Source organism: Stegodyphus dumicola, chromosome 5, assembly GCF_044657685.1.
Source record: "Stegodyphus dumicola isolate Sdum_Otavi_A_Nest chromosome 5, ASM4465768v1".
Lineage (NCBI taxonomy): Eukaryota > Metazoa > Arthropoda > Arachnida > Araneae > Eresidae > Stegodyphus > Stegodyphus dumicola.
Window position 1 is genome coordinate 207,150,921 of NC_140772.1, and position 72,089 is coordinate 207,223,009.

A 72,089-nucleotide genomic window follows, 5' to 3' on the forward strand; every position below is an offset into this window, starting at 1 on the left:
GAAGTATTTCATCTAATTAGAAATAAGATTGTAATAGTAAAATATGCATATATTAACCAGAACATATATTACTTTTAAGATTATCAAGTTTTTAAGTAGAACAAAGTTTACAGTAAAGCAACAAACAGTAAATGACAGTTTATTAAGCAGAACAAAGTTTTAATTTGAAACATAAATTTATGATCTTATTGCACACGTAATAGAAATACGACTTGGAAATGGCAATTTCTGCAGAAGCAGGAATGATAAATTAAAGATTTTATGGCAGCAGAAATCCTGCGGATGATAAATGTCATGATAGAGTAACTTGGTGTAACAGAAAAAAACAATTTGAAAGATTTATATAAAGTGATAGATATTTGTAATGTTAAAGTGATGCTGAAGAAATGAAAACATACTGAATAAAAGGATTTAGTGTTATTATTCTCTTTCAGGGTGACAGAACCAATGTCTGATATGCCAGAGTTTAGCGAAGCCTTCAATTGTGCACGAAATTCACGAATGAATCGAGGATTCAACTGCAAAGTCTGGTAGAAAATTCGGCTAAGGAAATAAAAATGTCACACAAAATGTTATTGGCACATTGGGTTTCATTGACGGAGCTACTATTATCAATTAACTGATACAGTCGATACTCTTTACAACCAGATCTTGCGTCAATGTAAAGGACATTATAACCTGTCATCGATTAAAATAGAATGTTTTTATCTCATCGTTTGGGGACTTTTCACACCCGCCGTTGCAATGGAATGGCCTTCATAATGAGCAGTCGTAAAGAAACAACTATAAGTTGAAAGCTAAGGAAATACCACACTAAATCATCCTCACTTAAACTCATCCCAGCATTCCTTTCTAACTTCATTAGAAAACTCTAAATGCCGCTATCAGCAGTTTCATCAGACGAGTGTATTTGAACAATTATCAGTAGTCTCAGTTCTGATTACGTAGTCATTAAACTATAACGGGTGAGGTTTATCTATTTGTGTTTAACTATTTTAAGTTGAAAGACTTTCCTAATAATCGGTTTTCACCCACGCTTTTCATACCAGAATGTAAACGAGATAGCGAAAGTCTATTCAGATTAAGGTAGAAGTGTTATTTAAGCAAGAGTTTCGAAAGTTAGTTTTAGAGCGTTTCTGAATATTCCAGCCCACATTGCTCTGTGATTATTAGAGATTTCCGTTAGCGGCGTTGAGTGCTATAGCCATTTGGCTTGTCTCTCCGGTTTACTACAAACCAGAGCTTTTCCTGCGCGTTTAAGTATAAGCCTTCAGGCTAATCTACCACATATTGAAATTATTATTTGTTACGTATTTCTGTTAAGCCAGAGGTGCTTGGCTTATTGTAACCCAAATTGTGTCATTTATTAATTTTATGTTTGAATAAAGGTGTCTTATACACCCTTCTTCTGATTTCTGTTTTGTTTCACAAGGCTAGAAGATAATTCTTCAATAGTCTTTTTTTTTTTTTTTTTTTTTTTTTTGTAAGTTCCTGTTATATATGTTCCCAAAGAGACGTAGATTTTACAAATTATTACCACTATTTATGTAGTTAACATTGCAATAGGCTCTTAAGAATGAAATTTATTTCAACTATTTTATTTCACGATACTCATTCTTTCTTCTAAAACTGTTATAACGACAAAAAATCCATACTTCAAAAAAAAAAAAAAAAAAAAGTTGCGGGAAAAAATTCTTCGATTTCTTAGTATTTATCAAAGTATTTTGTCTTGCTTTGGATGTTTGTAATTATAAATGTCGCAATGTTTTATTTAAGAAACATACTTTTCTGCAGCTATGAGTACGACAACATATAGCCATGAAACCCAACCAACGTAGTACGTAGACGCAACCAAGACGTAGTTGAATGCAGTAGAGTGCGTAGAAGTAGTAGATGAGTAGAAATAGTAGAAGTAGTTAAAGATGACACATAAGTAGTAGACGGAGTTGGTTACATACGTTCGCACGACGTACGTGGACAAGAATTACCTTCTAAACGCACCAGTTTGATCAGAAAATAATACTGTGAGTCTATGAGGCCAAAATCATTTAAAACATTATTGAAATTAATGGCGAATTAGAATATTTGGAGGCTTTTCGCGCCAATGAAAATGGTTTTGTTAATGATCGAGTTTATAACCGATCTAAACTTTTAAAAATAAATTTTGATTCTTCAATTACGTATTTATTTCACTGTCAACGTATTCAGTGATTGCGACGTATTCGGTAATTTTATGTTGCAATTTTCCAGAGCACCGAACGTATTCGGTGCTCTGGAAAATTGCAACGTAGAGTTATTGTTTTCAATAGCACTGTATTTTCTAGAACTTTTGCAATTTACGTAAATAGCTTTGTATCGTATGTGTACGAAACTGTGGAATGCAATACAAAATCAATATCACATCAAGGAAGAAGAGTTTGAATTTAATATTGATTAAAGAAATACATAAACGCAATTGCAAAAATGGGTATTTTTACCCAATGCTAGGGTAACAGTAGTGACAATGTTACTGACATCATTTGCCATAAGAACTGAAGCATATTTTTTACACTGGACAACGACATTCCTAAATATGGTCACAAATGCGAAACTTCGTAGCCGCTGATTTTTTCTGAGAAACATTTGACTCAAAGACACAATTATTTAGTTTCTATAATTTACAAACCCACAAGTTCTACACCAGTAATAGACGAGAAATACAAATGTGTTGTAGGGGCTTATTTTAATTTCCTAATAGTTATTTTATTTTTGAAAAAGTCTTCTACGATTCACTACCAGAGGAGTTTTTAGGATCGCGTTTTATGTAAATTAGGTAGAAACCAGTATTTAATTTGAAGTCTCGGTCACTTCAGTAGAAGAGCTTAGAAGTTCTTAGGACAACCTGTTCTGCTATTTGGCTACCTCATTGCTTTAAATCTAATCTCATTACATTCGGCCGTATTGTTACGTGTCTGCTGGTATTCGCCGGTAATCTTTAATAAGGGCCAACTCTGTTAGTTATTTCTGTGTAGCTTTGGTGGTTTTTAGTTTATTTATCATTATATTAGTTTCTTATGTCCTACCTAAGCTAAAGCCCAAGTGGAGGCTTACTGTAAGCCCGAAAAGGGGCCATGTGTGAATCTTATAATAATGGAATGGAATAAAGGGTTAATTTTATCCTTCTTTGGACATTTTATTAAGGTACGTGAACTGTGCTACATAGTTCATAAGTATTCTAGCTTTCAAGGACTGTTAAATCAGCTAGAATATTACAGCGTGTTACGATAATATATGAAGGAGCCTGATCCTATTAACAACCAAGTATCTCTAACTTAAAGGTAGCCCCTGATGCTGGACAAGAAACCTCAATTTGCTTCTGGTCATTAAATCACCCATTACTAAAATATTTTCTTAAACATTGAACTTTTTTTTTTTTTTTTTTTTTTTTTAATCATACAAAAATACATAAATATCTGAACTAGTAGCAAGAAACCGGAAATAAAGTTTAAAAACCCTCCCAAATAAAAATAAAAACAGTTGTCTTAACTTCAAGTACTCACATATATCGTTTCAGAATCCGTAATGATAATTAATATAAGTGAAAATACACGATTATGGCTGTGAAACGTATTTGAATTTAATAAAATATGCACCATTCAAGAGAGATTTATTCTTGCTACTTTAAAAATTCCTTTGAGAGTTCGTAATAATACTGCACAGCAAATAGCACCCAATTAACCGTTTTTAAAACTACTTACTTCCCTCATCGCTAGCAAAGATATCACTTTCGTTATGACGCCGTTTTCTACACAAAAGGTTCTGCAAGTCCTCGTGAGAGGAGTAAATTCAATTGTATGTTTCTGCGATGCTTAATTGTATCCGTTATGCCTTTTGTATGAAAATAGCGTGCTGAAAATGTTTTGTAGTCCTTCATGTACTATTATTTTAAAGCTGATTTGATTTATAAGTGTTATGTTATCTCACTTTGTAAGGATCTTAAGTTTTACTAACGTTTATTTTATTTTAAATCTTTACTATCACTTCTTATTTTCTACTTCCGGCCAGAATTAAAAGCGTTAACTTATTTATGCAAAATTTGTCTGGCGAACGCCAAGTACTTAAGTTGTGGCTTTTTGCCAAGCGAGAGAGAGGAAGGAGTTAGTCGAAGCAGGCCGCTTGCCTTAGAAGTTTTACTCGGTTGCTGTTTGCCTTCCAGGCCAGAGGTTTAATCCTCGTGATAATTTTAAACGTATTGTAGTGTTAACAGTTCTCTGTACTACATACGGCTTCCTGTTAATATCCGGCCAATCTTACACGTAGGCCCTTGTTGATTATTCCAAATTTAAGTTAGAGTTTAATTATATTTTTATATTCTTACGTTCAGACCACAAGTAGTTGGTCTCTGTATTCCGAAGTACGGAAATTATTGTAAAGAGTGAAAAATAAAGGGTTTTGTATACCCTTCCTGTGTATCTTGTCTACTTCCCACAGTTATTGAACATAGCTTTAGTAAGCTCCCTGTTCCGAGTCAGGTCTGTGCATGTTCCCAAAGAAAGTAAGACGGAATATTGAACCTTATAGTGGCGCCCAACGAAGAAGAATATCCATGGCCGAGTTTCAAGAAGAACCTGTGCTGCCTGCAGAAGCGGCTCAGAATCCAAAAATGCCAGCTGCCGCCCTGGAAGGATTTGGTTACATCGTACAGACAAAGCGCGCTTCGATGAAACCAGAAGCAACATTTAATGGAAACTCACCGGTAACCAGTTTTTTGGAAAAATTGGATGACCACTTCATGCTCTACCCCGTGCACGAGTTTCAAAAAGTTACCTTAGCTACAGCGCTTTCAGGGGCCAAGCGCTTAACTGGTTGAAATGTATAGGCAGAAGTCTCTTGGGTCAAGCAGGAAGTCCCACCTATACTTACGAGAATTTCAAGACTGCCCTAGTAAAAGCCTTCCCTGTCGTAAGGGATCGTGCGAAATTAGAAACGGAACTTTTCAGCATATATCAGCAAAGAATCGAAAATCTCTCAAGCTTTATTTTAAGAAAAATTCACGTCTTCAAACTCTTGTATGGAAACCGTCCGGATCCTGAGATAATTCAAGTGATTTTGCCGAGGTTACTTCCCCAAGTGCAAGACTTTATTGAATTAAGAATCCGACTACACTGGAAAAATTATTTGAGCTAGCAACCCAGTTTGAAAGTAGAAGATCGGCGGACATTGAAAGAAGACGCCAATATCAACAACGAAACCAATTTGGTGCGCCAAGACCACAGCAAAATCAAGCACACGGCTACGGAAGCAAAGGGAATCAGTGGGCAAGGAAACCCGAGCATTCAAAAACAGCCGGCGAACGTCGACAGTTCAATAGCAATCCAGGAAAAAAGTCTCAAGGCCAGTGGAAAAAGAAGGAAAGCATGGAAATGAAAAATGATTTAAACTAAAACGGATTTCTGCTGACGGGAGGGTGCGGAAAACCGAAGGCCAAGAAAACCCCTCTTCCTTCAAGTTAAATACAGTAATGCTGAAAAATTTGACTCTTCCGAAGATTGAAGTGTTGGTGAATAATATCCCAGCCACCGCACTCCTGGATACAGGCGCGCAGTGTTCCTGTGTGGCAGAAGATTTTTTTAGAAAGTATTTTCGTAAATATCGCATATATAATTCGGATAATACGACAGTGTTAGGTGCGCAAGGAGAAAGATGTAAGTGCATAGGTAAATTACCACTATACATCCGTATCAAGGACGAACAAGTAAAGGTTATGTTTTTCATAGTAAAGAATCTGCAAGCACATATTATCTTAGGAATAGATTTTCTTTCAGAGGCACAAGCAACGCTGGATTTTAATGAAGCGTCCCTTAAGCTGACGATGAAACCAGTTCGAGCAGAAAAGGCTCAACCGCCGATGTTAAACCTTGACCACCTGCCTAATGAAGAGCAACGAAGAATCCGACAAGTGGTAAGTGAATTTGCTTCGTTATTTAGTGATATTCCAGGATTTACTCAGGTTACTAACCATAGTATTGACACCGGAGATTCAATGCCAGTTCGCCACAAAGCATACCGGTATGATAAGAATAAGGAAAAAAATTATAGAATGGCATATCACCGATATGCTACGTAAAAAGATCATAACGCCTATCTCAAGTAGTTATGCTAGCCCGGTGGTTTTATATAAGAAAAATAATGACTATCCTTTGACACATCCAAAAAGGTGGAGATTCGCAATCGATTACCGTAAATTAAACTCCATAACTAAATATCCGGTATATCCGTTACCTATAATTGAAGAAATTCTAAGGAACATAACATCCACCAAATATATGACGACTTTAGACTTAACGACTGGTTATTTTCAAATAGGGCTCAGGCCTGAGGACGTGCCTAAGACTGCTTTTATAACCAAGTCTGGCACTTATGCATTTTTGCGTATGCCGTTTGGCCTTTCAGGGGCCCCGGCAACATTTCAGTGATGTATGGACATTGTGTTAAGACCTGTTCTTGGAAAGTCCACATTTATCTATTTAGACGATATCATTATTACTAGTGATAATCTCGACCAAAATGTACAGGATTTAAGACAGGTGTTTTCTTTATTAAATGAGGCCGGTCTAAAAGTTAATGTCGAAAAGTGCAAATTTGCTGCCCCTGAATTAAAATATTAGGTTACAAGATATCTCAGAAAGGAATAGAGACAGACGAATCAAAAATAATCGCTGTACAAAAGTATCCGACTCCAAATAGGGCAAAGAAGCTCTCTTCTTTTCTAGGACTTTGTTCATATTATAGGTCCTTTATAAAAGATTTTGCAGCTATCGCTGAACCATTGTTAAAATTAAAAAGGAAAAAGGCAAGATTCTCGTGGACGGCCGAAGCCAATAGTGCGTTCGAAAAATTAAAGCAAGCATTAACGCAAGCCCCTGTGTTGAAATTTCCTGAAAAGGATGAGAATTTAGAAATTTCAGCGGATGCTTCGGATTATGTGGTAGGAGCGGTACTTTCACAAAATCAGCAGCCCGTGGCATTTTTTAGCCGAACTTTAAATCAAACACAAAGAAACTATTCCGCGACCGAGAGAGAGGCACTTGCAGTTCTGTTAGCAGTGCAAAAGTTCCGAGTCTATTTTGGAAAGGCGCCAATAACAGTGTACTCTGATCATGCGGCGGTAACTAGATTGTACTCAGGGAAAAACTTATCCCCAAGGTTAATAAGATGGGCACTCAAGCTACAAGAATATAATCTGGTAATCAAGCATACCCCCGGAAAGGAAAATATCGTAGCAGATGCCCTATCCAGAATTAAAATAGATGAAGAAGGTAATACTGTAAAGGTGGCAATGCTCACAGCATGTACAATAAATTCCCGAGAAACTGTAATAACCGAACTGGGTAAGGATCCTGAGTTTGGAAGCATTTATGAGTATTTAAAGGATCCTGAAAATTTTAGCCACCAAGATATTGTGGCGATAAGAAATAGGGCGGCCCATTACGAACTAATACATGGTCTATTATTTTATACAAAAACTACGAATTCCAGCAACGAATTTCGACCTGTTATCCCAGCTAGTCTTAGATTAAATATCCTGCAGGAGTTGCAGGACAGCCCTTTAGCTTCTCATGCTGGTATTCGAAAAACTATCCAACGCGTACGCGAGGCAGTCTACTTTCCTGAACTGCAAAAGTTAACAAGGGCGTATGTCCAGTCCTGCCCAACATGTCAAGCAGTTAATTATATTAATTTCCGCCCGGCCGGGTTTCTAAATAGTATTAAATCCGAATTTCCAAATGAAATAATTGGCATCGATTTATTGGGCCCTTTCCCAAAAAGTCAGTTAAATAAAAGTCGCTATCTCCTTGTTATGGTTGATCATTTTAGTAAGTGGACCGAAATTGTTCCCTTAAAACGAGCCTCCGCGAAAGTAGTTACTGGTTCTATTTTAAATAAATATATTTTAAAATACGGGGCGCCCCTAAAAGTTATATCGGATAATGGTCCTCAATTTGTAAGTAATGTATTTGAAAACATGTGCCAAAAACTGCGCATACGTCATTTAAAAATGGTCCCGTATCGGCCGCAATCAAATATAGCGGAACGGGTCAATAGAAATATAGTGAAAATTATCCGTAGTTATGTTAAAATTTTTCATAAAAGCTGGGATAACTATGTCAATGAATTTGCTTTCGCCCTTAGGACCGCAAAACATGATACAACGGGCAAAACTCCTGCTGAGTTATTTTTAGGCAGAAAGATTATAACGCCGTTAGATAAATTATTTTATGTGCAACAAAGAGCCCCAGAATTTAAAATGGGTGATATAGAAAAATTAATTAAAGAAGCAAAAAAGAATACTGAAGTAGCACAGAGAAAACAGAAGCTTTATTATGATTTGAAACGACGGGGAGTAACTTATAAAGTAGGGGATGAAGTGTTAAAAATTAAGCATTCACTTTCTTCAGCACCAGAAGATAAAACTGCCAAATTTTTTCCACGATTTGAAGGACCATATGTCATAGAAAAAATAACTCACGCTGTAGTGGTGTTAAAAGCCAGAAATGGTGAAACGTCAAAATAGTATCACTATCACGATCATAGTAGGGTTTCATTGATCAAATAAAACCCTACTATGATCGTAATAAAATGCAAATTTTCAAAGATCTTTTGCAGGATCCGGCACGGCAGACACGCCAGGCACAAGCTCCAGAGGTGGAACAACGTCAAGCACAAGGGCAAGCCATTAGGAGGTAGGAGCAATTGAAAAGAAAGTTTCCCCGTTGGAAAATTGAAGGTAACAAGAAAAAGAAGCCGTTCCACCGTCCAGAAAAGAGAGCTCACGAACACCCCCAGAATGAAGAAGGGAGAAGTACGACGAAGGCAAAGAAGGCCAGGAGAAATAACGGCGACTATAACCCGGCTCCCAAACGGAAGATCAACTCATCGGACAGGACTGTCCGCAGCAAATGTCGCCGAACTGCGGAAGAACCACCAGCGGCGGAGGAAAAGTTACAAGGAAAATTTGAACGGCCAGCAACGAGATCCAAGCAGGAACGCGAAAGAAGTGTCCCGGTTCCGCCAAGACCAGCTGCCATCAAACGGCCAAGACCACAGGCAGAGGCGAAAAAGAAGGTATTCAAGGGTGACCGAACTGGAGAAAAAAGAAAGCTTCTAGAGGAAAGCACTGAAGGGCGAGCCCGCACAAGAAGGAGGATAAATCAAACCAGAATCTGCGCTACCTTCCAGGACTGGGCTCAGAAAAGAATGTCCGAATATCACAAAGATAAGTAAAATTTTATGTTACTTTGCAAACTTAAGTTAATCTTTCATTCTTACTGCAAGTGGCAGATTTCAAAAAGTTTTACCTCATGTGAGGTCTACCTTTATCGCCAAAAAGGCGAGAAATGAGTTGTTACCAATTTTGGTATTATGTTTTTCAATTACTCGCGCGTAAAACTAAAGTTGATGTATAATAGGAATGTGTAAATATTTAAATATTGTAAAAGTTATTGTATAAATTTTATTTAAAACATTCTGGCAAGAAAGAAGTTTTAGTCTGAAAGACTTTTTGAAATGTAGTATTTCAATGTAGAAGAATTGGCACTTGCTTGGAGAAGAATAGAAGTTAACAATGTACTACTAATGTATGTTTTAAAATGCGTAAAATTAACGGCATGTTAATATGTTCTTATATACAATGTGAACTGTTATTTTAAATGTTAAGAAATACTGTGATATGGTAAAAGTGAAAGTAATGCCAAAAATTTTAAACTTATTCGTGTGACTGAAAAAAAAAAACCAAATTATGGTGAATATGTGTTAAAGGTTGAATTAATGTAGTTAGGCTCTTTGACGCTACACTTCAGAGTTAGCCACTTTCAGAATAGTACCTCAGGGTTTAGAGTTGAAGATATGGTGTGTTACGAGGTCTTGTCATGTTGAATTTTAACACGTTAGTGTTTTGATTGTAGAAGGCAGTGTTGAACACGTATACATAAACACATTCGTGTTTGGTGTTCTTTTACAACACATGTCAGAGAGCACGGGAGAGATAATTAAAATAGTCATGAATGAAATAAGAATGTTAAGAGAAATATAAATATGCATGCTACTTGCCATTTCATTGTGTAACATTTCATTAAACCAGTTTTCCTTCCTTCCCAGATTTGAATAAAAGCTCCTGTTTAGATGCAGTACAGATGAAAAATTGGGTGTCCATGGAGCTGCTATTGTAAAAACAATTTTTTTTTTAAATTTTTAGTTTCTAGTGAGAAATGTTTGTAAAAGATTGGCCTCGCGTTAGATTCTAGAGCTAAAAGTTTTCAACAAGGTCGTTTTAGACCTCAGTTTCAAACTAATTAACTCTGGCGGGAAGTATGTAAGGATCTTAAGTTTTACTAACGTTTATTTTATTTTAAATCTTTACTATCACTTCTTATTTTCTACTTCCGGCCAGTATTAAAAGCGTTAACTTATTTATGCAAAATTTGTCTGGCGAACGCCAAGTACTTAAGTTATGGCTTTTTGCCAAGCGAGAGAGAGGAAGGAGTTAGTCGAAGCAGGCCGCTTGCCTTAGAAGTTTTACTCGGTTGCTGTTTGCCTTCCAGGCCAGAGGTTTAATCCTCGTGATAATTTTAAACGTATTGTAGTGTTAACAGTTCTCTGTACTACATACGGCTTCCTGTTAATATCCGGCCAATCTTACACGTAGGCCCTTGTTGATTATTCCAAATTTAAGTTAGAGTTTAGTTATATTTTTATATTCTTACGTTCAGACCACAAGTAGTTGGTCTCTGTATTCCGAAGTACGGAAATTATTGTAAAGAGTGAAAAATAAAGGGTTTTGTATACCCTTCCTGTGTATCTTGTCTACTTCTCACAGTTATTGAACATAGCTTTAGTAAGCTCCCTGTTCCGAGTCAGGTCTGTGCATGCTCCCGAAGAAAGTAAGACGGAACATTGAACCTGATAACTTTTTTCCCCAAAAGCAGATAAAGTATCTCTAAGATAAATTAGGCAACTCCAATACATTTCAGAATTTACAACAGATATTAGGTACATTACAGGAGAGAATAACGTAGTAGCGGATATATTATCCCAAATCGAAGAAAACGCCTTAATTAATTATGACGAAATTGCCAAAGAACAAGAGCGAGATGGTGAATTTAAAAAATTGCAGAAATCTACAAATTTGACTTATAAACAGTTTTCTCTTCCATCTGGAAAAAAGTATGGTGTCATATTTCAACACAGCATGTTAGACCATATACACCCAAGAGTTATCGTGTGAAAATATTTCACCAGTTTCACGTATTTTCCCATCCTAGAATCAAATCAACAATAAAATTAATCTCTTCAAAATTTATTTCGTCAAATATCCAAAAAGATGTTCAGCATTGGGCGAAATCTTGTATTCTATATTCAAAATCTAAAATATCCCGGCATAAGAAATCAATAATTGGCAAATAGCAAAAGCCATCAGAAAGATTTCGAGAAGTTCACATTGATCTTGTTGGTCCATTACCACCATCAAATGGTAAACCTACTGTCTAATAACATGTATAGATGGATACGCAAATTGGATGGAAGCTATTCCCCTCGAAAACATCTCGGCAGAAACTGTAGCGAAAGCTTTCTATAGCAAATGGATAGCAAGATTTGGAATACCCTTGCATTTAATAACTGGTCGAGAAACTCAATTTTCATCTGAAATATTTCAAACCCTGTCAAGAATCTGCGGCATTAAGATTTCACACACTACAGCGTATCACTCGCAGTATGCAACGGCAAGGTAGAACGGCTCCCCAGATCAATAAACGCTACCTTAAAGAGCACATAATAATAAAATTTGGAGTAAAACTTCACGAGCGGCAATCCACGACGATACTAACTATACTATAGCGGAACTGGTATATGGAGAAAATATTAAATATCCTGGAGAATTCTCTGAGGAGAAAATAAGTCGTACACCACCTCTGGAACTTTTATACATAAATTGCAAAAGTATAAGGAATTAATTTAGTCGAAGGAAGTACAAAGAAAAGGAATCCCTAAATTATTTGTACATAAAAGATTTAGAATCAGCTTCTCACGTTTTTCTTAGCATTGACTGAGTTCGGAAGCAACTCGAACCCCCATATGAAGGTCCGTATTTGGTTAACAATCGTTCACCGAAATATTTTATTCTCAGAATTTTACTCTAAAATATTTTACTCTAGAAGTAAATATATCGATAGACAGATTGAAGTCAGTATATATTCTACCACAACAAATCCCTGAACAAGAGAAACCTACGACTCCAAATTGTGTAAACAATGCCGCTTGAAATTTAAACCAAAATAACTATAGCTCAAACTAAAATCAAATCAGCTTTAAGACAATCCCGTACTGGTAGAATTCTTAAGACACCGTTGCGATTCAAAAACTAATATTTTATTTATACATTAATTTTGTTATTATTTTGATGATAAGCAAATTTAGTTCTTCCAATTTTTCTAACGTAAGATTCGTTACTGATGGGGTAACCCAGGATGACGTCCAAATGAGTTTATCTTTAAACTGTTCAGCTAAATCCTTACGAATGATGGTAACATTAGCTCTTGTGTCAGTGATCATGTTGCAAGGAACTCCATCGATATGCCCATTGATGGATAGTCCATTACCGTTGCCACTCACTGCAGAAATCTTTAGCGCTTTAAAACGGGATTTCTCATTATCGTTCAGACTCCGCTCCGCGATATGATCATTAATTTGTTTCCAGCGTTGTTGCTGGGAAATTGTCTTATTTTCCGTACCCTGGGGTGTTCAGTAGTTCCTTAGTACGTGGCCTTCAGCTCCGCAGTTCCAGCACTTTGGTTTCTTGTTACGCCTTTTCTTTCTCATGACATTTAATTGTCTGTTTAAATCGTCTGTCTTATTCTACGAGCTCTGGGGGTGTTCCACATTTCCAACACTTTAGAGTCAGTGTCTTCTCACTCCTTTCCCGTATGTCTGGTTAAATCATCTAAACGAGCCATCACTCTATCCACTGGCTCGTGGACTTGCACAACTCTGACTGGGTGGCGATGTTAACGAGTTGCTTGCTGGGCTCCCTCATATTTCACGACGTAAAACAGAGTGCATTTGATGTCCTTGACATCCGCCTTTCGTAGAACTTGCTGCATTTCCGAATCCCAAATGTCATCGATGAAGTACTGCAGGGACAGTATTTTCCTTGTTTCTGTCGGGCACTCCGAAAAGTCGAGGTGAGATAGCCCTTCAACATCCGTGGCAAGCTCCTGGAGTGTTTCGGTTCGCTTCTGTTGATGGGATTTTTAATAGAAGCCTTCTGTAGTCTTTCGAACATTTCTTCCAAAGCGCAGCACCAGTGCGGCGGTTAGCGCTTCGAAGTCTAATCTCTGGTTTTCGGGAAGAGTCTGCAGGATATCCGTTGCGCCCGCTGCTTATGTGCGCCAGCGCACTTTACACAACGCGGTCTGAGTTTGCAAGTATCCGAATTGTGATGGAAGTGCTGGCAGTTATAACACTGCACAACACTTTCATTCACTTAATTATACACAGAAAAGTAACAAGCATTTGATTCCATAATTTTTTTCTACTCCTGGAACATTTTCTAGTTGGATTGTAATAGAGGCATGGGTGCCTTAGTCTTTAGCCTGTGCTTTTGGGTTATTTTCCTCATTTTAAATCTTAAGTTAAAACTTTCATCGTGAATGTCATCAATGGGAAAATGTATCGGAAGAATTCTTACGACTATCTTTACTGGCCGATCATAGTTCTTTGTATTGAGATAGTGATCCACTTTTTGTTGGGCTTAAATAATTAGTGATACCTCTATGATCATCTTCAGTTTTGGGGAAGATTTTCAGGAATTCTCCCCAAACCTTACCCGCGAAATTTTATCCAGATTCTTGTCTCATTTTTTTCAGAAGTTCTGATTACTTGATATCAGACTTAGCCATTTTGGGCTTAATTTTTGGAGCGACAACATCAATAATTTCTGTTTCCATAACATTTTCGTTATTATCTGTAACGTCTTTGGGTAAATTATCGAATTTGTTACTTAGAGGGATTTCAACATTACTTTTGATTAACTTAGATGGTCGGGTCTTTTTTTTGGGGGGGGGGCGAAGTGAAGCCATGAGCATCTAAAAATTGTTTTGTGGAGCGTTTGCTTGATTTTTTTTACGGCCGTTTAGGCATAAGGATTTGTGAAGTCACAATATTTACATTAATATCAGAAATTTTTGGGTTGGGAGTACAATTTTCATTCTTAATCATAATACAATCATCATCAATAACCTTAGTATCATTAGAATCAGCATTATTAGTGGGTTTCCATCATTCCATCAGTCGGAGATACATTATTAGGAAAACAAGCAAAATGCATATTACATGCAAAAGTACTATTAACAACATTAACATAATCAGAATTTAATTCACCGAATGCTTGGCACTTACATTCGAATAATGTCAGTAGTCCTTCGCAAATGGCCCTTTTCCTTTCGTAGTGGTCCATGCTAGCAGGCATTAAGTCCGGTTCGAAAACAGTGAACATATCATCCAAGGCTTGATTTTCAGTACGGAATTTGGTCACATAACTCAGAAGTTTCAAATATTCCTCATGATTAATCGTACCTTTTAGCAGTATTTCGTTCCAGTCCTTATCTAATTTTTCGTCCGCGAATTTCACAAGTTCGTCCGGCAATCCCGCCACGAGGTGACGAGCAACCGCTCTAGCATCTGCCCGAGGTTAATGGAAGAAATTCCTTTCCCGCCATTCGAAATAATCCAATATAATCCACGAAAAGCACTTATAAACTCATCTCAATTCAAGAAAACACCATCAAAAGCTGAATCATAAACGAAATAATCCACATGTAATCAGATTTTTTTCATGAGCACGAGGCTCGCGTGATAAAGCGCACCACACAGAAGAGGAGTGAAAAAAATAACGTCACACCAGCTCCGTAGCTCAGCGTCCTCTTTTTGTTCTAAGACGACATGTGTCTAAAAATAGAAATCTATTTTTAGAAATTTATTTGTGTTTTAGATCTCTCTGAGAAATTTTCCCAGTTGGTAAGGCATTACAAATTTGTCAAGAATGAAATCATCGTTATCTATATAAGCATTCCGAGTTTTGCTTCAGATGACTCCGTGCTGTTCAAGATGCAACATCCTCCAACCTGGATAAAGGAAAAGTAAATGGTTTCACTTTAAGACATGGTTGATGTTACAACTTTCCGGTAGTTCTTATGTATTTTACGACTCCCTTGGAAACCTTGCGGTGTTACCGTAAAAGGGAGTTATTATACATATATTTTATGACTCCCTTGGAAACCTTGCGGTGTTAACATAAAAGGGCGTTGCAAAGATAATTTTCTGATAGATGAGATTTTTTCTCAGCTCTGAGAATCATTTTCCAGCCAAATCCAAAATGACCCTTCTTATTCACTTACTGAAAGAAGACACGTTTATGTCTTATCCCTACATAATTTTTGTTTAAAAAATTTCTAAGACATCATTTTCCAGCCAAATCCAAATGACGAGTCATTACAAATTTTAAAAGAATGAGATTATCTCTATAAATCTTCTGAGTTTCACTTCTATAAATCTTCTGAGGTTACTACATGCTGTTGAAAGTCTAATATAACATAATCCTCCAGCGAAAATGAGTCATTTCTTCTGGTATCGAAACAACACTCAGATCATTGTAAATTGTCCGTTTTCCACATAGTCGCGGACATTTTTTCCAGAATGGGATTTCTTTGAATTGGTTTCTTGAAAAGGTTGGAAAAAGAACGGGAAGTAGAACTTCTGATGGACCCCTTTCGTGGAAAAATATTCCACGAGACGCTGGAGAAGATATAAATGGCATGGTAGAAGATTCGATAGAGAAGACACAAAAAAGACACGCTGTATATCTTAATATAAAAGGAGATTTAGGTAGTAAGATGAGGTATATATATTATATAATATATATTTTTTCAGATTTCGGAGAAAATAATTGCAGCCAATTCCAAAATAACCCTCCTTATTAACTTTCAAAAAGAAGACACGTTTGTGTCTTACCCATGGAATTTTTATATATTAATTCAAAGAAATTCTTTTCGACACCTCGTTGATGTTTCGCTGGAATGGACTTTCAATTTCAATGCCAAAAAATGGTTGAAGCAATAGCAATCTATCAAAAGAAATTTCAGTTCCAGAAATGACGATTACCTTACGTGGTCAAAATTTTGAGAGTCATTCCAGCAATTGTTCATACCTTAGGGTATTCCTGGCTATGTTAAAAAAATTTATCGCTGTTCCAAGTGTTACTTCAATACTCAAAGTATTAAACTACCTATTTTCTGTATCATTTGTTAGGATAAAAGATATTCAGCAAGTTTCCGATCCACTGAACTCTCAAATCATTCCAATAACGTGTCATAATTGACCTTTCAATTCTTTTCCTTTTCACTTTAAAACAAATTCTTTTCAATACTGTTGATGTTTCAGACACTTTAACGATAATGTGTTAGTAGGTTTAATTATAACGTATCAGTAGCAAATCTTGTTTTAACGCTTTGCTTCAACAAAAAATTTCCATTTCAACACCGTTGATTGTAATAATATTTTTAGTCCCCAAAATGGGTTGAAGACTATTATGTATCCGTCAACTTTAACATTTCAATTTTCTTCCTTTTCCCTCCAAAGAATTTTCTTCAACACCGTTCATGGTCCAGCTCCAGAAAAATTGTTCAAACATTGGAGACTATAATACACCCGTTATCATTTCAATTCTTTTCCTTTTCCCTTCATTTCAACTCCAGAAAAATTATTCAAAGGTTGAAGTATAATATATTAGTCATTATTCCAATTCATTCATTTTCTCTTGATAATGTTCTCTTCAACACCATTTATGAGGAAAGGGAGGTTTTTCAATTATCCTGATGAAGGGACACCGTGTTGTAGTAGATCCATCTTCTTCAATAGCAGAGTGGGATTTGAAGCGAAACTGGGAATGCTTGTATAGAAAACAATTCTTTCAGAAATGGCTAAGTCTTATTGGCTGGGAGGAAAATCTCTCAGAGAATTTCTGAATCAGAATTTTTTTTAAAAACCTTTTTTCTTTTTGTTCAATCTTTCATTTCCCTGTTGAGATAACATGTTTCTATAAATAAAAATCTATTTATAGAAATCTATAAATCTATTTAGAGAAACATGTCGTCTCAGAACAAAATGAGAAAGAGTTGGTTTATAATGTTGTCAGAGGACATTATAAATAAACAAAATAAAAGAGGTTTTTTTTTATTATTATTATTTACCTGTCTTTCATATTTTCTCTGAGAGATTCCCCCCCAACATTATAAATGAACAAAAAAAAAAAAAAAAAAAAAAAAAAAAAAAAAAGGAGGTTTTTTGAAATTTTATTTGTCTTTTAGATTTTCTCTGAAAGATTTTTCCCGCAGCCGATAAGACTTGCCCATATCTAAAGAATGAAGTCATCGTTATAAAAGCGTAAGTTATGAAAGCATTCCGAGTTTCGCTTCAAATCATTTTGGGCTGTTGAAGAAGATTGATATACTGCAACTTTGATTCTGTGATGCTCCAACTTTGATTCTATAAAACAAAAAATGTTTTTTCTGTTTATTAACGCTGTTAAGATAGCAATTTTTTGTTTTGAAATGAAAAGTAAATAATTGAAAAATGAAATGAGGATGGATTGCATTGTTATTGATATCTTTATAGTCAAACCTATGAACGATTTTCTGGTATTGGATTGCTAATGAGACCTTTATGGCTCAGTTGAAATACATTACAATCAATACCAACGTTAACATAGAATTCTCTGAAGTGAAATGTCACAAAAGAGAGATTATATTGAGAAATAATAATAAATACTATGAACGATTTTCTGGTTTGGAGGAAATCCTAATCAGAACCTACCCCAAAATATTACAATCAACATCAATGATGTCGAAAAGAATTCTTTGAAATGAAAAGGAAGAAATTATTGAAAAGTGAAAAGATGACACTACTACCGATATATTTATAGTCTTACCCTGTCAACAATCTTCGGGTATTGGAAATTTTTAAGAGGATTTTTCTCAACATTAAAGGTGAGCTTTGAAATTAAACGGAAAAATGATGACACTACTACTGATCCATTTATAATTAAATATATTAACAATCTTTGGGTACTGGAATTTTATACGTCCATTACAAATTCTCAACATCAAAAGTATTCTTTGAAATGCATAGGAAACAGGATTGCATTACTAACTGATACATTCCGTGTTTCACTTCAGATCACTACAGGTTGTTGTTGAACATTCAGTGCAACATGGTCCTCCAACCTGAATAATATTTTCTCTCATAATTTGGCAAAGGAATGATGGATCTCCACAGTGAATGTTTTTCCCCCAAGCTCTGAAATTTTTTTCCCCCAACCAACTCTTAAATACTTCTTCCTTTACAAGTTTGCGTTTTACCTAATCTTATGATGATGTATAGTTTAGTCGCGATAAGATTGAAAAGATTATTGGAAAAGGTTGAACTTCATTTCTGAATGGTTTGCAATAATGAAGAAGATCAATATCGAAAGCACTTTATTGGAATTTGGGATAAAGACACTGAATTACTAACAGCCAAAGATATTCACAATGTCTAGCAAACTCCTTCCAAACTCCAGATTCCCTGCATTATTAACGTATCGTAAACTAAAACAATTTTTTTTGCCAAACTTCTCGTAACACGAAGGCATGCTAAGAAGGTGGGAGAAATACCTTATATACTCACCTTTTTAAAGGGTAACTGGGGAATAGGGGCCACAATCTCCAAATCCTATTGGTGAAGAATAATCATCCACCACCTTTTTTTTTTGTTCGGACGCCACTGTAGAGACATTTGGTTATTTCGATGCTGAAGAAGGGATATATGAGCAATGTCCTCGCTGGGTTTCGAACCACGGACCACTCGAATATGACACTACTACTGATCACTACAGGTTGTTGTTGAACATTCAATGCAACATGGTCCTCCAACCTGAATAATATTTTCTCTCATAATTTGGCAAAGGAATTTATGGATCTCCACAGTGAATGTTTGCTGACCACAACATCACGAAAGCATGCTAAGAAGGTGGGAGAAATACCTTATAATATACATAATAAATGATTTTTCATATACATAAAGATATAACATAATATAAATTAATTAATGGAGCTATAAATATTTCTATTAAGTGATATTATGCGCATATCAAATACTGACAACATAACTCATAAAAATTATGAATATACAAATTTGTTGTTAAAATATTCATATTTAACGAAACCCAATCTTTTAACTTGTGACTCCAAATATAATATAAACCATTACATTGCTACAGAAAGCACTACTGTTTTTCAAAAAGCTCGTCAGTTAAGAAGTTATCACTTCTATCGATAGTCCGTGCTAGACGGAACTTTTCTGAGAAACGAGATTCTGGTAGCACTGGTTTAAACGGGGAGGATTCCTAGAAAAAAGAGCCCCGCTGGAAGCGATGTCCCGCCTAGCTGTGGAAACGATGTTGCGGCTACGCAGGATTTTTTCAGACCTCACCGAAAATGTCCCGACTAAACCTCTGTCCCGTGTAGATACAACCAATCAGACGAATGTTCTGCTTCTGAAAGATCACGTGATCTCAATCTGAGCGATTATCGATTACTGTTTAGCACAGGGACGTAGCTAGAGGGAGGAAGGGGGGACATCTGTCCCTGGGTGCGGCATCCAGACGGCGCCAAATTGATAAACTGAATTTTTAAAGTGAAATTATTTGATTAATTATTAAAATGAAACAGGAGGCCAGACGGCGCCAAATTGATAAACTGAATTTTTAAAGTGAAATTATTTGATTAATTATTAAAATGAAACAGGAGGTGGCCGCGAAATTTTCACTTGCCCCCAGATGCTAAAAACCCTAGCTACAGCTCTGGTTTTGCGTTCAAGTATTTGCAGTAAGTGAAAATGGTAACCTAGCTACGTGGGTTTCCTGGGAATGTGCGGGTTCTAAGAATTGTCTCTTTCGACGTCCAGTCCTGCGTAGCCTAAACATAATGTGATTAGAACTTTAGACGACAAAAATCAGAATTATCCAAACAGGAATGCAAATTTATGGTAGATAATGATATACGTAATTAGACCTTTTAAATCACCATGGGCAAGCCCTCTTCATATATTTCGAGAAAGATCGAATCTTACGACCATACGGGGATTATACATGCCTGCGTGTGTCCAAACAATACTCGATCGTTACCCTATTTGGAAAATAGAATGTTTTCATTAGATTTTAAAAGGTGCAAAATTTTTTCTTTAAAGCAGACCTTTTTAAAGCTTATTTTCAAATTCCAGTTCTCGAAACGTAAAACAATAATTTCAATTATTGGATTATTTGAATAAATTAATTGGATTACTTAAATATATTGTAATGAGTTTGGGCCTAAAAAGTGACCCTGCAACTCAGGGGTCTATCCACAAACGTTTAAGAGGTCTTGATTTTATTTTCTCATAGCTACAAGGTTTTTACATATTTTTCGGAGACCGTTTAATTAATGTTGAAATTTAAAGAATATTTTTAAATGTTCGATCTAATACGTTTTTTTCCTCAAGTTCACATCTTAATTTAGATGACAAGGGTTTTGGGTAAAATTTCTAGGGATATTGATTTTTGATTTCCCTTCCTTCTACACTAATTCCCAGAGTTTACCAATCGTGGTGGGTTTACGCTTAGAAAGAGCTCTTTTCAAGAGACCAAAGGCATAATAGTAAATAGGTGAAACATCAAGGGACTTCTAAAAACACGTTGAAAAGGCATATATGTAATACCTATATCAGCCTTCAATTTTTTCAAGGAAGGCTGAGGTACTTTTCGAAGTATGACTTGTTGCTTTGTCTTGATACATAATTGTGTATAGTAGTGAAATAAAATACTGGACCTCATTTTATTTGGGGCTTCGGACGGAATTACACTTTCTATTCAAAACTAAGGGATAAACGAGCCGGGCTTCGGCTTGTGTATACAGCATCGTGTACTACTTTAAGGATGATAAAAGCGAAGATCATTCTTTCTGTAGCGCATCAATGAAAAAAAGAGTAAAATGTTTAAAGCGACACTAAAAGAATGCTAGAAAGCGTAACAGAGTAAGGAGGTAATTTTAACAAAGGATAGGAGGATACGTAAGTACGGAAACAAAGAAATAAGAGGAGTCCGACACTTTCTGAGCACAAATTTTGCTATTGTAATTTGAGTCCAAAAGTTAGCGGAGGCTAAGCCTCTAGCCTAAGAAACGTAAGTCTCTGTAAAGTGACCTTAACAAACGTGAAGTTCTGTACAAGTAAAAATTGCCTTCCTCCGTGTTTGGTCACATGCTTTCAAAAAGCTTGTCTTTCCCAGGAAAGAGGTTCTAATCCCGCGAACGGGCTGACTGCATGGGTGTTTTCGTGGTTTTCCCCATGTGTAACGTGATTACGAGCCAGTTTTCCTTAGAAAGTCCTCCACGAAGGCATCCCTTCCCTTAGGCAGATAGCCATAGTGTGCTTTGCCATAATTAAATACACCACACCACACCCCACCACCTTTCCCAGGAAAATAACTAGCGTTGACCAGAGTGCCTACTTCTATTACTTTCAGGAATAAAAAATTTATCTTTCTCATAAATTCTTTACACTTCCTGAAGAATTAAAGCCTTTGATATGTGAGTAGCAATTTCTTTCCTTAAAAATCTCAACCTCCGTCCAAGGTTTGTGCCCGAAGAAAAGACAAATTTTTGAGACTAATGGATTAATATTATTAACTTGTTATTTTTAAGGCCTTATTATTTGAAGGCTAACTTATTATTTTCGACATCGAAATTCTGCTGAAATTGTGGTTCAGAATTGCTGCTAAATTTACGGTTTATCTAAGAAACTGAGAAGTAAAAGAGCCAAGCTTCTGCGCAGTATAAGCATTGGTTAGATCGCTATTGAAATACTTGCCGATTCCTATAACGACAGAAGACAAAGGCCAACTAGGTGGCCTTGCTTAGGCCTATAGATATCCAGCTGGCCTTGCACGAGACTCGTTCGTTATCGAATAAATCACATAAAATTCTCCCTAGTTCCGTTTAGATTGGACGTAGATTTAGGTTGAAAATACAGACAGTAAAGCGTAAGCAATACAGCGTTTAAAAACGCGATATCAGCTGAAACGCGACCGTTCTCAAATCGAGTCTTTTCATTGGTTCTTTGAACACTACCTGATAATCAGAAGTTTTTCCAGTTTATTTTATTTACTCTGTAGACATCCAAAAAAGATCACATTATATGATTTAAGGTTTATTTGGCCTGTTAATTGGTACAAGAAATTGGATCGTATTAAATGGCTTTAGGGCGGAAAATCTGGATGCTCATTTCCGTATGTCACATAAAAAATTCAAGTCTCTGAAAAAATAGTATGGAATGCACAGGTTATAAAGCAATTTTTTAATTAAGCTTCTGAAATTAGAACTGATAAAACTAGTCTAATTAATTTATTTGACGAAATCGTCAAAATCATGATATGCATCGCTTATTCTCGATGAAACGAAAGGAAACAAAACGAGCTTGATCCTTGATCAAATATTTTCCCTTTATCATTGTAACTTTGTATGGCAACACCAATGCTGCTGACCGCAAATTAAGTTTACGCGTGCGAATTTCAATTGATTATATTACATAATTTTGAAAGCTCTAATTTATCGGAAGTATGCCGAAAAATAAAGGTAATGTTTATGTATTTTAAATATGGGCTGTGGTTTAAACATATAAGCTATTTATAAGATGCAAAATCTTGTGCTTAATATACCTATCATTTGTTTCTGGGTATTATAAACAGTTTTACTGTCAAAATTGGACTTTTAATCAGGTATATTTAGCATTGCGCTTATTCAGTGTATTTTTATCACAGTCTTGCTATTCATTTAGACAGAATTCAATCGTAGTGATCGCTCTGAATGAAGCATTCAACTATCTGAAAATTAAAGTGGTTCACTTCTAATGAGAAACTTTGTTTTGCAAAATACTAGTGTAGAAATTTTGTTGATATTTATTTTATACCATTACTATTTTATTTCTTTTCGCCCAACTAGTGACTTTTGGATAAGGCTGCACAACGCTAGTAGTTTTGTGCTAGGTTCTGATCCCAATAATTGATTTTTTGTTGTTTTCTACCCGTAGAAAGATTTCAATATCTTTTTTATAATCCAATAGCCTTGCTGTTCTTTGCCTGATCTGTTAGTCGAATCTGACATTTTTCATAATTTACAAAAATAATCATTAGTTTAAAATCACTAATTTATTTTTCTTTCCTGTTTCCTGACTAGAGAAATCAAAATAATAGTATGTCTCATTTAAAAAATACTTCCGCAGAGAACCCGGTAAATGTAAGCATCGCCAACTTTGGCGATAATAGTTCAAACCTGGTAACTCCGCGGATTTATCCTATTCGCTTGTTCGAAGTTTGCAACCATTCCTCTTGCGTTCACTTTGTTGAATTATCACTGTCGTTGTTCGCATTTGCAGATTTATATTATTCTTCTCTTATTTATTATTATTTTTTCTGAATTCTTTTAACAACGAATAGATAGAAGTATTTTGGTAGATAAATGCCGGTTCTCGGTTCGGGATGAAAGGAAAATACGGCGGGAGAGGCGATTGCTAATTTGTAACACGGCTGTTGACGTTGTGTTCTTAATTATTAACAGGTGTAAGCATGCAGAACTATGAGGTTTTTAACCTGTAAAATAATTTGTTTTCGTAGGCCGCAAAAATATGCATGTGCATTTTAAGTAATGCTTTTATTTTTATTATTGGTTATTGTCATCTAAAATTATGAGAATTAATCAATTTTTATGGCGTAAAATTTTAACAAGGTAATATCTTGTTAATGCTTTTCTAACAATAACCTTTCAGAGGATTGCAGGTGTGACATAAATAGATCATTAAATTGAAACAAAAAATATGATTGATTATCAAAGATGACAGAATAGTTTGATGCATCACCATGGTCATCAAAATTAGCAAACCACTGCTGATGTAAGGATTATATTGTTTTCCGTGTTAACTGGAATTTAAGACAATTTTTTTTTCGTTTATCACGTTTAACCGGGTAATTTCAGTACATTAATACTAATTTATATTTTTTATTTCCGTTATAAATGCTTATATATTGTCTTATGCTTAATATATTCTTTTCTGTGCTAACTTGAATTTAATACAAATTTATATCCGTATATCACGTTTAACCGGTTAGTTTTACTTCTACATGCATATTATCTGTGAATTTTTACTACCATATGCTTAATATATTGTTTTGTCTGCTAACTTGAACTTACATGCACTAAAAATCACGTTTACAAAATAATAAATATCACGCTTACGGCTCGGCTCATCGTCGATGAACCGCGAGCTTGGCGAGTAAACATGCAACGGCGCCAACGGGTTCTCTGCGGATGAAAACCCACCTAATTTATTTTCATGCTTCTATAAAGCAGATATTTATTATTCAGGTGGTACTGCTAAATTTGATCCTTTTTCCAATAGGCAAGGGAGGTAAAAATAGAAGAAGAGGGAAGAATGAAAACGAAGCAGAAAAGAGAGAATTGGTCTTTAAAGAAGATGGTCAAGGTAAATTAAATTTTTCTGAAAAATATTCTGAATTTAATAGACAGCGATGTGTTGAACAGTGCACATTTTTAATGTAAATGCTAAATGATGGTATAATAAAAATTGCATTTTAGATAAATATCCTTTACTTTTTTATTTATGCATTTTTACTAGTGTAATTATACATCATTTTTCTGGTAAATGTATATTGTCCTTTTGGGTACTTGCAGAAAATCCCGTCTACCACAAGAAACAATGCCAGTTATGCGAAACAACAACAACAAAAAAAAAAAAAAATTACTAAATACAAGAAAAAATTTTCTATTGTTATTTTTCTTTCAAATTTATTATATTATCATTTATTCATGTTTAATTTTTCATTAAAAATTTCGATTATTTATTATTAAGGAGATGCACTGTAAAAGCAATTATTTTCATGAGAAAATATAAGTCTTGCAAAATATTTTTTTCCCGTTGTTCAACAGCATGCTTTGAAATTTTGAAACTACAGAAGACTGTAGTAGGCAGGTCCCAAATTTTAATCATTTTTCCCCCAAAAAATGTGTGATAGAGGGGGGGAAAGGAGTCTTTACTACCATGTGTAGGCAGGGTTTTACCATAAGTATCTCTTTTTGTATGAGAGTAGAGCCCATTCTTGAAATAATAATTTTTCAATGTCTTTCAACTACTGATTTTGGAGGTAATGAATTTTGCATCCCTAGCGAAGTATTGTCATTTAAGAGAAATATTTAAATATTTGCTTGTTAAAGTGCCCACCGGTCTTAATCATCAATACTAGCAGCCTTAATCACTCAATCTGTAACATGCAGATTTCAAATATGACTAAAGGCTTATGTGATGGTAGTTTTAACAAAATGCGGATATTTGTTGGAAGCCTCATTAATGTTCAGGTGATCTAATGTAATAACTGCTGAGCTATGTCTTCAGTAATATTTTCTTTACAAATAAGTGTGCAGTCTCCACATGCTTAAATTTACGACGAAATAATTTAGAAAATTTATTTACTACCATTTTGCTTTGCTCTTTGTAAAAGTTCATTTTAGACACATGATTTTATATTTTTCATCATGAACTCTTGAAGAATTAATTTTTCAAGACTATTTGTTTAATCAGAACAGTTTAACTTAAAACTATTTTAGGCATTAAACTGAAATATGCATACGGAAATCAGATTGCAATTTTTTAAAACAACCTTATTGTTTTTTAACTTTAAATGTTCAAGATGTGAGACTAATCTAAAGTTTTTAGGTTGCAATTTAATCTTCTCCTTCCCTTAGCAGAACTATTGGAAGTATTCTTAGATTTGTGGGATGTTTCAAATTATGTTAAAATTGTTCAAAATTTGAAATGTAGACAGAACATCTCACGAGGCATCTAGCTAATCTGTTTAGCATTAAATTTGTTTTTGTAACAGCAAGAATTGTACGTTAAAATATAGCATTATTATTACTGCAGTTTGTATATCTAAAGTGAAATGCTTGTACTGCTGTGAAGGTAGTAAATGTATTGTTTATACATAATTGCATTTATCTCTTTTTGAAAATGCTAGTTTTTCAGGAAGTTAGATATTACTATTAAATGGTGTTTTAATTTCAAAGATAGTATTTTTGACATATAGCTGTAACAGTAATGCTATACTGTTATATTTGGGCAATGCCAGCGAATTATGTTTTAGCAGCCCCTGAATCTGAATATATAATTGGCATTAATTGTAATGACTCCTTGTGTCATACAAAGAAAAAGACCTTTATTCTGAGTAATTGCCATAAGAAAAATGACAGTTGTTTTGACAAACATTCTCATTAGTTAGAGGATTTTTGCACTTGACATTGTAATAGAATCTTCAAATTTTAAGCAGCAGAACTTAGGGGTGGCAAAATTATTAGAATTTACCAAATTACTGGGTGGCAGAATTTAGGAATCACAGAAATTGTACTGGACGACAAAAACCCTGATGAGTAATCATTACTTTAAGTGTCGACTCATTACTTTAAGTAGCATTTATCGTGGAATATTTATGAATAAAAACAAGATTAATTAAAAATCACCAGTTAGTCTATATATTAGGGTACCCCTTGGATTTTTGCCAAGTTTCATTTATGGTAACCTGAGTAATTGAATGTTATCGAAACCCTGTTATGACTTGACTGGTTGTAATGTGTGATTGTAGTGATTTTGACTGTGGGAAAATATTTGTAAGGGCTTTCTTAGGTATAGATGCTGGTAAGGAAGTATGTTGCTTATTTTGTGCTTTACACCGTAAAAAGGCTGCTTAGTGATATGATTAACCTGAAGTTTCTGTACACTTTGGAACAATTGGGAAAGAAAAAATTGATTGACTGGTGTGTAAATGAAGATTTAAACGGCTTCATTTACCTCTCAGTAAATTTCACAGTGAGATTTAAAGATTTCGAAACTGGAGCCCATATCAACACTATGGAAGGTATGTGGGGTGTAATAAAAAGGGATTTTCGAAAGAATGCTGCTGCTGGCAGCATTCATTCGTACTGCTGCTGGCAGTACGGAGAATATATTTTTCATTTTTAGTTTTGTGAATTAATGTGGCGACGGCAGTATACAGATTCTAGTTTAGGTAATTTTAAATAGTTTTTGGGTGCTGTTAAGGAGTTCTGTGTATCACACATATCAAAGATACAGAAAGTTTTAAATAAAGTTAAGTCAATATTTCTTTTTTGTACTTAGATAACATATATTTCCATTCTTATGTTATTTCCTTGTTTGATTTAAAATGTAGTTTGAGATTATATATTTTTGTTTTAATTATATTTTATTGCATTACGTTTTGGACGCCATTTTACTGGGAAGGCGTTGGACGAAACAGGAATGATGCCACAAAATCACCAATTTTCTCTAAGGGGTACCCTGAAATATATTTTTACCAAATTGTCTTATAAATAAAGGCATTTTTTCACCTTTATTTTTAACATTTTGCTTTATAGTGGTGTATATGAGTTCTTTTTTAGCCATGTTGGGAAACATTTTTATTAGTAATATTCTCATTTTTATAGGTTGGATTGCACTTTTAAATAGTCCTTTACTTTATAATATGTTTCAATGAAGGTTTCCTATTTATTAAACTTAAAGTAACGAAGTGCAATTTTTAGTTTGTACTACTAACCAGAGAAGTTGTAATATGCTACTGACCAGGAAGTTCTTTAATACACACACACATACAAAAAAAAAAAAAAAAAAAAAAAATTCTAAAAAGTTTTTTTATCTACAATTTTTTTAATAAAAATTCCAACAAGTTGCCAAACTGTAATTGACAGCGTTAAGTTCTGTATCATCTAAATTTGCTTTTCTTGAACTATCATCTGCTTTAAATATAGTTAAATGTTTCCATTTTTTGATCCAGTGAACATCTGCTGGCATAGATATGAAAGCTGAGCAAAGAATAACAAATTTTTGCTGTTATGACAGAAGAATAGCATCACGCATTTGAAATGTATTAAGCATATGCAGGTCAAACATGTGGAAAAGATGATTTTGTGATGGATGGGAAAATGATGATAATACCTCAAGCCTGATGCAAAAACCTTAGCTTTGATAGAAATCAATTTTAAAAATTTCATACGTTACAATTACTGTCAAAAATGATTTTATGTTCCAAAAGAATAAGTCATATTTTACTGTGTACTTTCATGCATGTTTAAAGCTTTTCACTGGAGTAAAATTTGGTTTTTAAAACTTTTATCTAATTTAGAATATGCCCAGGTAGTGAAGATGTTAGGAAATGGCAGACTGGAAGCCATGTGCTTTGATGGTGTAAAAAGACTATGTCACATTCGAGGCAAATTGCGGAAAAAGGTATTTTGCTTTGATTTTTATTATTATTATTTCTTGTTCAACATTGATATTAAATAAAAATTTAAACAATCACAACCATGCCTCTGTATCTGCATGTTGAGTATTCCTTGGTGCACAGTAGCCCCAAAAGTACCTTGATATTAAAGAATATATAGTTATCTAAAGTGTATTACATGAAAGTGGGCTGTAGAATAGGGCAAAATAAATATGCTGAATATTGTTTGTTTCCATCAAATGTAGATAGGCTTGTGTAGTGATTTGAATTCATGATTCCTTGTAGTCCATCTGAGGAGGATGCACTTTTGAAGTTTTCAACATAAATGCAAATTTATTCAGATGTAATTAATGAAAGAATTTAAAATTATGTGTACTGTAAACTTTGAAATATCCTTCTTTAAGAGACCAAGGTGCACTTCTAATATATAGTGCAGTTATGGCATATATTTAGTAAGTGGTAAGTGCATGCCTGAGGCTAGTGTGCAGTTACTCGGTTCCTAGCTAAACTCTGATTTTGCTATCAGTTGCTAGAAAGAGCATTTCATATTTCACGTTGACATACAAGAGAAGAGGTAGTGTCAGTACAGCATGCATGTTTTGGATCATTGTGTCATTGCTAATGCAGTTCTTTGATAGAAAGCATGGCATATTTTTCTATTGTTTCTTGAAATCGTGTGCAGTGTACTTGAAATCGTGTGCATACCTCTGTGTCCATGGTTTTGTTTAACCACAGTTCACAAAATAAAGGAAAATGTCTTTAAAGAAAAAAAAAAAAAAAAAAAGAGGTATGCAAAGTGATAAACAGTCTATTTGAAAATGTGAAATTCAGTCCCAAAACAAGCTAAGCACTGTGTTCCCTCAGTAATCATATTATGTGCATGTGCATATATTTTCCTATTGGATATAACTAAATGGGAGGGGGAATAAAAGTGGTCATCTTTGGTCCCTCCTTATGTTCTCAGGCTACAGATTACTCTTCAGACTCATACTTTACTTATTTGATGGCTAAAAAGATGTCAGCAGGGAACCATGGCTATCAGCAATCAAAACATTTGATTCCTCTCCCACATACACAGATTTTCCTGTTCAATTTCTTTTAACTCTGCCTTTAACAATCCTCTGTTCTCATTAGTGACATTCTGTGGAAGCTGTTGGATTTAAAAATTTTTTATATGTCATAATGGCTTTTAAGCTTGAGAATTATTATGCTATCAGTACATTTAAACTTAAGAAAGCTTGCCATGTCTTATCAGTTAGTGAGAAAGGAAAAATTTATAGAATAAATTTTGAATTGCTATGTTGACAATGTAGTATATAAAGTGATATGGTGTATGGTATATTTTATTGTTATTTATTAATATTGATAGTGTCTTACTGTGCCAGATTTATCAAATAAACTTCACTGTATTTATACATGTTACATGGATATTTTATTCTACGTAGCATTCTCTGTTATCTGTAATATATATGTCTTATAACGAATTACCTGCAGATTCGGAGGTAATATTGAACTGCCTAATGGTAGGTACAGTGTTTTTTTGTTGCTGTATGATTTCTTCTTGGAGCTAAATGATCAAAATTTCTTCCATGTATACAAGAGAATAAAAATGCAATATAGCCTACAATGTCATTACTTTCTTTAATATTATTAATATGTTACTGTATCTAATTTATCTATTAAACTTTATCATATATTTGCATATTATATGAATAATTTGGATATCCACAGTGTTTAAGGTTCTGCATATAGGAGGAGGAGGTCACTGATTTTCGTCGGATGATTAAGATCATTTAATCAGTAGATTTTTTTGTTAATCACTGACTGAAATCAGGCATATTTCCATTTAATGAAATGATGCAAAATGTGTTAAAATGAAATATTAAACTAATCTCTGATGCTTTTAAAGAGATTTTAATCGCTGAATAAAAAAAAAATAGAAACTTTTTCTTCTTTTTTTTTTTTTTTTTTTTTTAGAATTGTTTAAAGTATTTTAAACAAGCTGTTTAGTCTTAAGTGTAAATATGGTAGTGAGTGCATTAATTTTAGACACATGATACATGATATAAGTAAACATGTTATAAAAGCGCTGTCTTCTCAAACATCTAAATTAGATCATCAAACAGATTTTTTTTATGCTACAAATACATCATTTTATGATAAAATTGCATCATATTGGAGAAAACCCCCATTTGTAAAATAATTGAAGATGTTGGATTATAAACCTCCATCTAAAAAATACTCAATTTTCAAACATACATATTTTCAAATCTAAAGCATTGTGTATCTTTCAGGTATAGAAATAAATTTTAAAAAGCTGTCATAATTTAATGATTGTTTTACTGTTTGTCATTTTATTTAATTATTCAATATCCTCCATCAATTCAAGCTTAAAGTAAGAATAGCATATTTGAAAAATCATATCATTATGTGCTACTAAGGAGGTTTAAAATATGCTAATTTAATAATCTCGATCACTATTTGCATAGTGTTCAAATATAGGATATTACTGTAGTTTTAAAGTTCGTGATAATTTTAAATGCAATTAAAAAAAAATGTCTGAGTTTAAAAAAAAAAAAATTATTCTGCATTTATAATATAGCAGAACCCCAATTATCCAAGGTAATGTGGACCGGTGTTAACTTGGATTGATACAATGAAAACTTCAGTAGTCTTATTGTACATACTGTAGGGAATTTGCTGACATACAGTTACATAGCGATATAAAATAAATTTGTTAAAAATATACAGACCTACACTTAGTACTAAATATGATGTGTACTATAAATTTGAAAACTTGTACCTGTTATACAAATGAGGTACTGAACAGCATATAAAATTTAGTGACGGCCTTCTGTCTTATTGTGCTGCCTTGTTTTCTTGCCACTTTATTGCGTAGACATCGAAACATTATGTTGGCTGGTGACATATCATCTTGCTGTTCCAGCATAGAGCTGTGCCTTTTCAGTGGTGTTCAAGACATATGTGGCTGATCTTGTTCCATATTTTCATCAACAAAATTTTCATCGTGCATGACTAAATTTACAGTGGCCTCATCAGTCAGTTTCAAATTGTTCATCATCTTGTATCCAATCATTCACATCTACTACCTCTAATTTATACCTGATTTAATATGACCACTAATTCTTCATTATCTGCTTCTTGAGGTTCATGGCATTCTTGTGTTATCATCACTTGGCAGAATATTTTTTCTGCTTTTCAGAGTAATCATAATGCTGGCTGGTGTCATATCGTCTTGCTGTTCAGTATAGAGCAGTGCCATTTCGGTGGCTCTCAAGCCATGCATGTGACTGATCTTGGCTCGTGTTTTCATCAACAAAACTTTCATAGTGCATGACTGAATTTAAAGTGGCCTCATCAGACAGTTTCAAATTGCTCATCTTGCATCCAATCATTCACATCTTTCTCCATTACTACCCCTGTAACTTATAGCTGGTAATTCTTCATCATCTGCTCCTTGAGTTCATGTCATTCTTGTGTTATCGTCACTTGGTGAAATATCTTTCCTGCTTTCAGAATGACAGATTGTTTTACTTCATTCCACGATTCTCCCTGCCAGTAAATTATGTCTTTCAGATTAGCTAGTTTTAGCCTTTCATCAACTGTTTGGTTATTTTCAATTACCTTCCTTTTCCTTCTCTAGTTGCCAGTTGTAATTTTGCCAATGCCTGAACCACTAGCTACCTTTTTAATAGTACAGGGGTGTTTGTGCTCCAGGGAAACCCCGGAATTCTGGGGATTTTTAACTTTTCCGGGGATCGTCGTTCAAAAGGAAGTAGGAATAATAATGAATTATTTATTTTGATCTGGGTAATTTTGTTTGCTTTGAAAGCAGAAAAGGCAAGGTCAGTGTGTGTGGTGAAAACTTTTCCTTTCTTTCTCCAAAGGCAGTGATAATGCGTGAAAAGGGGGAAAAAACTTTTTTTTTCTTTCCTTATTGCAAGTTATGACTCATTCCCCCGGTTCTCGGACATTCTCTTCTGGATTCTTTTTGGCAAGTAGGCGTGGCAGAAAAAAAAGGGAGAGACTTCATTCGACCAGATGTGTGATCACGTGACTCTGGGTTCAAAGGTCTTATCTCTCCTGGCGTGGCGCCAATAAGTAGAGAAGGGGGATTTTTCACCGTATTAGCTATTTGTCATTGATCGCTTCTCAACTTTTTTTTTCTCCGCTGTGTAAAATTTTCGTTTCATTTATTGATGCACGTGTAAATTTTTCGTTTCGTTTATTGAAATATTTTTTTATTTATGTACGCAAGAGAATTTCACTATGAAATTACTCGATATAAATAGTGATATTATACAATTAGAAGAAGGTGTCCGGAATGCATTTAGGTGGAATTGGATTGAACGGAGAGATGGTAATGGGGATACCATCGGCACATGGTGCAAGAAAATAATTGTTGCTGGACAAGCATATTGTGTTTTTTGTAACTCACTGCTGAAGTATGGTGGGGAAGGATTCAAGGCTTTCACAAATCATTCTAAAACTGTGACGCACATAAAATATTCAAAGTGCATTAGACATTCAATGACTTTAAGTAATTATGCTAATTCAAAAAATACTGATTACTTACTGGAGACTGATGCTCGGCCATTGGATATAGTGACAAGAAAAGCACGCCAAGAGGTATTAATAACTTCGTTTATCGCCGAGAATTCTCTTTCTTACAATTTAGCTCCCAATTTAATTGAACTCTGCAAACAGTTGAACCGCGATCAGACGGCACTAAACTCATTGGAAATGTCCAGGACTACTGCATGTTATAAGATGAAATATGGGCTCGCAAAAACTATTAAGGAAAATATCATTAAAACTTTAAAGGAGACTCCATTTTCTCTAAATTTGGATGAAAGTACTAGCAATGCTCAAGAAAGTATACTTGCAATATTGGTACAGTTTTATGACAACAATCAAAATGAAGTTGTAGTTCATCATTTTGCATCTCTAAAGATGGAATCTTGCAATTCAGAAGCTGTTTTTAAAGCAGTTGTTAATACTATTGAAGATAATAATATTCCAAGGGCAAACTTTATTAGTGTATTAATGGACTCATGTAACACCATGCGTGGAAAAAAAAAGGGTGTTGAAACCAGACTACGATCAAACAAAGCACCCCACTTGTTAGATATTGATGGTGACACATGTCACACAGCTAATAACTGTGCAAAAAAATTTGCTTCATGTTTTGATAGATACTTAGAAGATTTGTTTGATGACATCTATTTTGATATGAAAAGCTGCAGTAAAAGAGAAAATTTTTTCAAAATCTGTGAATCCCTTGCGATTAAAAAACTTAAGCCCTTGAAGAGACCAGACCATAGGTGGGTGTACATTTTATGTGTTTTAGAAAGAATCAAAGATCTGTGGGATGCTCTTATTGTATTTTATTTTCACTACTTGGATAAAACTGATAAAGGGGATTATTTTTCTTATGTTGAAACTGTATACAATAAAAGAAATATTTCTGCAGCTCAGAAAAAAATTGTTGAAGGGGTGTATTCTTGCTTGCATTCCCAACAACTCACAAAGGATGCTTTAGCTCAGAAAAAAAGAATACTAAATGGGTTATTTGTTATGCAAAACAAAACTTTACTGCATATGGCATTATATTCAGCAGTATTACCAGAGTTCAACACATATATTAAATTATTTGAAACAAAAAAACCAATGCTTCATTTAATACATTCCAGTATTTATAAATTGATGGCAAAATTTTTCTCTTTTTTTTTTTTTTATGAAGCCAGAAAATATAGAGTGCACATCTTATAATGATTTATTAAAGGTTGATGTCACAAATCCAGAATTCCATCTACCTAGCAAAGTAATATTTACTGGTGCAGAAGCTTTCACCCTCCTGAAGAAATTATCAAAAATTCATCCAATAGCAAAAGAATTCCAAATTTCTCTGATGAAAGCTTATACTAATACAGCACAGCATATAAAACAGAAATTATCCCTTAAAAATGCATATCTAATTAGTTTTACAGCATTAGATCTAGAGCTAAGAGGTAAAACTAGTACAATATTAGCTTTTGAAAAATTATCATCTTTTATGTCCCATATTTTTAGTGATAATGAAAAGTCAAAAGTAGAAGCTGAAATAAGGTTATACCAGAGTGATATTGATATCACCAAAGAAATGCTCTACACATCTGATGAAAGTGGAAATCAAGTCAAGTGTACAATTGATAAATATTGGTCTAAAGTTAATTTAAAAAATGATTTCACAAATGATTATAAGTATCCTACATTGGCTAAATTGGTCAAAGCCTGCCTTAGCTGCTTCCATGGCCCAATAGTGGAAAGTGCATTCAACTTTAATGGATACACTTGTCACTGACTATAGAACCTCTCTTAAGATTGATTCCCTAGATGCAGTGCAGACTATTAAATATGATTTAATGGCTTCTAAAGAAACCTCATGTGAAAAATATGGCTAAAAAAATCCAATGACTGATCCAATTCACAAAGATCTCTTACTGACTATGAACAGAAGTTAGAAAACATATCAAGAGGACTTAAAAACATGTATTTCAGATGAGTCACCTATAAAAGTCTCTGAAAAACCTTCTACATTAGCAGAAAAATTACAATTATTACTACATTAGCAGAAAAGCAAACTGCTTCTACCTCTGCATGTGCAGTTCTCGAGGAAATTTCTTCAACTGTAAATGAGGAAAATAAAAGTCAACCTTCCTGCAATTATGAAGTTCACCACAAAAGAAAGACAATCCCACAAACATCAGAAAATAAAAAAAAAAAAAAAGCAGCAGAAATTAGATAATTTTTTTTAAAGAATTAATTGAGGTAATTTAAAATATTTACATAAAATGTAGTAGTTTATATGTTTGAAAATTTATGGTTAATAATTTTGCAAAAAAAAGTAATTCATTGAACTTTTATAATTAGGTCATTCAATACTTCATAATTGTAATTTTTCATTTCTCTCCCCCCCCCCTTCTCGAAACTCCAAAATGTCGGTAGTAAGTCCATAAAAGTTTCAGGGGATTTTTTGGGGTCCCACAAACACCCCTGTAGTATCACTCTTTCAATCTGTAATGAAAATTGGGAATTTTATTTTTAATCCATGTCTCTCACCAATGATTGTTTATTCTCAAAAGTTTCATTTATACAGTCTTGGCAAATTGCTGTGTGATTATATTTCGGATTCTGTGAGACCATTTTTATAGTAATTCAACACATTCTAGTTTCTTAGTTAAAATGGAATAATATGACCCAGTTGAAATGCTTTAAATATCTGTGATTTCCTTATAGACTCGCCGATTTGAATGTAAAATTCTATAGATTTGAGCAACATGAATTTTGTCAGTTAAGGCTGATGAGCATCCTGAATAGAAATATCTGATTGATTGTTATGTTAGGTATATTTGAATCATTTTAAGATAGCCAGTGTAGCTGCATATGACTTGAGCAGTTATCACTAAAAATATGTTTCAACATTTGATGGGTCTTTGTAAATTATTTTCTAGGTTCATTGCAAAATTTTATGCGCTGTTCATATAATTGATCTATTCTGCAAATCAGATAGATCAATAAATCACAACATGTACAAAATAGTACAGGAGGTGACTAATCATCATTTAAATACTTGGAAAATGAAAAAAAGTCTTGTCGAGGCACCTACCAGAATGAAATGGAACTTACTAAATATCACTGTAAAATTGCTCTGACATGCTTGTTTTTTTTAAAAAAAAAAAAAAAAAACTCTTGGTGTAAATCTCATAATTAATCCTTTGTGTATTGAAAAATATTATCCGTTGAATACTAATGTATGTTTTTTGATTTTACCAGTCTTAACGTCTAGTATTGTTTCCATTATATTTATTTTTTCAGCATAAATTAAGTGAATGATTTTTTTTAAATCCAGGTCTGGATAAATCAAGGTGATATTATTCTTGTGGGTTTAAGAGATTATCAAGATGCTAAGGCAGATGTCATTCTTAAATATAACCCAGATGAGGCTAGAAATCTTAAAACATATGGTGAATTGCCTGAACATGGTAAGACAGATTTTCAGTGCTCTATTCTTAAATTTAACTTTTGTTTTAACATTTATAATCTTGAAGAAGCAAAATTTTAAGCTATTAATTAATGAGAGGCAGCAAAAGCACATGAAATAAGTTATCTCAATTGAAGTTAAATTAGCTTATTTGATTTCAGTGACAAATTGGGTTGTCAGCTGTTCTAAAAGTGCATAGTTATGGCATTCTTCTTCCCTTTTCTTTTTCTCCTTATTTCCTTTCTTTCTGAATTCTTTTAGGGAATGTCAGAGTATCATACTTAACATATTGATCCAAATATAAAATGGCTTTATAAATAAGATCAGTTAAGTGTTGCTATGTATGCAAGAAGGGAACAATATTTTTGCTAGAATATTTTAGTGGAGAAAAAATCTCAAAGAATCACAATCTGCTTTTTTTTTTTTTTTTTTTTTTTCCCCAGGGGGGGGTTAGTGTTTTGTATATTTGTAGATAACTTTTTATCTACGTTGAATATGTATTGGTACCGAAGGTTATGTAGATACGATAGTTTTGTGGGTTATAGATGATATCTTTCCAAGTTTCATTTATATTTCTCCTATTCTGATTTTTACATTAAATATGTTTTGTTGGTACAGTCAAAAGTCCATAATCCGGAATGATCTATAATCCGGACCTCAAAGCTACAAACTTTCTGTGCATGCATCAACACATAATGCATTAACGCACGTGCATATGCGTCTATATATGCGCATAATACATTTACTCATGTGCGTTTAATGTATAACGGACGGTATAAGCTAAGCTAAAATTATCTAATTATCTATTTCAGTTAATGTTGCAGATTGCATTGTTTCTTAATATTCTAATTGGATCCGGCTTATTATTTTTTGCAGATTGTTAGAGCAATTTTATAAAAGTAAGCTTAAACTTTCGCTTATGTCAAAAAGAATTTCCGATTCTGGAGCTACCAAAGGATCTACAAAGCAAAAGCATTTTTCGATGTCCATCAAACAAAAAGTGGAATTGCTGCAAAAAATGGATAAAGGCATATCCTTTGATTCTCTAACAATTCCAAAATATGTGCATCAATTTCACGTTGCTCTGCGGGAGGGGGGGACGACGTGGCGCACAATGAACTGGAAATTGATCTGTCAACACTATCCTTATCTTCAGGGCAGATGTTTTTATTTTATTTGGCTTATAATTCCTTACTAAATGTAGTATTTCATCTCGATGTACTCCGTCTTTGATATGATTTAAATCAAATTCCTTGTCATTATAAATATCACGAATACACATCAAATAGTTTTCTGGTTGCAATTTTCTAATTTCAACTATGCGTAATGTATGCTTTACGCATGTGCGCATTGAAAGAAATGTTTAATAAAGTAAGCAAATAAATATTAAGCTTTTTTTTTTTTTTTTTTTTTTTTTTTTTTTTTTTGTGTGTGTGTGTGTGTAAATTTTGATACCCTTTAGATCATAATTGCTCTTTATTTCATAAATTACGGTTTCATATTTTCAATTTTATAATTTTTGCATGCCATCTTACCAGATTTAAACTGATGATCCGACCATCTTACCAGATTTAAATTGATGATCCGACATCGCTGAAGTCCTGACGAATCCGGAGTAAAGGCTTTTGACTGTATATAACTAACTGCCAAAACATACTCATAATCTCAAGGATTACTTAAGATTTATAGAATTAACTGTTAACGTTTTAATAATGAAAAGGAAATATTTTAACGTGAAAAGACATCAAGATTTGCTTTAAAAAAATGGTTTATTTATCAGCAAAATTACTCTCAAGTAATTCTTTTCCTCTGCTAAACAATAGGAAAAATAAATACATAAATAAATATACAGTCTATCAAAATCCAGCAGTACAGTTTTTTTCTAATTCTTATGCTCGTACTGCACATGTATAATTGGGAAAAAGTGCTAAAATTGACATTTTAGACTCATGAATGTCCTTAATACATTTTTCTTTGTCATTTTTTTAAAATTTCTGATGATAGGGAAACCTGTATAAGTACTATTTTTAACTCTTTGACCTCAGGTACATAATTCCTAAAAACATTAAAAAAACATATACTTTATTTCTTTAAAATTGATCACCGGTGAGTGTTTCTTAATACCTATAATTTTAATGAAAATTTTTCACAAAATATGAAAAAAAAAAAATATTTATTCTGATTTACTGCTGAAGGGGATGCCACAATAAAGACAATCACAAAATTAGCGATGAAAGCTGTATTCATGGATCCCGTAATTTGAAGGTTAATAGTTTGTTCCTACTCAAATGTGATATCGGCAGTCTTGTTCTGTACACAGAATATAAACATACAAGTTATGAGGTGCATTTCAGTTGAAGTTTAGCTTCTGAAGTATTGTGGACAGCTAAATTCTTTGTGTGTCAGCTGGCATGCATTATATGACAAATGGCAAAGACTGGATTACCAATAATATATGGTACTTACAGCAACATAAGAAAAAATAGAGACAGTTTTCCCATGAAGTAGTATGATTTCTGATTAGTTTTAAAAACAAAAAAAGTAATAGTTTTTTTTTAAATTTTTTAATAGTAAAAATCAAATTTGAAAACTTAAAAAAATTCAAATAACTGAAATTTGAAGAAAATTATGCTTTGTTTGTCTAATAGTTAATTTTATGTAGAATAAACCTTCAAAACTTAATAGAAGAGTAATTTGAAGGATGTTACTTGACTTCTAGAAAAATACAAATAAATATGATATTTCTGATCTAAAAGAGTTCCCCGTAATAACATAGCAATTTTTTTTTATATATATATCTATGGTGCACCTATCTATTAAAAAACTTTATTTTCATTCTTATATTGTATCGTAATTACATGTTTTTATATAACGGGTTCAAAAATATTTAATAATGAGCATTTAGAGTCAAAGTTTTATAATTATTTTAATTTATTGTATTTCTTTTTAGTTTTGTATGTCATTAAATGCTCTTCATTCTGTTTTCAGTGCTGTGTTAAACATTATAAAAATTTGATTTTTTACCTATATCTTATCCAATTTACAAAAGTAGTAAATTAAACACTTACAAAAACCTATAAATAAAAAAAAAGAAAAGATAATTTATTACTTATTTCTTAACTTTTCTTTAAAAGGTAACATGTTTAGTGCTCAAAATGTTAAAATTTAAATAATCTGAATTGTAGAATGCAGTATCTCGTACTCATTTGTGTAAAGTCATTTTTGAGGTCAAATCTTGTTCCTTCCCTTATGCTAGTTCTATGCATTTAGAAATGCAGATCTTGAGGTTATTTTATAAATATGGATGTTATTGAATACTGTATCAGCTATTTTATATTTGTTGTGTATATATTGCAAAGTATCGGTGTGAATGAAATATTAAATAGTTTAAATACAAAAATATTAATTTTCATTTAAGTATAAATATAACATATTTAATTAATTTTTTGTTCATTATTATAGCTAAAATCAATGATACTGTTAACTTTGGTGAAGAGGAAGAAGATGATAACATCATTGAGTTTGATGAAGTTAGTGGAGATGAAGACATTGAGAATGTAAGTTTTGGTATAGATTTTTAAATACATTCTTTGTGTTGCTGTTTTATTGGCCTTTTTTAATTTCTGTATTTAGTTATTTATTTTTGCTAAAATATAAGCAGCATTAGCATTTTGTTATTAAAATAATGGTTGGAGATGTGATAAATTAACTTGTTCTTAATTTAATGAATGAGTGGCATTAGCATTTTATTATTAAAATAATGTTCTGGGGATGTGATAAATTAATTTTTTCCTAATTGTAATTTAATTTTAAGGGCATTTTCTTTTGGCAAATATTATGATTTTTAAATGTTATGATAATGCAGATTTATACAGTGAAGAGCCGAAACATTATGACCATTTACTCAATAACACGTTTTGTGACCTTTGGCCTGCAAAACAGGTGCAACTCGCCATGGCATTGATGCCACAAGTTCTTGGTAGATGACTGCAGACAGTTTGTACCAAATGTCTAAGCAGCGGTCATACAAAGTCAAGATATTCTGACCTAGTGGTGTTTGAGCTCTGAGCTGCCACTCCGCGACATCCCAAATGTGTTCTATCTGGTTATGATTTCATCAAGTTATGTGGTGAGGATATTAGTTAAGATTCATCTTTATACTCATTGAACCAACACAGTTCAAGCCTCGTGACTTAGGCCGTGGTCCAGCTGGAAGATTCCATTTCCAGTTTGAAAGACAGGTGGCATCTAAGTGTGCACCTGATCCAAAGTTATGTTCAGATAGTTCACGGCTTTCATGGTTTGTTCTACCACAACTAAGGGTCTGAAAGCCAGTCATGAGAACGCCCTCCTAAACATACTACTGCCACCATCTGCTGCGTATGACCTGCTGTACAGGGGGGGGGGAAGTAACTGTTTCCTTGGAAGACAGCGTACCCTGATACAACCATCAACGTGATGAGTGAGAAATTGGGATTCATCTTGGGTTAACAGAGGCACATGAGCGGGACATCTGCTGTGCAGTCCCTTATTCAGCAGTGTCTGCTAAACTGTGCTTTCTGAAAACTTGCACTTCAGTCTGCATTATATTGGGCTGTTGGCTGAGCTACTGTCTGGAGCCGATTTTGCTGGTATCGAGGGGGATAGTCTCTGATATCCTTTCTCTTTGATGATGCGTGGACATCTAACACCTTGGCATCTACTGCTGGTTTCACTCTCGTTTATCCATTTTGTATAAAAAACTATTACAGGTCATGAACAACCTACCAATCGTGCAGTTTTGGGAATAGTTTAGGTAGACTGAATCTTTGGGCCATTACAATCTGGCCTCTATCAAATTTGCTTAGTTCAGCAGGCTTTCCCGTCACTCACAAAAGTAAGTGCAAGAATGATACCTTACCAGCAGCAGTTACATTCAATCACATGCCCTCCACGTCATCCAGACAAGTTCATTGAAAAATGTGGGGATGGTCATAATGCTTTGGTTCGTCAATGTGTAACAGAAATTGTTTTAATATGATGTACTGAAGATTACATATATATATTTATGTATGGTTTTAATATAATGTATAAATATAATTACATAATAATTAATTTAAAATCTTCCTGATGTACAAACATCTAATAAAATATATGTTATATTACTCTTTGTGCATCACTTAGCGAGATTTTGTCTGCTGCTGTGTTAAATTTTATAAATTTAATGTCAAGTATCTTAAAATATTTGGTACTTGCATATTATTGCAACCAGGTTGGCGCGATTTGTAAGTTTGAGTAAAAAAAATATGAATAGAAAGAAAATGTACATTTATTAATTACAGATAATTTTTAATACAGTTTTTTATATTATTTTGTTTTAAAATATAAAATAGCAATTAAACCCTTCCGGTTTCGAATTTGAATAAGTTGCAGAATTATTTTTTTCGGCGGAAATCTTTTGGCTATTGCTTTTAGCACTGATTGAAAACTGTCTTCGCCATTAACAGTTTGAGCTTGGCACCATATAAATTCGATTAGGTATGAGTCAAGATGATGACGGGCTGGTCCTCTCTGTTTTTTGTTGTGCCATTTGGCTGAGCCCCACATGCGCTCTACATGTTGTGTGTGAACGCCCGTGTTGGGATCCACAAAGTTATATTTGTGATTAACAGTTCCATGCAGAAATCCAGCATTTTCAAACTCACTTGTATTGTATCCTTTCCAGCAATCCGAATAAATGATCCTTCCTTGATATTTTCGTAAATTTTTTCCATGAGGGTAACGGCGCTTCTGTTAGGTACAGTAACCAAAAAAGTCTCTTTCTTTTCTCGGCAAATTCCGCCGAAAACCAATTGCTGTGGTAGCACACGCCCAGTGTTATTTTTTCTTTTTACAAATAAACTTTCATCTATTTTCACACACGTAGGATTGCCGTAAGTAGGGTCGCCAAATTTGGCGATTTATGAGAATTTTGGCCTAGTTGCGTTAATATGTAAGTACCAAATATTTTTATCTTTTTCTAAAAATGCCTTAGTTTAATGCATGTGAAGTGAACAATTCAGTAAAGTTACTATTTCAGAGGCGGTAAAGAGTCGACTTACTATGGGGATCTCTTCAATAAAGAAACGCAGAAAGGAAGCAATATTGCATTGTAAAAATTAACTTGAATATGAGTACTCAAATTTTTGTCTTTGCATCTACTATTGAAAGTTTGAAAACAGTCTTAAAATCTTTTAAAGATGTTACATGTCTTAAAGAAGTTAGTGATTTGCAAAGATGGTTTAGAAACATTTACTGTTTCTATAGGGTAATGCAATACATTTTATTGCCAAAAAAAACTCAAGGTGAAATTCAAACTCGTCAATTGGAATTCCTTATTTCAGATTTGGAATTTAATTATGTTCCGCACTGCTACCGAAATATAATTATCAGAATTCAGAATTTGCTAAGAATTAGGAAAAAAAAAGGAAAAGAAAACTATTACGTTTTCTTCAAGAAAATGGTATTTTGTCAGATCATGCAGGTTAAACAAATATGATGATATTTACTTGAATATTTTCAATGATATGAAGTTTAGTTTTTAAATATAATTGTTTAGAAGTAGTGTTAAATTCATGTATGCAACTTATTAAACTAAGAAAAGAAAACTTACTTGAGGGTCCATTTATTGCTGTGCTGAGATCTGTTTTCTACTAGAATGGAAAAATAGCATCAAATTTTGCAAGCGCGAATTAGATGTGTGGCCATTGCACAAGTGTATACTGGAACAGGTATTTAAAAAAAAATTAAACATCATGGCAATAATTCCCTGATGTATATTTTTCAAAATGATGGAAATTTGTATTTAATATTTGTTGTTTTAAACACACATTTGACGAGTAATATCAACATTTTTTCCCCACTAAGAAAAGTATTTACCTGTATTACTCAAGCAAGTCACGATTTTATGCTTTGAAAAAATACTAATGCAGTCAATAGACAATTAAGTTGCAGTCAATTTAGTTGTTGGATAATAAATTAATTTTTCTGTTTTTCCATTATGTGAGTATGTGTCATATAAGAATCGTGTGACAGAGATTAATTTTGAAATGACACACTTCAGAAAAATTTATTTAACAATTTACTGTTTATAGAATAAAAGTTAAGTAACCAAACCAAAAAGATTTTAGAGGTAAATACAAATTAAAATTGAAACTTTGTCTTGCATACATTTACTTACTTCCCATGTTAAAGCAGTAATGTAAAGAAGTAACGTTGAAATGACACACTTCAGAAAAATGTATTTAACAATTTACTGTTTTTAGAATAAAAAAGTTAAGTAACCAAGCTAAAAAGATTTTAGATGTAAATACAAATTAAAATTAAAACTTTCTTACATTCATTTACTTACTTCCCGCTTTAAAGCAGTAATGTTGTAAAAGAAGTAAAATTCCAATGTTGAATTCCATTTTGTAGGACATACGTACTTTTAGATTTTGTTTGGAATGCACTTTATGTCGTAAATTTTTCAGTGATTTAAATATTTACTATGCTAGAAAAATTGGCAAATGATATTTTATATAATGAATGTAGATGTGGCAAATTCCTAAATCTGAAAATTCTTTCATTGCATTATCTCATACAAATGGTTGACATCAGCCTAATAAACAGTTTATTCATTTTGTCAAAAGAGACCTGTAGAGTAAATTATAATAGTTTGTAAAAATGATATATCAGAAATGAAGCCATCTTCATTTCTAATACATTTTTTTCTACTTTTTTGTAAGGCTTGATGGAAATCTTTTAAGATTGTTGTTGACAACAACATAAGTGGCTGAGTTAGTAACTTTCTTTCTTTCTGATAGTTCAGTATCTGTAAGCTTTCTTTTATGCACAAGATTATTAAAATTAAAATAATACTTTAAATAATGTTCAGACTGTAATATTTTTATGGTATGTATTTCACATTTTCATCTCAATGCAGATAACCTTAAAACTCAAAATATATGGAACATTTATGGTCCCAAGCATTACAGATCAGGAATAATTGTATTATAAAAATTCATGTTATGTTGTTTACATTTGATAGAAACATAAATAGGTATTGGTGGAGTATTTTTTTATAAAATCTCTATGAAGATTTTAAAAAATGTCACCCCTTTTGTCTGTGATTTTTCATCTTGTTCTAACTTTTCTTAGGCAAAACTTATATCTGAATGCACTATGCATTAAAAGTTCTAATTTTTGTCATATTTTCTTTTCACAGATATGAAAGTAAGAATCAGAAGAAAAGGTAATTTTTAAGTTAAAAGGCTTTTCACGAAACTGTACTAATTTATATCATTTTGATGGGAAAAACATTATAATGCAAGAACATTTAAGTTATATAGTTATTTTCCTTCTACAGTATGAGTGTAAATTTTATCTAATATAAAAGAGACTGTCCGTGAACAAAATGTTGACATTTGTTTGTCATTATTGTATTGTAAGCTTATGGTATTTTTGTAACATAGACCTTTAAAATGCTTTTGTATGTAATTATGTATTCTTCAGTGCAATTCTGTTTTTGTCGTACTGTCAGCTGTCAGAAATAAGTTGTTCACATGCTATTTAATCTCTGTATATATGTAATAAAGATTTTAGCTTTTTAAAAATGGAAAAGGTCTTTCTTTAAAAGAGAAAAAATATGTTTTTATTGAAGTATATTAAATGTAAAATATACAAGGAAAATGATAATCAAATAGCATTCCCTATAAAACAACATACAAAGATATAATTCCAGGGTTTGTACAGTCCTTAAACGCCATTAGGTTTTTTTTTTTTTTTAAATCGATTTTTGGTCTTTAAAAGTCTTTAATTTTGGTAAAAATGAGCAGAATGTCCTTTATTTTAATCATCTGAAATTTCTGTTTTTATTACTTTTATTTCAAGTGTAAATTAGCATTTGGGGGGGGGGAATACTTTTGGTGATTCATTGTCAAATATGGATATCTTGTGAATGGATTATGTATTTTTTCTTGTTCTAATATAAATGGTGCCATACTCAAGTTTCTGGGCAAGAAATAAAACATAAGCATTTTGAAATTATTATTATTTTTTTTAATGAAGAGCTCGTAATTTTTTTTTTTTTTTTTTTTTTTTTTTGCTTTGGGAGATGTGAAATTCTTTCTTAAACAGTTTTAAGTTTGCCAATTTTAAGACCGGTTTCTATAGAAAATTTTTAATCCAGAGAGCAGGGAATTTTTGGATGATTTTTTAACACATTTATAACATTGATAAATTTCAATAAAATAGTAGTAATGTATTGAAATTATATTTAAGAAATAACAGTAAAATTAAACATTTTTATTTTCCCAGTCATATTAAAAAGTAACATTACTTTCCATTTTGCTGCTTATTGTACAGTATTTTGAATCTGAAAAATGAACAAGGTAATAACAGTTTTTAGGAAAGGCGAAATAGCTATGTAATTAATTAAAAATATCATCTTTTTAATTTTTTATGGCAAGACTTTTTCCCATGGTCTAAGAAAATGTATCAGTTCTCTTTATGAAACTAACTTTATACTTTCTCCCCTCTTCCCAAAAATATTTCTGCCTTTTTGCTGCTTTGAAAACAAGATTTATAGACAAATGATTCTAGAAGATTCCAGGAAAGTGACAGAATCAAAAATGTCTTTATGGTATTAACATGTAATAGATGTATTTTACAGAAAAATAGTGACAATTCTTACTTTTGAAAGAACAATGAGAACATAATATTTGAATGTTTTACTTCTGATACTAGAAGTCTTTTTATTAACATGTTTATCTTGCCTTTATTTTCTCTATTTTTCACTAGACACAATTATGGAAAATAACAAAAATGCTTCTAATCTTATCACATGGACAAGCATATATAGAAAAGAATTTTTCTATTAATAAATTGAAAATTTTCATCTTATATGTCTCAATGCATCATACACAGGGCTGGTGCTAGGCATTTTCCAACAGATTTGGTTGCTCTGTGTATCGCTAAATTCTAAAAATTCTTCCACCCCAGTTGTGACCATATACAGTCAAAAGTCTTTAATCCGGACTCGTCGGGACTTCGGCGATTCCGGATTATCGATTTTTCCGGATTATAGATCATCAGTTTAAATCTGGTAAGATGGCATGCAGAAATTATAAAACTAAAAATATGAAACCGTAATTTATAAAATAATGAGCAATTATGATCTAAAGGGTATCCAAATTTACCAAAAAAGAAGCCTAATATTTATTTGTTTACTTTATTAAACATTTCTTTTAACGCGCGGATGCGTAAAGCATACCTTACTCATAGCCGAAATTAGAAAATTGGAACCAGAAAACTATGTGATTTGTATTCGTGATATTTATAATGACGAGGAATTTGATTTAAATCATATCAAAGACGGAGTACATCGAAATTAAATACTACATTTAGTAAGGAATTATAAGCCGACTAAAATAAAAACATCTGCCCTGAAGATAACGATAGTGTTGACAGATCAACTTCCAGTTCATTGCGCGCCGCGACGTGCCCCCCCCGCGACGTGCCCCCCCCCCCCCGCGCAGAGCAGCGTGAAATTGATAAACAGATTTCGGAACGGTTAGATAAACAAAGGATATGCTTTTATCCATTTTTTGTAGCAATTCGTTTTTTGTTTTTTTGTTTGATGTACATCGAAACATACTTTCGTTTTCTAGATCCTTTGGGAGCTCCAGCATCGGAAATTCTATTTGACATAATCGAAAGTTCAAGCTTACTTTTAGAAAATTGCTCTTACAGTCTGCAAAAAATAATAAGCAATTTGAAGATTAAGGAACAACGCAATTATCAACAATAACTGAAATAGATAATTAGATAATTTTAGCTTTTACCGTCCGTTATACATTAAACGCGCACGCGAAAACGTATTCTGCACTTGCGCAGATGCATATGCTAGTCGTAAATGTCTTGCGCGCACGAGTAAAACGCCTATGCGCATGCGTCAATGCGGCGCATGCGCAGAAAGATTTTAGCTTTGAGGTCCGGATTATAGATCATTCCGGATTACGGGTGTCCGAATTAACGACTTTTGACTGTATCTGATTTTATATTTTTAAAGAAATAAACTTAGCAGGTTCTTCTTGAAAGATATGTGCAGTTATTATTAAGTAAATTAACCAATTGTTTATAATTTCAGTGTTTTACTGTAATTTCTCCCTTTGGTTTCCTCACCAGAATGCATATCAGTTAGATATTACACTGAGGTTTGGAGATTCTAAGATAGAGAGTGTTTCAGGCGTGTGCTTGCACACCACATTAGTTTCTGCCACCCGTGATAATTTGTTATTATTAATCTTTGCATTATTGCTGCCAACATTGAATTTGTTAGGGCAGTAGAGTTTCTGAACCAACTTAACATTAAATTGTATTATAGTCTTTGACCACTAGTCCACAGTTTTAGTTTGAATTTGGCTGTTGCTGTTTAGTTACGACACCATGAGCTGTATTTGATTTTGTTAGCATAAGAACATGCCTTTATATTCTAAGTTCTGTTTATAAAGAGGTTTGTTTAAACCTTCATCTGACTTTGTAGTTACTTTCAAACATACTTGGAGTACTTATCCAGAATGTCATCAAATCTAGGAAAAGGGTATCTGTCTTTCTCCATGACATTGTTCATCTGGCAATAGTCAATGCAAAATGTAGTAGAACCAACTGTCTTTCAGACCAGGATTATAGGAGATGCCCAAATTGCAGAATGCTCAATAATATCACTTTCTTCCATGTCCTTTAGATGTTTTCTTACCTCCTCCTGTTTAGCAATCAGTAGATGTCCTGGATGTTGCTTGATTGGTGGTGGATGATCTCTCTTATCAATTGTGTGTTCATCCAAAGTGGATCGACCTATGTCAGAAGATGTATGAGAGAAGAATCTTAAGGTGTCTCGTACACCTTAAAATCTAAAAAAAAAAAAAAAAAAAAAAATTTCAAACTTTGGCTCATTTTAAAGCATGATTTTTTTCTACTTATTTTGATACCACTCTCATCAATATAACTGCAGTAATTTTTTCCTATGACCAAATATAAAAAATCAGTCAGGCACCATTTTATTGATTTAAAAGTCTGATGCCAGCAATGAGCTGTCTATTGGTTGGGTCAATAGCTATCAACACGAATTTTTTGTAAACATATTTTGCACAGCTTAACTCATTTTAGTATTTGTATTTTTGCTTGAGTTTTTTCTAAGCTGTGTGTTGAAATCTTACTCCAGCTTTGAATTAGCATGAAGTGTGATTATTTACAAACTCTTTTGCGATTTATAAATTTCTTATGACTTTTTTGAAGGTGTTTTGTTTTTGTTTGGAACATATATAACATTGCAGTTTTTGTTTAGTATTTTTATCACCTGATAATTAGAAAAAACTGTGAGGAAGATGTAAAAAATAAAAGATCTTCAGGTACTCAAACCAAGAAAAAAAAGTTCCAGGGAAATCAACACAATGCTACAATAAATAAGAAATGTGGTGTCAGTTCTTCGTTTAAAAAATTAAGTAGTGACACTGTTTTGCCACCAAGAGATAACAATAATTTAGAGCCTAATTTTAGTGGTTATAGACTATTTGATTTGGATATCCTATTTTAGTTTATTGAAAATAATTTATGTTGTAAAATTTGTAAAGGTAATGTGCATTTAATTGAACTATTTCATCATGGCTTAAGCTCAAAACTTGAGTTACTATGGTCAAAGTGTTCATGTAAAAGAACTTTCAGAAACTCTAATATGTTGGGTGTCCGAAAAAAACATATCAGAGCTAAATAGAAGATTTACGTATGCAATGCAAACTCTTGGTAATGGGAAAGCTGCTATGCAGAAATTCTGCTGCATTATGGATCTCCCTCCTGTAATTGTACATCGTTCATATAATATGTATGTAAAGCATATTCTGTATGCGACATCACATGCTGTGGAAAGATCAATGAAGAAAGCTGCACAAACAGAAGCAGTTCTTTCAAATTCTTCGTTAAATGTGACTGTAAGCGGAGACGGTACGTGGAAGACTCGAGGACATACATCTTTGTTTGGAGTCTGTTTCATAATAGGGTCAGAAAGCAACAAAGTAATTGATACAGAAGTACTGTCTTTATATTGCAAAGGTTGTGAATCATTTCAAGGAAATTAACACAAGGACTATCTGAAAATTCATGTTGGTTCTTCGTGAAAAATGGAAAGAAAAATTTTTCACGTTCCTTGGAAAAAAGAGGTTTAAAATATACTTCTTATATTGGTGACAGTTATGCAAAACTTTTGCAGGTATAAGTAACGCCAAACCATATGGTTCAGTAAATATAGAAAAATTGAGTGTATTTGGACATTCAAAAACGAATGGGAATGAGAAGTTACGTAAATTAAAACTTGAAAGAAAAAAGTAAAATTAAATGATCGTAAACCTCTTTCTGGGAAAGGGAGATAAACAGATAATTTAATAAATGAAATTTCTTATTATGGTAATGCAATCAGAGAACATAATGAATTTGTTAATGATATGAGAAAAGCCATTTGAGCAATTTACTACCACAAAATATCGATCGATGAAAAGCTGATTCATGACTTTTGTCCTACAGATGAAATCACATGAAGCAAATACAATAAAGCTAAGCAAAATAAAACTGATTATAAGCATATAAATTCTGTGCTAGTTGCTGTAATGGAGGAAATAAAATCAATTTTTTATAGATTTGTCACAACGTTCTTTATTGAGACGATGCCTTGGCTGCAAAACGCAAAATAATAATTAATCGTTTAATTCTTTAATTTGGAATTTTTGTCCAAGGACATGTGGTGCTGGTAGTAGGATAGTTCAAATTGCTGTAAATGGAGCGGTAATTGCTTTTAATGAAGAGTCTGCTGGTAGACATTCTGTAATGAACGAGCTACAGCTTTTCAGAAGTTAAGTTTTCTATTGAAGGATTTTTACAAATTGATAGCAAGAGAATAGCTAATGCAGAAAAGAAATGCTTGTCAGGAACAAAAGAACAGCGGAAACTTAAAAGAGAGCAAAAAATGTCAGAAGTGCACACCTCCATAAAAAAAGAGGGGGATGTTTATTGTGCTGGTGGGTTTTATTTTGTAAATAAAATTTTAGCAGTTTAGCGTACAATTTCAATTAAGTCTTAAAAGGTTTTTATTCGCCCATCTTGAATAATATATATAATATTATACAATATAATACATATCATATGCTTAAATGCTTGAAAGTATTTAACTGAAGTGGTTATATAAAAATAAATTATCTGTGCAAATATTCTACATGTATTTTAATATACAACTATCATTATGTCATGGTATTGTATAGTAAATTTAATGTGTTTCATACTAACAAAAGCTTATGCAATGTATTAGGATTTATACTTTTTAAACATATCATTTTGAAAGTAAATATGCTATGCACTTTATTATTAGAAAGTTGTATATTGAAATATTTGCATTAAAACTCAAATATCTAAAATACGGTTTTTCGCAGTTGTATACATAGCATAGTATGTATGCTAAAGTTACCTTGTGGAAGAACTATTAAATGTTTAATATATTACAGAGAACTTTAGCTGAAACATTTGCCTATAAGTAAGTTCTAATTTGTAAGAAAGTTTTAGTTGTATCATTTTTAGTCAATATATTATACTTTGATGAATGTAGCAGTTTAGCATACAATTTCAAATAAGTCGTAAAGGGTTTTTTCACTATGTTTAAATAATATATAAAATATGATACATGTTATATGCTTAAATGCCTGAAAGTATTTAACTGAAGTGTTTATATAAAAATAAATTATTTGTGCAAATATGCTACATGTATTTCAGTATAGGCTATCATTCTGTCATGGTATTGTATATAGTATGGTAAATTTAATGTGTTTCATACTGACAAAAGCTTATGCAATTTTTTAGGATTTATACTTTTTTAATATATCATTTTGAAAATAAACATACTATGCACTGCATCAAAGCTCAATTTTCTTAAAATGCGGTTTTTCGCAGTTGTATACATAGCATTTAAAGCATGCTAAAGTTACCCTGTGGAAGAACTATTAAATTTTTTATATGTTTAATATACAATAATACATTACAGAGAACTTTAGCTGAAACAATTGCCTATAAGTAAGTTCTAATTTGTAAGAAAATTTTAGTTGTATCATTGATTGTGTAGAAGTTTAAAATCATTTTTAGTCGATATGTTACACTTTGATGAATGTAGCTTATTTTACATTAATTATGCCTATACCAACTATTGGAAATATTACAATATCACTCAGAAAATAAACATTTTATACATTTCATAACAAGAAGGGAATTTATAAAAAAACATTTACATTAAAACTTGGTTATCTCAAAACATGAATTTTCACTATTGCGTGCATGTTATTTTAAAAATGGTTAATGGTACACACTTGAAATTTGATAGACTTCTTTACATGAGTATTATCATCTAACTGAACCAAAATTATATTGAATATTTTAATAGTGAAAAATTTTTTGCATGGAAACATTAAATTTGTTTTTATAAAAATACATTTTATAAACTGAGTTCTAAATAAAATGAAAATTTAACATGAAATTCTTAGGATTTTTGGTTCACAGTGGTCTTTAGATGCTATACAAGCTATATATTAACTATATAACAGAATGTTTTAAATTGTGCGTGCAAGGTGGAAGTATTACATGAACTCATAAAGAGTTACCTCCCAAAGAAGATTAAATTATAAAAATATTTGTGGCAACACAAACTATCTGCTTATTAAGTCACAAAACAGCTGTGCTATGTAGTCAGCTGTAAAAAAACTGGAAATAATTGCTTTAAAAATAAATATGTTGTCCCAATTCTTACAATAGTATCATATTCAGAGATTTTTGAGGGTTTTAAGGTGTACGAGCACCCTTAAAATTCTTCAATGACACATTCAGCAACATTCTTCTTTTCAGCACGTAGATCAGGGTTTCTTAAACTGTGGGTAGGAGGTCGCGAGACCTGCAGCAGAGGGTTGCCAAAAATTTTAGCAGTTTTGATATTTCTTTAACTTATTATAATTTTACAATTACCAAATATTTTTACACAATGTATCTGAAAATAGATAAAGATAAGACAATACAGGCAAAGAAAAAAACAAAAATGTTTTGACGCACTCTTTTTATCATATAAACATTCATTTTCCTTGCTTTGCACGTGACGCTTTCCTTCTTTGCATGTTGCTCTCATTTCATCTGTTACTTATTTAAAATTTTCTGTTCAGCTGTAGAGCTAGATAGAAAAATACTATTATTGCTAGTACTGTGATATTGTCTTCAGATATTATTTTGGGGATGGACTCCTTCATCTTTATATTCCGAACAAGGTTATGCCTTCAGATGCAAAATACAGTTCGTTATTTTAAATAATGTCCAAGGAAAAACTGTTTCCATAGAAAGTCTAAGCCGAGTGTGCAAGGGTCTGTAATATTTGCTTATATCATGTGACGGTAGGTGGCACATCCAAACGTGATCTTAAGGTTTAATTTTCCACCTATGTCAAATTCAATCCCAGATGCAGTGTGGGAGGTAACATAGGGCGGCATCCAGATGAGTGTACTTTCCAATTATTGAGCCCTTTTCAGATGGATGATGGTAACGTTGGTTCCTTTGTCGATGGTCATATTGCAAAGAACTTCATTGGCATGTCATATGATGGAGTCCATTACTGCTTCCACTCATTGCCGAAATCTGAAGCTCTTTAAAATGGGTTTTCATATTATCTGGCAACCTCTGCCTCATGAGAAGCCCACTAATCAGTTTCCCTTCTTTCTTGGAGTGGTTTTAGCTTCTGTGCCTTAAGGCATTCTGCAGTTCCTTCGTAGCCTTCAGTATTGCAGTTCCAGCACTTTATGGTCAGTTTCTTGGCACTCCTTGTCATTTGTCTCTGGACTTTCTTGGCACTTGTCTCAAGGCATTGACTTGCCTGGCTAAATCATCTAGACGAGCAGTCATTTGATCCACTGGCTCCTGGACTTAAGCAGCTCTGCTTGGGTGGTGGTTTCTATGAGTTGCTTGCTGGGCTGGGCTGCTTTGAATTTCATGACATACACTAGAGTGCTTTTTAAATCCTCACCATGCGTAGAGCCTTCTGTATTTCAGGATCCCTGATGCCATCGATGGAGTGCTGCAGAGAGAAGACTCCCCTTATTTCTGTCGGTGTTCTGAAAATGTAAAATAAGAGAGCCTTTCAACATCTGTGACGAGCTCCTCGAGTTGCTTCCTTGGGCTTCTGTTCGTGAGATTTTAACTGAAGCATGTTGATCTTTAAAACACTTCTCAGCAAAATGCAGCATCCAGTGTGTGCCAAATTGGTGTTATAAAATTTTAGAATGAAATGTCTTATATTCTTAAATGCAATAAAACATAAATGAAAAATATTAGCTTACTCAGTAAATAACCCCATCTTATGGAGAAGGATAACTTTTCCTGCTTTTGTCATATGATTAGCAAAAATGGAAGAAAAAGGCTATGATTTTCCATTTAGAAGTAAGATGAAGAAAAGGTCATCCTTCCCCACTGTGCAAGCAGCCTGGACAGTCCAAAACTAATTTTGGCTTAAAGCAAAGAAAGTAATGAAAGAATAGATAGTAAAACAATATAATTTTTTAACCAGGTATTTTTTCATTATTCCCTTTGCTTAAGCCAGAATTATTTTTAAATTGAAGTTCTTGCATTTAAAATAGTAGCCTTTTTTTTCCCCCCCCCCCTTGAAAACCAACCCTGCAAGATTTACTGGAAGCTTTCCCATGCTTATATTAAACTGAGATCCCAACCATTTTGTACCTTAAAGCACATTCTAGGTGTACCTTAACCCATTAGCTGCTGGTGTTGCATTGATGCAACGGTTAAAATAAATGCATATATAAATATAACTACCTAAGATATTTTTTACCAGAAGATGATTTTGTGTAGGAAATATTATGAAGGTTATTTCTTTAAAAAAATATTTGCCTTCAACAATCATTTTGTTTATAATAATTAGTCTCATACTTTAAGCAAAATTTTCGACCGGGTATTTTTGCTGAAAATATTTAACAAAAGAATCACCGTCTTTATGAGTGATATATTTTTAGTCAAGGTCACCGTTTATCAGAACATTACATCAGTCTGTTTATATTTGTGTTGGGAAGGAAGGGAAAACAGGTGTTGCACTGACACAACATAAGCAGGAAACGGGTAGTCAATCTCCTTTTTCACTCATTCCTTTCGATGTTCTGGTTGTTTTAAAATGCTTAGAACGAGGTATTTTACATTAGAAGAAGCCCTTTAAAGATTTTTTGATGAAGAAACAGATGATGATAATGTTAATAATCACCAGAATGAAAATGATATTGTTGTTGTTCCCCCAGAAATTGCAGAAGCTAGTGACGAAGAAGAATGGCAATGTTTTAAATAATGATAATGATATTTTACCAAATGATACTGCTGGGAAAGTTGAAATTCACGTAAGAAGTAATTTTCAGCCTTCTGAAAACAGTTATAGTCATACTAAAAAGTTTAAAGAGCAGAAGAGTGAAATCTTGAAGTGGATAAAAAAGGAACTGTTAGTTATGTCTCAGGAAGAACATGAAGAAAGAGATAGAAGAGAAATTATAAAAGACAAAACACAAGGTAAAACTAGTGCACAGGTTTTCGATTTTCTTTTTGGTTTAGACATTTACTCTCTTTTCGTTGAACAGACAAATATATACACTCAGCAAAAAAAAAAAAAAAAAAACAGCCCAGAATTTATTGCATCTGAAGCCTATATGAGAAGATTTATTGAACTATTATTGCTTACAGGATATCATTCTTTACCTCAAGAAAAAATTTATTCGTCTTTTGATAAGGATATTTCTGTTCCTGTTATATGAGAATTGATATCACGTTTGCAGTACAGGAATATGAAGCAGAATTTGCATTTGACAATAGTCAAATTGACAATACTGATAAATTATATGAGGTGAGACCATACCTAAACTAACTAAATATCACCACCTTTTACTACTGGAAATATAAAGTCTCTTTTAGATTTCAGACACGAGAATGCATTATTCCTTTTGCAAACTCCTATTGAGAGTGTAGAATTAGCCAGAAATAGATCAGGAACAGGAAGACCTAGTAAATTCAGCATTCAAAAACCATTGCATGGAGATGGTAGACATTTTATCATAAAGTCCGTTGATAACAAAAGACTTTGTTGTAAAGAGTACCATAGCCAGACTGTTTATAGATGCAAAGTATGTAATGTAGCTTTACATCATGATTGTAATCAAGCTTTTCATGCTTGAATCTTTCAAATGATATAATCTGTATTTGTAAAAGAAATACAATGTATATTTTAATATTAAATTAATTTAAAAGTAAAGTGATTTGTAGATTTATAAAACGTTATACAGCTAAAAAGTAATCCTGCGCTCCACTCAAAAGAAACATCACACGAGTACAATCCTACTCACTAAACATCCGTAGTCTTATTCCGCTGACGTTGTGCGAACGCAACACTCGCTTTTTCCACAGGTAAGAGCATTTTTTTTTTATTTTAAATGTAAATTTATGTTATAAATACTTAATCTAATATTTATTATTATTTTCATGAGAAGAAAAACATTTCTTGTAGTTTTGGCGGTTAATGGGTTAAAGCACATTCTAGAATACTGATGGTATAGTGAGCACATTTATTTCTTCAAGGTACATATATATAGATCTGCATTCTTAATAATATACATAATACTATACCAAAAAAAATATTGTATTTCTCCTTGTAAGCAATTATCAAGGTGTTCATCTGGACTTTATGATATTCATTATTGGAAATCACCAAATATATGGAACCAAAAAATGATTTTGTCTTGCATCATGCTCTTTTCAAGAATGAAAATCTTTTTCCCAGCTATATTACAGAAATTCGCATCTGATGCATTTAATTTTAGGACTCTTAATTTCTAGCTGCGTTTTTTTCCCTTTTTTCTTGAATAAGCTCTGTAAAGCCCCGTTCACAAGAGCAGATTCGATCGGTAGCGAAAACTGGTTCTTCCAACGTGTCCCATTCACATGGGAACAAGCATTAACTGCCTCACTGAATTGGAGGCAGAACTTGGTTGAATGTTCGTTACCTCTCGGGAGCAGGGCAAATGGGGAGATTTCCCACACTAAATACTGTGTGGTTCACTTAATTTTAGCTACTACTCGCTGGACTGTCAGCGAAACAATCGCGCTGATAGATGTCTGGGGATGTGATAGCGTCTCCTCAAAAATTAGAACTGTTCAAGATACGGAAATTATAGACAAATACAGACAAGGTTATCTGATGCTAGGTATTCCAGAAATATCGTTCAAATTAAAACTAAAGTTAAGACGAGTGCATTTCAACTTCAATGCGACAAGGGACTCTGTACCTTTTGAAAGATTTTTTTTTTAAAAAAATTTAAGCATTTTCATCTACTTTGTATGAATATTTTGTGACACGAAATAATTTTAAGAAAAAAAGTTTTTGCTAGTAATTTTTTTTAATTTAAATTTTTGAAGAAAAATTTTACAATTAAAATGTCTTTCTTCTCCTACAATTTTGAATGTCTCCCCGTAGTTTTTTTTATTGAATTTATTAGTGTTCTTAATAACTTCAAGGAATGATTTTGCAATTAATGAATTAGTTTCTGAGAAAAAAATAAAAATACACTTTTATCTAAAATCTTTAAACAAAGTCTCAGTCACATTTTCATTTCAAATAATTTTTCTTTTCAGTATTTTGCAAAACTCATCCTTGTTTCTATAAAGTATATAATTTTAAATAAGCAGTAAAGTAATAAATAATTTAGTCCATACCTGTGTCTGATCATGTTTTAAGACTTTAGGTAAAAGGATTTATCGAAAAAACTTAAAAGAAAAAAAAACAAGTTTTCTCAGTTTGCATTTGCAGTTTAAAGAATACAAACTGTCTAAATAGACATTTAATCATTTCAAATCTTTAAAATTTTATTACTGAATTTCAATACATACGTATGTATATAAATCAAACCTAGTGCTATTTATTCAATTGGTAAATATAAACATAAATTACAAACCTTTTTTTTTAAAACCTTATGTGGCCAGAAAAATTGCAAAAAATTATAAAACACAAGCATAATTTTTCTTTACCTGTTTTTGTTTTGTAAAACACGTTCAAGAAATTTTAATACATTAATTAATCTAATCTTTTAATATTGCTGCGCGCGTATGGGTTTGTAATAGATCGATAACAGTTTGTAAATGATTGTCATCACACTCAAATCCGATGATAGCTTAATTAAATTTATTTTATCAACAGAAACACTTCAAAGTTCTGGAATTTTCCACAGAAATACTCGTACAAGTGTTTAGAATATCACTAAGTATAATCAGTAGTTATGCTTCAATCTAATAAGAACGTTAAACACAACGGAATGCAAAACGCATCTTAAGAGAAAGTTAACTCAGAAATATCTCCAATCTCACGCTGAACTAACAACTGGCAACAATAACAACTTATATAGTATAAATAATGTCATAAAAATAGTGTGGTATAATGAGATTATTACTTTGAAACCAATGTTTCGAACTCATGCCCAAGAAGAACCAATATTTCCCATTCTGCTTCATTAAAAACCTTTTAATTAATTTCCTTTATCATTTTTTTAAATGCAAAAAGTTTATAAGCTGTGAAAATGTCGGAAGTTTGTAACCGATATATTTTTAGATATGAAATTTTAAAATTAATGGGCATCAAAAAGTCTAAAAATATGAACGATTTTAAAAAATTCTCCCAAAATATTTTTTTTTTAAATTACGCTAAAAATTTCATTTAATTTTTTTCCCTCCACAGTGTGTTATGGTGCAAACTATAATATTCTGAGATTCTCAGTTTATTTGTTAATATTTGAAAAAAACCTAATCCTCTTTAAAAATCAAAAGCATGACACCACATCCACAAGCAGTGTATGTACAAAATTTGAGTTCTACAGTGATCGACATTGAAAATGCAACACCAAGAAGGAGTGGTCAGAAAGCGATGAAATTTGGGAAAAAGAGACTGCTGTCTCTGTCTTTCACAGACATGACATGTGATATAGCAAAATCGTGGCACTTTTGTTCACAGACTTTGTGTGACTGGCGAAATTTTATTTTACTGTTTTTATTTTGTAGAATGTTATGTTCATTGTTTTTTTACTATGAATTTCTATTGTTATTGTTTTTTGAATTGTTTGTAATTTTAGTTTATTTTGTTGACTTGTGCGCAATACCTAGATTTTTTTTAACCGCGTTTTTGGAGACATTTTAGGCTTAAAAGTTCGAAATGTAGACAAAAAATTTAGATAGTAATATGGCAGCATGGAGTTTCTTGCCAAAAATGTTTGGCGACCTGAGGGTGCATATAATAGTTCCCATTTTTTATTGTGATCTGGCAAAGGTTTTTGCATCTGAGGAAGACTTGTCTTAATCTGATTTAAACAACAGATATCTTAAATTCAACCTAGAGGCATTCTTCTACATATTAAGTGACTCAGAATGAATATGTTAAGTCACTGTATCGGTATAATTTTATTAATATGCATTAAATTCACTTTCACAATATGTTTCAGAAATTTCTTTCTTTCTTTTTTTTTTTTTTTTTTTCTTTTAAGTGCAACTCGGTCAAAATTTTTTACTGTATTTTGGCCTCGAAGGATAATTTCTGGCAATTCACAAACTCCATAGTTTAATGCTGATGTGTGGAACTTCTAGGGACTATGCACCTTCCGTCTTAGAAAGGGCATTTAAATGAACATTTTGACTTTTAGATGCCTCAGTCGCCCAAGTTTTCAAAAACAATGTTCAAAGACATTTAAAAGACATGTATTCTCTTCTCTGTCTAGCTGCTATGCTCAATGTCATCCAGTCTGTTTAGTGGTTACAGACAGTAACTGAACCGCAGAGATGGCATGGATGTTTGTATGTGTACAGTGCTTGTGCGGCATGAGGCCACTCAAAACACAACAGTGAGCCAAAAGTCCTCTTGAGAAGTTGGTGGTAAGAGAAGAGGGGTGGGAAACACTCAGACTGCTTTTTCAAAACTGAGGTTGAAGCTTAATAATAGTTAGCTAGGTTCAGGAATAGCTCAAATACCTGTGGTACTACAGAGATGCTCCTTCATACCTGTACTCACTTTACATACAACCTGCCTACTGATTCAAATGCACAGCAGATTTTTAATATTTCAACATTTTGATCTTTACTAATTCTTGATGCTTATTGATAAAAAGCACAATTTATCAACCAGCAGTTTATTGATTAATTTTATTATGATTTTTACTGAATTTTCTAGTGCTAATTATAAACACTGCTAAATTACACTATTAGGAAATTTTGCAGAAGTTTCATTGCAATTCCCAGTTTTTTCTCTAATCTTAGATTACCTTGATCAGAAAAATTGCAATTAAATCATTTTTCATATAACTTTCAGAAAATCTACATGAATTAAAACTATTAATTATTATAGCATGCATGCATTCAACAGTAGTACTTTCTAAATGGAGGCTCACAGGTAAGATACAAATTTAACAGAAAATTTATTATGTGAATCCCTGGTATTTAGACTATTTAATTTGGGGATTTGAATTCCACAGAAAGTCACTATTAAATTCTTGAACTCTCTTCTTCCTTTGCAGAACAAGCAAAAGACTACTGTTTAGAATTTAATCTGTAGAGCGAGTTCTGGAATTAATCATTGAAATTCTTTTGAACTTAGCATTTTCAGTTTTGTTACCTTTTTTAAATCAGTCTTGAGTATTATCAATACAAAATTTCAAATGATTATACTTTCAACAACCTTATATTTTAAAACTAAATCTGGAGAATTTGTTTGCTTATTCCAGAAATTTCAGTACTGTTGGAATTCCACTATATTTGCTCAACTGTATAAACTGTTAATCCTTTTACAAGCAATAACAGAAAAGTTTTCCTCTCCATCCATCAGCTTATTTAGAAGATCAAATGTGAACAGTTAATATTCAATAATATAAAAGATTATAAAAAATTTTATAGATATAACAATGTACAAACTTTTTCTTATAAAATTAACACATTTTACATTGTATGTTCTGCCATTTCTTAAATAATTTAATCAGATAATAAAAATATATGCTTTAGAATATAAATTACTACACTGAATAAATATATTTGTAGGCCATAATTAGTTGCTTCATTGGATACATTTTAAAAAAATTACAAGCTTTTAAAATTTGTAAAATTTCTCTTAAGATTAATGAAATATCTTTAACATATGTATATTCACATTTATTAAAGTTAATTGTGCGTCTTAGTGCATTAAAAATATAAGTACAATAAAATAATTATTTTATGTAGTTTCTAATTAAATATCTCCTTAAAATTATGGCCATTCTTAAACTGGCATTATGGTAAGTTATTACAAAAAAGCAAAATATTTTTTAAACTACAAAAACTCAAATATGAATAAACTTGCACAAATAGAAGTACACAGTGAAGCTTGACTTAAAGATTTTATTTAAGTAAACATAGTTACATCAAGAATACACACATCTGGAAACTACTGATATATGTACAAATTACCTAAAACATATAATTATTTATTATATTTAAATTTTGATGGAATGGTTAAAAACAGAGATTTTACCTTTAAATGTTTTTAAAAATATTTCTTTTCAAGAAAGCAACATTCAGTTGATGACAAATAAAAATTTTCAGGAGACAGCAATAAATACCCATAATTCGTTAACATTAAAACATTAATTATTTGATAAATAAAATACACAGTACTAATACAAAATGTATGACTTTCATACTTAATTATAAAAACAATATTTCAATCTCATAATTTAGGGTAATAAAGGATATATATTTGCAAAATTAAGATATAAAGAATAATTTTTGAATTATCTAATGCTATCAGACTTAATTATAAAAAGCAGTATTTCAATCTCATAATTCAGAATAATAAAAAATATTTATTTGCGAGATTGAGATATAAAGAATAATTTTTTAACTGAATTATCTAATGGTAAAGTATTTCGATAAATTTAAATTTTTACAATAGATTCATACTGGGCAAAATGGCAATTTAAAAGTACAAATGAAATAGCTAACCATCAGATATACATCATAAAATAAATCAACAAGTTAATAATAAATGTTTATAAAATTAAAAAATAAAGCACCTGAAATGCAATACTTCAACCTAAATTTAGAAACTAAAAACATAAATAAAAGCACTGAACCAGTGTGATGGTACATATGACACTTGAAAACTTTAAATGAAAAAAATGCTTGGTTGCAGTTTCTTGAAAAGTCTTGGAAAAGTTTTTAAAATCTTTTATCTGATGTCTCACTCTCATATCTATAGAAAAAAAATCTTTTTAATATTTATTACATAATATTTTTATCATATTTTATTTAAGACAATACATTTAGAAGTAGCACTATTCTCAGATTCGTGAATCATATTAGAATAAAATAAAATGCACATATATACCACTTCAAAAGAAATGTTTTCTATACCTCTACAAGCTTTAATTGAATATTTTGAAAAATTAATTACTTAAAATATCTTTCTCCACTGTAGTTAATAAAATGCATATCACAACAATAGCCATTCAGCTTCTACAGCCTTTCCAAAATACTATTAATACCAAATGCACCTCAAACAAAATAACAAAGTCCAGAATTAGGACAGGTCATACACAATATTATCAAGCACTGGATCAGAGTCTGCCATACATCCATATTTACATAACTAGTGGTTAATAAAAGTTATTGAACATCTGTTATACTGTTCACTTGTACTGTCCATAAATATAAGCACAGTGCCCATTTACAACTCTCCACCATACATTCCTCATAAACAAGAATAGAAGTTTTGAGTTTTTAATATACAGGGTTATCCAAATTAAACTTCCCCAACTCAGAAGCCTGTGCAGAGTGTTGTATGGGTCATAATGTGATGAAATTTTAAAAACAGACACTTCAGATCATGCACTCGAGATTGATTAAACAAAAAAAATTAGTACAAGAAGTTGCCGATAGGTGGCGCTGCAGATCAACAAGACATTCTACAGATGTTCTATATGTGTGCCGTGGTTCTCCACAACTCTTTCCATTCGCAAAGCAGTGTGTTCCACAGCAAGTCCACATTAATTCCATGAACATGTCGAATAATTGCATCTTTCATATGTGCCAAGGTTGCTGGGTGTTCTCCGTAGACTCGATCCTTTAAGAATCCCCATAACCAAAAGTCGCATGGCGTGAGATCAGGCGAGCGGGGAGGCCAAGCCGTAGGGAAACAGCTGCTGATCACACGTGCATCGGTAAAAGTTGCTCGTAACGCCTGTTGAACGCCACGAAGAATATGGGGAGGTGCACCATCCTGCATAAATATCGTGTCCTGGAGGCGACCACGTTGTTGCAGCTCAGGGATCACAAACGTTGTCAACATGCCCTGATATCGTTTTCTTGTGACAGAGAAGGTTTTGAACCCTGTTGGAGTCACCTCTTCAAAAAAATAAGGCCCAATGACGAATGTTGCAGTGAAACCGCACCATACAGTAACCTTTGGAGGGTACAAGGGCACTTGATGGATTGCGCGCGGGTTTTCACTTGCCCAAATGCGGCAGCTGTGCGTATTCACTTCACCATTCAGGTGAAAATGGGCCTCATCCGTCCAAAGGATGTTCCACGGCCAAGCAGCATCGACTTCCATTCTGGCAAGAAACTGCAACGCAAATGTTTCCCGAACCACAGGATCCCCGTCGGACAGCTGATGACGACTATGGATTTTGTAAGGAAAATAACCGAGGATTCAACGCATCACACGCCAGACGGTAGTATAGGGCATATCAACAGCACAAGAAACAGTTGTCACACTGACAACACCATGTGGCGATTGGCTAGTGGGGTCCACGACCGCCAAAGCAACGTCTTCTACGCGTGCAGATTCCACAACCTGTCGTCCTCTACCTCGTAAAATTCCCAACTGTCCCGTTCTTTCGAACTTCTTCATCATGTCTCGTAGAGCGTGTGGTGTCATTGGTCCTCGGCGTAAGATCTTCAGCCGACGGAATGCTCTTAGCATAGGAGTTCTCGTCATTCTGGTAGAAAAGTTTCACTAACAGAGCTTTGTCTTTCAAAGTCGCCATTGTGGATCAGCAAGCTGGAAACAACTGCCTGTCTTCCACTTTTGTAGGGCTCGTCTTTTGGATACGTTGCGCAGAAGCTTTATTTCTGCAAATTACGTTGCTGCAATATGCACATTACTAGTGTTACAGCGCCACCTATTGGCAACTTCTGGTTCTCTCTCTCTCTTTTTTTTTTTTTTTTTTTTTTTTTTGTGTGTGTGTGTGTGTGTGTGTGTAATAAATCTCGAGCGCATGATCTGAAGTATCTGTTTTTAAAATTTCATCACATTATGACCTATACAACACTCTGCACAGGCCTCTGAGTTGGGGAAGTTTAATTTGGATAACCCTGTATTTTTATACTTTGCAACATATGTAACAAAAGCAAGTTATAATGTCAATTAATGCAATAAAATACGTTTCATTTTATAAAACTATACTTTTAAAATCAATCCTATTACAAAAATATGACTAAATTTTAAGTCCCAAATACTGCTATTCAAGTATCTGATTAGGTATCTTCAATTTTCCAGAATGCAAATATTCATTTCAACAAGGAAAATATTAAAATTTTACCCATTCATTTGGCATAATCTTATATCAACACTTAAAAATTCCACTATCTTTTAATTCCTATTTGGTTACAGATTCTTTTTCAGTTGGATTTCATTAAAGTATTTCTGTACAGCAAAAGTTTTACACCAAGAATATTCAGAAAACCAGCTTCTTTCTGAATTTTCAAGATACAGAACTTATAAAATGCAGACAGCTATTTACTGTTACTGAAGACAATTGTACTCTTTACTGCCCCATGCTTCTGCTAATGCAGTATACACTTGCCACATGCATTCAAAACTTCATCTTTATATTTTATGTGTATATAGTTAATTTCGGTTTCCAAAGCTTAGTGCTGAAATGCACAATTATATAAATAAATTGAAAATACAAATGATATGCTCACGTTATGTTACTAATCTGCATAGTAAGAGAAAGAGGAGGGGACAGTAATCTTTATTACCCTTGTAGATTTTATTCAAAGAGAATGAAACCAGCTTCAAAGTAAGAGATTTTCTACAGTTTGTTTGACTGCCATAAGAGCTTTTCACTTTCATTACATTTTTGCCTAATGTAATTCGATACTCCTCCACAAATTACAATGAAAAATGACCAAGGCTCTTACGGTGTCACATACTAAGTTCCAGTGTACTTCAGACTGTGTACTTAAACCAATTCCATTATATTAATTGAATTTGTTTCAGGAAACCTGCTGATTTTGAAAATATTTTACAACTTGACTAACACATGTTCAATAACATCTGATGAAGTTAAATGTTTGGTGCTGAGCAAACATAAAATATATCCCAAAAATTGCTTTCCCAATTTGCCCATATTTGCTCCATTATTGGTTACAAAACCATGAATTTTACTTTTAAAATTGTTTCAACTTAATTTTAAAAGCATACGTTACAAGAAAAAGTAAATTTTTACTGGTGTGAGTGGTGTTAATGATATACCTTGTGTGTGTTATTGCAAGTGATGTTAACAATATTATATTTGTAAGTAGTTAATGATATATCAATAATTACCACTTAATGTACAGCTTCATTTATTGTGCAAACATACATGCCACATTATTTTTAGATTGTGAGTATCAGATCAAACCATCTAGCATCTTTCATGATGCTCCATTAATTTCATAAAATGGGAGTTTTCTTAACTGTGATGCAGTAGTAGCTTTAAAAAATATATACCCTACTTTGATTATCTAATTTAGACTTTTGAGAAGGCTGTGTTTTTGCAACATGCAAACTTGGATCATTCACTAAAAGTTTTGAATTAGCATATTCATTATCAGATTTATGCTTAAGAATAGACAGGCATGGAAATGAAATATTTTCTTGCATTCTACTCACATGGCATTTAAACAATTTTACTTCTTGAAAAAATTCTATTTTTTATAATCAATAATAAAAAAATCTCTTTAAAAGCATTACAAATTAGTTAAATTTTTGATTTTAACATTTTGCACTATTTTAAAAATCAGAAAATATTTGATTTTTATTTTTTAAATCCAGTGATTTAAATAACTGATTAGGATGTGAATGATTTCAATTTGATGATTAAAATCATTGACACTTTGATCACTAACAGCATATTTTACGAAATTTAATTTTACAAGATATAAAATTATTTAATATTGACCATTTAAATTTTTTTATTTACCTTATTTATGGCTTCTTTACATACAAAACTTTTAGCAGAAAAGCTTTAGTCCATGCATTTACATTGTAAAACTATCATAATACAATTAATTTATACTACTACTTTATAAGACAGGAATTTAATTCACATCAAATTACATACTAGTTCATTAATAATTAGGTTTTAAAGTTAAACAATTTTTCAATGTAAGGTAAATCTCTAAACAACATTTGCATAATTCAGTATAACATTCCAACACAACACACACACACACACAAAGATATGTGGACAAGGAATAACAACTCATTAGATTTACATCCAAACTCTTCAATGCTAAAAATCTTTTCTTAATAAAGCTACAGCTCAGTTTACAAAAATATGCAATAAATGGAAGCTTTTATTTATTGCATAAATCTTACCTTGATGAGTAATATTAAAAATTGCTAATAAAATGTATTAACAAAGTTTAAAAAAAAGAACTAAAGTTCACAGGCCCGCTTCCACTGGCTCCCTGCTAATTGATCTACACAAAATTTCATTCTTCTTTGCATTACCTAAGATAATTTTTATGACACACATTCTATCATTTTATTAAAAAAGCTTACTAAGATTACAACAAAACCTTAGACAGCAATCACCTTTGGAAATTAAATATTTCTGAGAACATACTTAAATAAGATTACTGAATATCACTGACAGTCTTATTTTCTAATGACTCTCTACACAAAACAAAAAGAGGAACAATGGAGAGCCTTCTTAGGATAAGATTGCTTGATAAATATCTGGAAGTCTTTGATGTCTGTATAGCAATCAAATTTCAAATGCAAATGCAACATTTAGAAACTTATTCAAACTTACATTCTCAATATCCTCATCCCCACTAACTTCATCAAATTCAATGATGTTGTCATCTTCTTCTTCTTCACCAAAGTTAACTGTGTCATTGATTTTAGCTAAAATGAAGGAAAAAAAGAGATATTAAATATTATGCAAGTAGTTACATAGAAATAAAAATATACTTTTTTATCAGCAAGGAATGTGCACCATAGCAACAGTTGCATGATTAATGGAATACGCAAGGAGCAAAAATTTTTCTCCAGTTCTAATATGAAAGATAATTATTTTTCTTCTGACATATCAACATGGTTTTTGTCTTCTATAGCAATGATCATTAATGGTTTTTTAACACAATAAATAAATAAATCTTTCAATGTTCTAACCTCTCAGATCATCTTTATACACTTTTAATGTTATGCAAAAATGAGGTTGTATAAAATTATTATTTTGAGTAATTTGTAATGTTTTGACTTATTACTAGCTTAGCCTTCAATTTGCATAATTATGCTAATGAATACTACCAGTAATTAAAAAGCTATCTAAATTGCTACAAAATGTCTTACCATGTTCAGGTAATTCACCATAGGTTTTCAGATTTCTAGCCTCATCTGGATTGTACTTAAGTATAACATCAGCCTTAGCATCTTGGTAGTCTCTTAGACCCACAAGAATAATATCACCTTGATTTATCCACACCTGGATTATTAAACACAAAAATAAAATATACAACAAGGTATTCAAGTTGTTCATATTGAAAACATATAAAGGAATATAGTAACATGCATAAAACTTGTTAATAAACTAAATACATAACATTTAATGATACTTTTTTCCAATCTGAATAGGAACTAGTTATATATGTGAATATAATAAACATAGCCTTAGATCTGTGAAACCCTCTGGCTGATCATCCTGCGATTTCCACGGGCAACTCAAATGTAGCAAAATTTGCTCATCCCACGAGCATATGTTTTTTTTTTTTTTTTTTTTTTTTTCCCCTTTATTGAGAAGCACATCCCATTTAACCATTGAAATAAATTATATACAGTATTAGGCGTTTAGTTTACATTTTTGGCCAACAGATATCATTAGTAGTCTACTAAATTGCGGCATTTGAAGCCACGTGGTATTAGTGCTCAAACTTCACTTTTTGCTTTTTTCTTACAGAAATGGCTGCTAGAAAATGTTCAGCCATTATCTTGATTATCTAATTAAATTATTGAATTATTATTTAGATTTATAATTAGATTTATTGAACTGTGAAGTTGGACTTTGCCTTGAACCCTGTTTTGAACTCTATCATATTAAACTTCATTTCTCACGTATTTTTCCCTCAGCGCTTTATATTTTCTTAAATTTTATACATTTTACTTTTTTATATTATGCAATAAATAGAAATTAACTGTAATTTGACAAATTTATTTTTTAAAAAAGAATTTTTTGGTGATAATATCTGAAATTGGTTTTTCTGGCAACTTAGTTTCTCATGATAAAAATCTATATAAAAAATATTTTCTAGAAAGAAAAAGTTCACTTTACAATTCTCCAATATACATTTCTTGTATATATAGATTTAAAATATGGAAGGAGGAAGGGGGAAAAAAAAAAAAAAAAAAAAAAAAAACGCAGCTTTGGAAGCGATTTTGGTCTACAAATTGAGTAGTCAGAGGGTTAAAAATTTCCAAATAAAACTTAAAGTGTACTACAGTACAAAATTCGAAATCAAGACATAATAGCTGGAATAATGTAATACCCAGGACTCTAACAAAACACATTCTCTTTTTTTTTTTAAGAAATTTTCTTGTTTCTTACACAGTGGTGGAATGAAGAACATAATGCTTTAAAAAGAAGAGAGAGAGAAAGCAGTGTTCTATAAAATCAACTCCTAACAGATATGTGATTTCTTCTGCTGAGAAACATCATTCATTATTCATGAGAAAACTGAATCACACTATAAATCACCTTTAAGCACTTGCTGGCTAGTAAACCATGCTTTTAACCCTCAAGTGATTATAGGAAGGGAGCATTTCTTTAATCTGACTTTTATTCTCGTACATAAACAGTAAATGTTGCTTCACAATAAATGAAGCCCCAAAACATATTTTTGATGTAACAGGGACAAAAGGGAGAAAGATTTTGATCCAACTTATTATTTTGTTCAGGCTATTATTATTAATACAGTCAAAAGTCATTAATTGGGACACCCATAATCCGGAATGATCTATAATCCGGACCTCAAAGCTAAAAACTTTCTGCGCATGCACTGCGTTGACACATGCGCATAGGCATTTACGCGTGCACGTAAGACCTTTACTGTTGGCAGTGGTGATAAAAGCAAAGCATGTTTTGCTTTCCTTAAATAAAGCTAAGACTAAACTAAATAAAATTCTTGCTTTATTCCGTAAATAAAATAAAAGAGCTAACACTGTAGCCTTTACATTTAAAATCATTTAGTGAAAGCAAACTAGCATAAAGCTAACTGATAATCACACAAGAAAACAAGATTCGCCGATACCGGCGTACATATACATTATATTCGGCCACCCGCCGATCTTGACGTCATCGGCCAATCAGCGGCAACCACGTTAGCTTACCGCCGATCAAAATTTGCACGTGGAAAACTAAAGCCAACAAACGGCCCTCTTTTCCCCATGCAAAGACAAAAACAAAACTTTCACAGAAGTTCATAGTTCAATTCTATTATCGAAAACACTTATTGTCTTTAAACACTGAAAACATCTAAACAAAACTTTCTTAAATTAACAGCAGTCGCTGCTTTTGTAAATAAGTCGGCAGTATTTAATTTACTGGTGATAAATTCAAGGTCAAACACTCCATCATTTACTAGTCTTCTAACAAAGTGATATTTTACGTCTATGTGCTTAGTTCGGCGATTTTCTATTGGCGATCTAGAAAAATCAATGGCAGACTTGTTATCACAAAATAGTTTACACTCTCTTAAATTAAACTTTAAAATTTCATCTTGTAAGACATTTTTCGTCCACATTAATTCCTTCGCTGCTTCAGATAAAGTGATATACTCCGCTTCCATGGTTGATAAACTTACACATTTTTGTTTAACAGTTTTCCAGATTACCGGTACTTCATCTAAATATAATATAAATCCTCCCATGGACACGCGGTCATCTCTATTATTTGCATAATCAGCATCTGAATAACAATATAAATTTAGATGTTTAATCTTCGATAAGTTTAACTTATATAATTTAGTACTATTGAGATAACCAAGCAATTTCAACAATGCTTCCCAATTCCTTTCTAATTCCAGGATTCTCCTGAAATTGTGATAAGATATTCACTGCATATGTAATATCAGGCCTTGTCCTGTTAGCTACAAAAACTAAACATCCTAACAGATTTCTAAAGGGTAATGTATGCATTTCCGCAACTTCTGCACTTGTAGATGGACAATCTAATTTTGTAAGAATAGTGCCCTTAACTATGGGAAGTGAAGTTATTGGTATCTGGAAATGTTTAAATTTTTCAAAATTTCTTCGATATATTTTTGCTGATGTATAAAAAACCCATTTTCATTCTCTAAGAATTCAATTCCAAGTAACGTTTTAGTTTTGCCTAATACTTTAAGATCAAAAAACTTACTCAGCTGTGAAATTACTTTACTATATTGATCTTTACTAAAAATCACAATATCATCTACATATAACAAGAGAATTACATTTGAAACCTTATAAACACAATTACACCATTGTATTTTCTTAAAATGCAGATTTTCTAAAGTACTTTCAAATTCACAAAACCATTCACGGCCGCTTTGATGTAAACCGTAAATGGCCTTGTGTAATAAACACACTTTATTTTTCTCTTCGATAAATCCCTCTGGTTGGGTCATATATATTTTCTCATTTAGGTTTGCATATAAATATGCGTTCTTTACATCTAACTGACAATTAGTCCATCCATATAAACATACCAGTATAGTGAAAAATATTCTTATGATTGAAAAATTTACTACAGGACTGTAAATGTCATCAAAATCTTCACCTCTTTTCTGCCTGAATCCCTGTGCTACTAAGCGTGCTTGTATCTAACCACTTGATTCTTTTCATTTCTTTTTAGCGTATAGACCCATTTGTTTCCTATTATAGTTTTATTTTCTGGCTTTTCGACTAATTCCCAAACCTTTCTTTTCTTTATTGTGACGATTTCTTCTTTCATTGCGTTATCCTATTCTTCGGCATTTACTGATTTTCGTGCTTCTTTAAAATTTTGTGGGATAACTATTTCTACGGAATTTGCCTCTTCAGACACAGAGCTAGTCTCCTGTTCTACGAAATTAACTTTCCCTGAGTATTTGTTTTTTCCACTAAAATCGAACTTATCTTTTTCATATTTAATATTCCTTGCCTCACAATACTTTTCAATATCATTATAGGATCTAAAACGGGTGTCTGTTCCCTCTACATAATAATATATGTCTGTACATGTTCTATCTGGCCTTTTAACTGCTTTTCTTTGCCAGTTTAAGTCTGATACTTCTTTCGGAGTAGATTTGTCATCTGACAACTTTATTTCTTCTCTAGAAATTTCCTGTTCTCTATCTGATTCTGCTAATAGCTCAGATTCCTTTAGTCTTTTAAATTTAGGTTTTGATTTCTGTTCCAGGATGCCATTTGCTGCATACAGTTTTTCATCGAACTTCACATTACAGGTTTCTATTAATTTGCATTCTTCTGGCAGCCATATCCTATAACCCCTAGTTTCCTTCGCATATCCTACCATGATTCCTTCTTTGCACCTCATTTCTAATTTATTCCTAGTCTGTTTTGGCACGCCAACATAGGCTTTACAACCAAATACTTTAAAATAAACAACACTGGGTTTTCTATTTAGGAACATTTCATAAGGTGTTCGGTTGCTTTTATGACATACTCTGTTCCACGTATGTACGAAACAGCCAAGAGCTTCTGCCCACCATTCTTTTCCCATTTTACCATCATTAAGCATAGCTTTAACTGCGTCTAATGCCGTTCGGTTAAAACGTTCACACACACCGTTCTCTTCTGGGGCGTACGCGTTCGTGCGTTCAACACTAATTCCATTTTCGGCTAAGTACCCTTCGAATTGCCCTTTACAGAATTCCCCACCATTATCGGTGCGTATACTTATTAATTTTCTATTCGTCAGTCTTTCCATTTGCCTATGATAATTCTTAAAGTTATAGAACGATTCGTTTTTATTTTTCATACAATACACTGTTACTAATCCACTATAATCATCTACAATAGCAAGAAAATATTTACTCCCACCCTTAGATGGAACTGGTAGTGGGCCACAAACGTCTAAATAAACCAACTGCAATGGTTTATCCGATCTCTTCGGAACAGATTTAAAAGTTATTCTACTAGATTTAGCAATAATACACGATTTA

At 32.7% G+C, this 72,089-nt stretch overlaps 2 protein-coding genes and 1 long non-coding RNA gene across 4 annotated transcripts in view; 2 read left to right on the forward strand and 1 right to left on the reverse strand.

Moving 5' to 3' along the window:
* The window catches only part of LOC118205815 (uncharacterized), a 12,658-nt gene extending 11,265 nt beyond the window's left edge, over nt 1–1,393 (forward strand). The window contains exon 3 of the long non-coding RNA XR_015041032.1: nt 435–1,393. This is a non-coding gene — a long non-coding RNA (uncharacterized LOC118205815). The remainder of the gene's footprint in view (nt 1–434) is intronic.
* A 21,213-nt stretch (nt 1,394–22,606) lies between these two features.
* Nucleotides 22,607–45,125, forward strand: LOC118179862 (eukaryotic translation initiation factor 1A, X-chromosomal-like). 2 transcript variants are annotated; one of them, XM_085817588.1, is made up of 6 exons: nt 22,607–22,736; nt 24,556–24,639; nt 28,364–28,467; nt 36,375–36,507; nt 39,969–40,063; nt 44,731–45,125. In XM_085817588.1, the coding sequence occupies exons 1-6, from the start codon at nt 22,721–22,723 to the stop codon at nt 44,734–44,736; spliced, it is 438 nt and encodes a 145-aa protein (XP_085673714.1). In that variant the 5' UTR covers nt 22,607–22,720; the 3' UTR covers nt 44,737–45,125. The 2 variants fall into 2 exon arrangements, 1 of the variants encoding a protein (XP_085673714.1); XR_015041394.1 differs by lacking the exons at nt 22,607–22,736; nt 24,556–24,639; nt 28,364–28,467; nt 39,969–40,063; nt 44,731–45,125 and adding an exon at nt 32,501–35,293 and having other exon boundaries at nt 36,375–36,510.
* Nucleotides 45,126–60,999: 15,874 nt separating this feature from the next.
* The window catches only part of LOC146997396 (eukaryotic translation initiation factor 1A, X-chromosomal-like), a 15,812-nt gene continuing 4,722 nt past the window's right edge, over nt 61,000–72,089 (reverse strand). The window contains exons 4-6 of the mRNA XM_085817589.1: nt 67,243–67,375; nt 66,701–66,795; nt 61,000–61,866 (exon numbers count right to left, since the gene is read on the reverse strand). Of these exons, the coding sequence (XP_085673715.1) occupies nt 61,861–61,866; nt 66,701–66,795; nt 67,243–67,375 (234 nt within the window). The 3' untranslated portion in view covers nt 61,000–61,860. The remainder of the gene's footprint in view (nt 61,867–66,700; nt 66,796–67,242; nt 67,376–72,089) is intronic.

Excerpts from the sequence above, each read along its gene's own strand:
- LOC118179862 (XM_085817588.1), top strand. Across the intron at positions 24,640-28,363 it reads CTTTAAAGAAGATGGTCAAG|AATATGCCCAGGTAGTGAAG; the intron begins GTAAATTAAATT and ends TATCTAATTTAG. Across the intron at positions 36,508-39,968 it reads TGGTGAATTGCCTGAACATG|CTAAAATCAATGATACTGTT; the intron begins GTAAGACAGATT and ends TCATTATTATAG.